Below are 72,089 nucleotides of genomic sequence, written 5' to 3' on the forward strand. Positions count from 1 at the left end.
ATCTTCCCAGCCAGAGGCAAAATGGGGAGAAAACCTCTTCTGGCATCCTTGGCTGCTGCCCACATGTGCAACTGGTCCTGACACGGAGAGACAATCAGAAAACTGGGAACCTGCTCTAAAAGACTTTCAGAAATGTGCTGAGCAACTACAAATTACACTGTCTTTAGCACACTGATGCCCTTCCTTGGGGACCTACCAGCAGGTCAGCCATAGGATAGGAAACAGTGTGAGGTTAACCAGCATTTCTTTATGAAGAGCTGCTTGAATTAAACTCAGCCTGGTCCCTAGAGATCAGTAATAGCTCTTCAAAATCCTCCTGAAAGAAACAGCTGAGCCAGATTCAAAATACACTATCAGATGTTATGCCTTAAAAGCAACAATAAACGAGTGTTTAATAGTGGTTTTGACACTGTTCACAACAAATGGCTTGTGAGTGCCTTTTTTACAAAACATCCTGGGGTGGGAATTGTGAAAGAAGAGGGTTTCTGTTTATTGTGGTTTTGAATCCATGTGACTTTGTGCTGTGTGTACACAGAAGCGTAATTTCCATTTTCTTCTCCATTCATGAGAGCTGAGGAAAGATTTGTTTCGTGCCTGGAGGTCCAGACCTCCAGTTTCCCAAGGAGAAAGCACATCTCAAACTGCTGCACTTCCTTCCATGAAGAAGTGAATTTCTTTGTTGCAGACGCTCTGCCAGCAGCTCTACTTCTAAGATGAAGTATCCATCTTCAGAAATAGGGTACTCTGAATGTCACTGTACACCAGCATGTCACATTACAGCATTCGCTTTTGCTTTATGATTTTACTCATGGTGATGGAAATACTTATTCCCACAACAGCACATGGATCGTAATTTTTTTTTTTTTGAGTGAGATGTTCTGCCTAACCTTTAAAAGATTTTGCCACTGATACTTATTTCTTAGTGCTTGTCTGTGGAGGAAGCATGTGGCAGACACTGCAGATCTGTCCGTGCACCTCAGTTCCCAAAAAATGTGTGCAAGCCATGAAAAAAAAACCAAAACCAAACCAAAAACCCCAAACCACTGGTTTATAACCTCTTTTGCTGGCCTTTACAGACTGACTTTTTACTGTGGTGTTACTAAGACTTTGGATGCACACTGGAACCAAACTAAGCTTGTTGCTGAATTGAGGCAGGGAGCAGAAAGCTGGAAAATTCAAATAGTACTGTTGTCTCTCAGTTTGGACCTACAACTGAGTACATCTCCCCTGAAACTAAAGATCAGAAGACACTGCGTTGTAGGTTATAAAAGCAACATTATGGTGAATGTTGGTATGCAGCTGTTGAAAGCACCTATTGATCATGTGTGCTGAGGGGTGTTCAGGTTGCCGATATGGAGCATGTCTCAGCTTTGTGGCACCTGTGGTTTAACCAGTGACAGCAACATCAATCGTCCTCTACATCTGCAGGAGCCCAGCACCCATCCTGGGACTGCTCCCATCCCTATATACAGCACACACAGCCCCTTACTCGGCCCACTGGAGACCGTCTGCAGCACACGATTTTAGAATTTGCTTTTATGGCACAGATTGTATCAAATTAAAATCGTACAGCTTAACAACTCTTTCCCAGTGTTTTACTCCCAACGTCGATTTTTCAGCATCTTTACTAGTTGGCACTAATACCACTTAGCAAATGACCATTAAAATAACAATCCCATTATCAAAGGAAAAACATCAAAGCACATGTAAGCGATTAAAACGGGAAATCTCGGGAACACATGCTCAGCTCAGCAAAGATAATCCTATTTAGGTTAATCTTGATTAAAAAGGATTCTTTCGTTACTTGGGTGTGAATCTGCTCATCGTGCAGAAACGACTAATTGAACAGTAGGGGCTTTCTGCACGCAGCAGGAGCCCTCGGACGCGCCCCCTTTCCCTGCCGTGACGCGCTAGGGCAGGGGGCGCGACAGCGACACTGCCACAGCGACACTGACGCGGCGCTCTGCAGCGCCACCCTCACGGCGACACCGACCCTCACGGCGGAACCGCCCCCGCGAGCGCCAGGCGCGCCGCGGCTGCGCGGGGAAGCAACACACAGCCCACGCCCCCCACCACCGCCAATGGCGCCGGCACAAAGTGACCTTGGCCGCGCCCCGCCCCTTCCGCCGCCCGGCCCCGCCGCGCCTGCGCACAGCCGGCCCAGCCCGTCGGCCCGAGCGCGGCACCGCAGCGGTGAGAACCGCGCCACTCGCGCCATCCGCGCCCATCGCCGCCCCCGCCCGCCGCACCCTCACCCTCTCCCTCTCTCCGCAGAGACGCCGGATCGTGACCCCCGGGACGCCGCCCGCTAAGATGTTCGCTTGCGCCAAGCTCGCCACCTCGCCCTCCCTGGTGAGTGGGGGTGCGCGGGGGGCGCCTGTGCCTCCTCACCGACCCCGTCCCTGTCGGCGGCGGAGTGGGCGGCGGTCGCGGGCCGATCGCGGGTTGCGCGGGCCTCCGAGCCCCGCGGCAGCGCCCTGGGACGGGCCGTACCGAGCGCTACCCGCCCGGGAGCGAAGGGGTGGGGGTGGGGGTCGGGCAGACTGCGGCAGGGCCGCGTTCTCCTTCCTGCCTCCTTGGCGCGGCCGGGGCCCTGTGCCAAGGTGAGGGGCCTTCGCACGCGAGCCGAGAAGGAGGGAGAGGTCAGCGCAGCCACCGGCTCCTGGGCCTACTGCGCTCCCTGCCTCGCTGTAGGTCAAACTTCAGCCTGTTGCTTGTCCTTTGCAAGGCCGAGATTTTTTGCCCTTGCAGAGATAAGGGATTGTCCTGCATGAAAATGCCCTCTCTGGCCTGCAGAAGGTCTCATTTTGTGTGGTCCAGGCCCAGGTTTCCCCTGCAGGAAGAGCTTTGTGCAAGAGCCGATATGACCTTAGACTGCTGGGAGCCCAAGGACACATGCAGGCCGCTTGTGAAAAAGGATTCATTCATTTGTGCCTCGCTAAATTCGAAAGTCTAGGTTACCTCTGTGCATGTAACAACTTTGAAATTCATTTTGATGGCTTTTATTTATTCATTTCAAAACGTGTTTCACTGCCTCCTGGTCGGTCGGGCATTTTTGTCGCTGTTTTGCTTTATTTTCTGTCAGCATAGTGCATGTATATGTTAACTGAATGATGTGGCTATTTACAATATATCTCCTGAAAACAGTGCTGTCAGATTGCACAGCAGTGCTTGCTTCTGTATCTTTATTGTATATCCAGCTGTTCAGAGATTGCTTTCCTTCGAGGAAGACAAATGGCTTAGTAGCTAAGAGTCTTACTATCTTACAGACTATTGTATGGAACAGTTGTGATCAAATGTTTCTTTTTTTATAGTTTTTTTCCTCCTCTTACAGATCCGTGCTGGATCAAGAGTCTTGTACAGACCAATTTCGGCGTCTGTGTTGTCTAGGCCAGAGGTCAAGAATGGAGAGGTACCTTATAAACAAAATTCTGTATCTTCCTAAATTACCTGGTGAGCCTAAATGTCCTCAACTTAGAGTTCACTTGTACTAACTCAAATACCTATAGTGTGAAACTTGCTTTAAGTCAAACACCTAATAATACTTGTTGCTGTCTTGATGTTTCCCCTGAGAAGTCTTTCACATTTAAAGTTGATACTTTCAGGTGGAACAGGTAACATTCTGAAGTTTAGACTTACTATCTCATCACTCTGAAGGAAAAGTAGACATTGGATCTAATACAGCTTTTAAAACTGCATAGTAATACTATCCCATGATCTTCTGTCTGAATATAATGCCTTTTCATGTTTTGTTTTCTTAGGGCAAGTCAACAGTTAACGGGGCCCAAAATACTGTCTCCCGAGTAGCACTTAGAGAATTCCAGACTAGTGCTATCAGCAGGGACATTGACACTGCTGCCAAATTCATTGGTGCTGGTGCAGCCACAGTAGGTGTGGCTGGTTCTGGTGCTGGTATTGGAACAGTCTTCGGTAGTCTAATCATTGGTTATGCCAGGTAATCAATCTCTCCCTTTAAAAACTCTTTAATTGCATGCAGATGTATCTCAGAACAGCTGAACTGTAGAAAATACAATGACACTGTAATAAATTCTGTTAATGATTAGTGTTACTGACACACATGGCTGAAGAGAACCATTTGAAACTGTACCATATTCACCATATTCATCAGGATGGCTCTGTTGTTAAAGGCAGAACTTTGTACACTCTTCCTGGAGGAGAGCCATGAAAGAAATTGCATCATTAGACTTGGTCAGTCTTTCAGTCACTGAAGTCCAGTGTTTGAGCATTCAGTTCCAGAACAGAATTAAAAATACAGCCTGTATCTTTTCCCATTTAAGAGGAAAAGTCCTAAAGAAAACATTCTGAGAACTGGCAATAAGGAATGAGAGTCCATATGCTTTAGTATTCATAGTCAGAATTGTTGTTTAGGAATGAATGTCTGATTTTCTTTCTTAACACATTCACCTTTGTGTCTCAGAATATGCAGTTATTTTAGCAAATAAGTTATCATTCCTTCTAGAAAGCTGAAGGGGGCAAAGGTGAGGATTTTGTAGTAGGGCTGAGCTTTCAGGTAATTTTACAACATTTCTGTGATAGAAGTAGTTCACATAGCATCATGGAATAGCAGAACTGATACAGGCATAAAAGATGTTCCATGTTCTTCACTTCTTTTTCAACACTTAACTTTTTCAAGTTAAGTGTTACTTCTTAATAAAGACTTGAGCATTATTGAAGACAAGTTCACTTTCCACTTAAAGAAACAAGTGTTTTCAGCACAAAATTAATATATCAAGTTTTGAATTTGATATGGATGTGTCAGTAAGAGGTTGTAGAATATTAATTCATAGTTCTATGTTGAAGATTTTCTCCTTTCACTTCTTGAAGGCATATTCATTGCATTTTTGCAACAAACTGCTGCTTTTATTTTTTTTTTCTCCTACACTTAAGTGGTTTCAGTTCCTGTATTTGCCTTGAGAGCTGCTTAAAACGTGATACACATGAAATTCCTTGGAGTATATTTCTCATGTCACAGATGTGAAATAAATTTCTAAAGACTAGTGCTGATAGTTTCTGCATGGGAGGATGTAGAGAAGTTAAATTCAGAAGATATATGAGTGTAGTCAGAAAAACTATGCTCATTTGTAAAACCCTTACACCATCTACATAACCTGAGACTGGTCTTAATTGCCAACTAATTTGTCTTCAGTGAAATCTTTGCAAAAAATTGGTTGGATTTATTGGATTTTTTTGAAGAATCTGTAGCAAGGAGCTATGAGGTTAAACTGCATGAAAAATATCTTAATTGTAAGGATAAAAAGCTCTTACACCTTCTCTTTCTTCTAGAAATCCTTCTCTGAAGCAGCAGCTGTTCTCATACGCTATCCTGGGATTCGCCCTGTCTGAAGCTATGGGTCTCTTCTGTCTGATGGTTGCTTTCTTGATCCTATTTGCCATGTGAATAGAGATCTGCCTGTAATATTGGCATTGGAATGTAACTGCATTTTATGGGACTCCCAAAATGTTGGTGTCATGGAAATTGATGCTATTTCCAAAGTCATTTCATTAAAGATAACAACTTTAACTGTCAACTGTTGCCTTCATTTATTGTCTCTCTCACTAAGATATCTGGAAGATGGCAAATTGTAATTTGGTCTCCATAGATTACTCCTGATAATGACATAGCACCCTTCCAGTCAAACATTTTATTTATTAAAATTAATGTGGCATATACTTGTAAGATCAATGGATGCAGAGATTAAAGGCTGTACTGTGAAAGGCTGTACTGTTGGCCTTGTTCCTTCACTTGTGTTTTTGGTTTTCCTAAGCTAGCTGACACACACATTCTGGCACCTCTTGATAGACGGAGCCAAACACAAATCCATGAAAGTGATAGGAAACTCTTTGTATCAGTTTTCAAGTACACAAGATATTTTGATTACCATGGTAGGTTTTCCACTTGGATCTAACGAGTGTCCCTGTTGAGCTAAGTGAACAACTGCTTTAGTATGGTCCAAGACCTTTAGTTGTGATCCATGGACATATTTTATATAGTTACTGGATTTTTGACATCACCTGATAAAAAGAAAGAGCTTCCAGCTTTCCAATTTTGTAGTCAGCCTTGCATTATCTCACACATTATTGTAAGAGTTGTAGGATTAAAGCATTTTGGTTAAAAAACAAAAACAGCTGCAGTATCTACCTCCACTCCTCTAGTAGCAGCCTAAATGCATTTATGGTGTCATCTATTCTTGGAGGAAAACACTGTGTGCTACTATACTTGGTGGAGGGGTTGATAGCATCTCAAACTTAATCCAGAATATTAAATAATCTGATCATATAACAAATACAAGCTGAACTTCGTGAGAAAGCAAACCAAGCTTGTTAAATGTTATGCCATCTTGTTAAATAATTACTGAATTAAATATAGGAAACTTTATTGGAGGAAATGGAGAAATGATTAATGACTCAGATAAGTGCAATGTGTGGGTAAGATTTTGTTTTAATCTGAATTAAAAAGTACTAAGTGGGTATTCAAAGAGATATGGTTTAATGAACTTTGATCCCACTTTGGTTTATGGTGGACTTTGCCATGTTAGCAGTTGGACTTAATGATTTTAAAGGTCTAAAAACCTTTCCTTAAAGGTATTTCCCAACCTAAATGATTTTAGAATTTGTGTAGCAGAATTCTAGAACCTAGCGTGAGAAATAGCTTTCCCCACATGTTCTTAGTAGAAAACAGTAATTAATGCAGAGAATGTTCTTTTATTATGTGAATTTTAAGAGTGTAGAATATGAAGCATCTTAAATTAGTAGCTTTAGAGCAGTATTAGTAGTGTCTTACATCAGGAAGTGGGGGGTTTGAGGAGTGAGAGGGGGTAGGAGATGAAGCATATTGCAGGTGTCTTTATGGTCATGCAGTGGTGATTTTAGGAACTTGCTATTACCCATTCTTGGAAGGTTTTCATTTGCAAAGCTGACAGTGCATTTGTCCTGGCTGAAAGGTATTCTAACTCTAAAGCTCATCTGTGTACTGCTGTCTTTTTTTTTTCTCTTTCAGTACAGCAGGGATCTCTACAGGCATCTGAGGTAGCAATCTGTATTTCCTAAAATCATGGACCATGCAGAGGACGAGCTTAATTCAAGCTTCATGTTTCCATATCACTGGGATTTGACCAAACAAGCATCTTCACATTTGGCTTGGTCAAGTCCGGCTCCAACTCTGCTAATTCCACTTAGGAATTTGTTTGCATATAAAATGTTTCTGCTGAGCTGTAATGGTGTTTGGTGTAGATAGAGGACCTGGCTGAACTATTGCTCTATAATTTCAGTAAGAAAGCCACCCAAGCCACCGTGGATTACTTGAATCAGGTTTGAATAATGATTTTTGGATTTACATCCCATCTTTTACCACATGCATCACCCTGTCAAACATGAACCCTTTCTCTTGTGATCAGCCATGCCTGAAAGGCAGTGGACATCTTGGGTGATCTTACCTATGGATGTGAAGGTTGTTCAGGCAGTGGACATCTTGGGTGATCTTACCTATGGATGTGAAGGTTGTTTTAGTAGTAGCATCTCCCAAAGCTTAGTGCCTTTTTAATTCATTCTTAGACTGATGAGCATAGGCCAGACTTGGGCAAAGTGCCTGTTAGGTTACACCAGTCATGAAAGAATCAGATCTGGGTTCTACAGATAAAGATAAATTACTTTCAAAACAAGGCAACAAACCTTCACAGAGGATTACTCTCTTTACAGACAGTAAGGGGCTTAGAGTTAATGAGTGACGGGCAGATACTGACAGGTGAACTATTACAGGGCACATGGAATCCCTTTCCAATAGAGCTTAGTTGGTCAGTTTCAGTGGTCTGACAGAGAGCACCCTCACTTTTCCTAAAATGCTCAAAAGTAACAATTATAAATGTGTGAAAGACTTACTGTTTTCTTACAAAAAAAAAAAACCAACCCAATCTCTTTGCATTAATAGGGCAGCAACAGACCAAGGTGTCCTGATCTTCCTGTAAGAGTTTACATCAAGAAATCTTCCTGTAGGTCAGAGAAACCAAACTTAATTTTTATGAGGTGTTACTGTAGGCTTTACTTCCCTGAAACCTTTTTCAGTTTCTTCTGACATGGACCGTGCTGAACTTAGCGATGGTCAGCTCGTGAAAATTTGTCTTGTAGGTTCTCCATGTTGAAAGACTGACTGGTCATGTTTCATTGTTGAAGATGAAGCCACCTAAAGTAGAGATCTTCACTGTCTCTGAATAACTGTTCTGCCTGCTGTTCCAGTAGATCAGACATAGCACCACCTCTGAAATAGCCATGTTATTCTGATGGAAAATGAAGGAAATGTTAAATTATGCTCTTAATTTATTGCTGCAGGTAAAAGTGATTCATCCCTTGCTGCAGGTAAAATTGAACATCCTGCTGCTGTTTTTTTCCCTTTTTCTGATTTTCCTTTCTTTGATTTTTGCATCAATTTCTCACTGAAGAAAGGTACCTGTAGTTCAGTTTTTCAGTCCAGGCTTAGGACTGCTGGTGCTACTGTCATAGTGAAGCTAAGCCATAAAAAAATACTTGTTTCTAATACAGGTCTTAGTTGTTCTCTGAAGAAAGACGTAAGATTTCTATTCCCCTCTTCTGCATGTACAAGTGAATCCTTGCAACACGCTATTTTAAAGAATAATTCCACTTTCAAGTAAACAGTGAACTTCTATGCAGTGCTTTCTATCCCACTATATCTTAAAGAACTTTGCATAACTGCTGTTCAGTGCCCACCAAAACCATGCAGAAGAAACGAAACGTACCATGCTGTCTTGTGCAAGTTCAGAGAAACTCAGTTCCAAAATTGAACTGATACTACTCTACTAGTTATTATGGCCTTGCACTCTCAGATCAGTCTCAGAACTATATCAAATGATAACACATGCACAGAATTAAAGCTTCATGTGTGATTCAGAGTACACACTAGCTAAACTGTTGCCATATAGGATTGTGCTACTTTTTTAACGAATCCAAAATTCTTTTAGTTCCTCCTGTGTAAAATACAGGCGTTTGCCATTATTTTACAGTGCTGCAGCATTTTTTATATATTGGCCAAGGTGAATGTTTTACCACAACCATGGCTTTAGGCACACACTTCGCTCCTGCCCTGAGGCGAGGAATCTCGCCTGTACACGGCTTTGGAGCGCTTCTTATTCCAAAAGCTAGACGTGACAAGCGCACGAAGCCCTGCAGTGGTTTAGTCTCTACGTGGTGCCTGCTGTCCTCAGCTGGTGGCCCTCCTGCAGATCCCGCCGCAGAGTTTTGCCACCTTATCCTCAGCTCCCCTTCGCCACGGCCGCACAAATCCTGCTCCACCACGCGGGCTCTGCCCGCCGTGCCGCGCGTGGCAGAGACGCTCCGGCCGCTCGTGCCGGGCTCCGGCCGGCCGTGCCCCGCTCCGGCCGCTCGTGCCCCGCTCCGGCCCCTCGTGCCGGGCTCCGCTCCGGCCGGCCGTGCCCCGCTCCGGCCCCTCGTGCCGGGCTCCGGCCGGCCGTGCCCCGCTCCGGCCCTTCGTGCCCCGCTCCGGCCGGCCGTGCCCCGCTCCGGCCCCTCGTGCCGAGCTCCGGCCGCTCGTGCCCCGCTCCGGCCCCTGGTGCCCCGCTCCGGCCCCTCGTGCCGGGCTCCGGCCGCTCGTGCCCCGCTCCGGCCGCTCGTGCCCCGCTCCGGCCCCTCGTGCCCCGCTCCGGCCGCTCGTGCCCCGCTCCGGCCCCTCGTGCCGAGCTCCGGCCCCTGGTGCCCCGCTCCGGCCGGCGCGGCGCGGGGTCGCTGTCGGGAGCGGGGAGCGGAGCCCCTCCCAGCCCCGCCCCCACGCCGCGTGACCGCCCCGCCCCGCGGAGGTGTCAGCGCGGCTCTCGCGAGAGGTGACGGAAGCCCGCGGGGGACCCGGCCTTTAATGTGCGGTCCGGCCGCGTTCCCGGTGAGTTTGTAAACACGGCCCGGCCCGGCCCGGCCCGGCGCTGCGGCTCCTCCTGCCTCCGCGCTGCGGCGGCGCCGGGCGGGGGGGCGCGGCGGGGCGGGAGCGGCACGGCGCGGCGGTGGGCGGGGGATGCCCGGGAGGCAGTAACATGGCGCCGCCGCTCCTCTCCGCGGCAGCCCCCTCCCCCAGCGCGGCCTGCGGCTCCCGCCGCCCCTAGAGCGGGGCGGGGCGGCCCGGCCGGCGCCGCGGACACCGGTAGCCGCCGGGAGGTAGGGCCTGGCGGGCGGCCCGGGACGCGGGGCGGCGAGGCGAGCGGGTGGGTGAAGGGGGCTGCAGCGCATCCGGGAGCGGGGTGCCCCTCGGGGGCATCGCCGGGAGCTGCCCCAGGCCCGCGGCGCGGAGGGCGGGAGGAGGGGGCGGCCAGGCCTCGCCTTTCCGCCTCGCCTCTGCTCCAAGGAGGCCTCCGGCTGCATCCGTCTTCGTCTCCGAGGGAGAACTTGGTCCGTACCGATGCTGGTACGGAGAAGGGTGCGGGTGTGGGGGATGCTGGGCGGGGGTAAGAGCAGCTTTTCTGCACCGGAGGGAGATGCTGGCTGCCCGGTATCTGGCCATGGAGCTGAAACTCCTGGACCAGTTGCCTCATTGACTTTGCCTGTTATTGAGCGTAATGCCTCTCGAGTTGTCAAATGAAAGGTCTGTGAAGCTTTCACGTGAAAAAGCATGTCACGGATCCTCAATTAGTGATAGCTGCACGATGGTTTAGGTACGAATGTTTTATGTCAAGCTGTAACCTCATGTTTGGAGTTAGGGGAAGTGTGTGCTGCCATGTTGCTTCTGCAGTCTTACTCATTCTACAGCGTTTTTGCATCCCTGTTCTTAGGAGGTCCATTAGAGTGGTTTTTATACCCTGTTCATGCACTCTGTGTCACTCACTTGCTTTTCGTTCTGTTGCTTTCTCCCAGAGGTGTTTTATCTTCCAGTAGTGATACTGTCACCTGCTTCCTTGCACCAAAATGAAAAATTTGAATAATCTGAACATTCTGAATCATCCCTTATTTTCCAAACAGTGACCACAAACATGGCTGAAATATATTTTATTTACCATCCTTTAAAACAGTGGTTTTGTTTTCTTTTTGACATGTTCTGCTCATGGCAGTGAATGTCATATCCACCCTTCTTGCTTAGCATAAAGCTGGATAAGAGGTAATAAAAACGGATGTTCTGAAGTTTGGGTCAATAGACTGCTAGGTCTGGTTTGATGATAAATTCAGCACAAACTCATAGGTTCAGACCAATCCTTGTGGTTCTGGTCTTCCACAGGTGTTGCATGTGGAATTTCTTCAGCCATCCACTGAAGCAGGTTGCTGTCTGTTGATGGATGTAATTTCAGAGGGACAAACTGTAGTCCAGTTTGCTATTCACTTGAATTAACTCTGAACTGTTTATGGTTACACAATCCAGAATCAAAATTGTCAAGTTGTCTTGTCAAAATACTAACCAGTAATTTTGTCAGGGACTGGTTGTTATATAATGCTTCAAAAGAATTGTCAACTAATAAGAAACCTTAATGTGTACATAGAGTGAAGCAGCTCTTTTAAAAATCCATTGGGATTTTATGTTTCAATACTGACATTGCATACTAATGCTTAATCAAGTAGTTGAGCTTTTGATCTTCCTTACAATGTAGTTGGTCTTTTTGCCCTGACTTGAATTTTAGGATGTTTGGTAGGTCTTTTTCCAGAAACTTCTAGACTGTGCAGTATCTAATATAAGGTACTTTCAGAGCTTAAATTTCATCATACATACTTTCATTAATAATCTTGGTTTTCATGCTGCTTTTCTTTTGTGACCACATTGAGCAGCATGAACTATGCTATTATTTTCGTTCTTGTTTTGTTAAATTTTGAATGTGCCTAGTGCTAAAAATTCCTTGTCTGTCATCAACTTTTTTTTCTTCTACTCTTAATTAACTTAAACTTACAAATGTACGTTTTTACCTCAGTGAAATTTTCCTAACTTAAAGTTATTTATAATATCAGCATTCTTAGTGGTTTCTTAACACAGTCTTTAGTTTCTGTACAAAAATTATGCATATTCTATTTTCAAAGGAGCAAATGTGATTCAATACTTTTAACTTTTATTTGAATATTTAATAGATTTCAGGTTACCATTGTTCTGCATAACTGAACTGTATTTGTTTCACATATAATATGCACTCTCAGAGGCTTTAGATATAGTTAGTGCCAGAAATATTAGTCAATATTTAATAATGATGCAAGAGATGTTTGGTTGTTTTGGGTTGTGTTTGTTTTTGGTTTTGGTGGTTTTTTTTCATATTTATGCTGTTCTTTGTTCAGTGTCAGCTTCAGTTCAGCCTGAGAACTTTCCTAATAGCTTCGCTTGAGATAAGAGCTTCTCTTAAGCAAGGTGTTCCAAGCAATATATTATGTTTACTTCCTAGGTAAATCAAATGGTCATAGTGCTTACAGGAAAGAAAAAGATTATTCTATTTTAATGAGCAAGATGAATCCTGTAGGGAGATATCTGATATACTTAAAGATTTTTTAAAAATTAAATTCTTAATTAATTAATTCAATTTTAGACTTCAGGGATACAATCTAAGAAAATGTGAAAAGCAAGTAACTTCTTGTTAAGCTTCTTTTTTAAAATTTGTTGAAACGAGTGTAGAAAAATGAGGTTGGATTTCTAATGTTAGGTTAATGATGTTCAAACCTAGACAGCTAGAAACCTAGAACTGGGGAAATTCCCTAATAAGCCCTAATATCTCTGTAAACAAATTGTGAGGAGATGGGTAGAATATTAACCCCTCTGTATTTCTTTTATGAGGTTCATTGATATTTTGCTAATGTACAAGAGCTGTATTCACACAGCCAGAATTTTTTAGCAGGTTAAAGAAACATCAGGGGTGTCTCTGAAAAATACATTAGCCAGAGAGTTGAATTAGAAGCCACCATGTTCAGCCAACGGGAAGTGTTAGGCCTGAGGACCTTTCTTTATGTCCTTAGTGCTCTCTGTTTACCAAAAATGTATCTTCTTGTGGAAGAAGCCACTCCTGCAGCTGAAGGAATTTAGTTGCTTTGTTTCTGTATATGTGACTGTCTGTCCAACTGGTTGTCTTGTTCTTATTGAACTTGTTAAGTCAATCATCTTTTCTCCTTGTCCAGATGCTCTGCCCTTTATAGAATTTAGACAAATGGTGGAAGGTATGGAATTAACTTTAGACATCAGATACTATTATTAACAGTGTCGGCAAAAGGGCCTAACATTTGACTTTTTAAAAGAGAAAAATTGAACCTTATGCTAGCAGTGTCATGTGAAGAAGAAGCTCCTGTTTTCCTGTTTCCCTGCCATTGCTAGTTATGAACTTTAAATATTCTGGACTATGGCTTATAGTTTTCTTGCAGAATCTACAAGGTAACTTTCTGCTAATCCCACTTTCATTATGAGGAGGAATGTTTTAATTTTTCAAGTTTTGTTTCCTCCATTTCCATTCCACTGTTCAGATTTAATTTTTAGGAATGCCAAAAATTTAGTGTTGCACGAATACAGTCATATCACTTCTGGAAATGCCCTGTAATGGTCAAGTATTAATTACACTGTTTTTGTTTCACCTTTGTTCTTTTGCTTTACAGGAAACAGAAAATATAGCTCCAGTCCCTCCAGGTAAGTAAAGCAGTGGGGTTTTCTTCTTTTTAAAATACAAATTACTTTTTTTCAGATTTATGTCACTTCTTAAGTGGTGTATTCTACCTACTAACATCTGACTTTTACTGAAATCACAACTTGCAAATCTACCTGTACAGAAAATTGTGGAAATAAAGATAGACTCAAATGTGGGAAGTGATTAAAATTTATGATGCGAGTGCTGTATTGATGCAAGTGTTGAAATTATAAAGACCATGAAAGCCATGTTCATTTTGAGTTTTGTTGTTATTTGTTTGGTTGCATGAAAAAGCCATCTCTTAATGAGGTGTTTAATTTTAGAAAACAAAAATAGCTACCTTTAATTTTAGAGTACAAAAATAGCCACCTTTCCCCCATCTAAAGACATCTGGGAAGGAGCTTAGCAAAACACTAAATTCAGCTTTCCAAGTAACCTTAAAGAGAATGTTATTCTTTACTGTGGCAAATACAAATCAGTTCACTTTGAATAAGTTTGTACTCGAAGTAAAACTCCTAAAAGTTGATAAAAGTTAAAAATTTTGATCTGGTTCTTTTATGCTTCAATTATAAAATGAAGCTTTAGAGTAAAGTCTAACATTACCTAAAGTAGTTATACACTGTGATGAGATCAACAGAAAAATTTAGTTAGAGTTAATAATTCTCTATACAGTAAGGCTTTGTATCTTGCAGTAAAAGGGGGCACAATCCCAGATCCAATGTAATGAATAAAAGGAAATGTTGACTAGACATGATTGGTCTGGAGGAAATGCAAACATCCGTAGGAAAATGCATCACTGGTCCTGTAACATAAGCACTTTGTAGTGTTTGGACTCAGAGGAGACCAAATGCTGATGGGCTTCTCTAAATCTCAATGGCCTGATACAGTTTTTGTCCAACTTTCATCTTTTTCAAACCAGAATGTACAGATGTTTCTTGTGTTGGAGCCACATGCAAGTGGTCAGTGTAGCTGCATGGCTTGGGTGTGCTTCTCATGTAAGCACTAGGAGATAAATCAGCTACTGTTGTAGCTGCAGACTGTCAGATTGTTTCCTGTGGACTGTCCAGTTTAGGACACACTTGTGAGAATATGCATCTCTTCATGCACGTTGGCCAGAAGAATGCTGTCCTTCAAAGGCTTTATGGTTTTTGTTTGTTTGTGGTGTTACATGTGTTCATAGCTGTTCTGTGTTCAGTTCTGGCGTTTTTCTTCTGTGCTGTTTGTGTCAGCCCTGATGTTGCAGGAGGGGAGACTCTATATTGCTACAGTGCTTAAAATAAGTAATCACAGGGTAAGACTGCACAGCCTGTGAGCAGCTCTGTGCATGGACATCTCTGAGGTAAAGTAGAGGCTTTAGCTGCAAGTCTGCTGAGTCTTTATTGGGTATGTGTGAAGAATTACTTTTCTCAGCAAATTTGTAGAAGTTTTTGCAAGGACTGTTGATATATACGCATTTTAAACAGCTGCTTAAATGTTCAGTAGAAAAATTTTGAGATGAGGTGTCGGTTGTATTTTCCATGCTTCTATATGTAAGCAGTTAAGAGAAAACAGAAGAATCTTTACTAGTTAAATAAGCCAACAAGACATGGCTTAAGTCAGTGTAGGCTTCTGTTCTTTTTAATATTGTCTTCTGAAAGGTATTTTGGAAGCAAGCCCTAGACTATGTAGTATTAGTTTCCACCAAGTGTACCCAAGGTGTTTAATTAAAATCTTATGGAAATATGCAGATAATTGTTGAAGCTATTTTCGTAGTACATTTAGATACATATTAATGTGACATTTTATAGAGACATTTTTATTTTTTAAGTAAGCACACTGCCTTAAATATTAGTAAATTACTTGCTACCTCATCTTTAATTCTTCATATTATATATATTTTAAAGATAGGTATATGCTTATTTATATAATTTACTGTAACATTTACATTCCAGACATCATAAAAAGGCTTGCTACATTTTAAATAGGCATGATGTGAGTGTATTTTACTTTTGTGTTGAAAGTACAGACCAAACACCAAAAAAGTGAGATTATTAGTCTGATTTTACTACTGAAATTGATGATACTGTCAAGATTATATCAGGTTTTTCCTGTGTTCAGCTCTGATGCTGTTACTGTGTGACTGTAATTCTACATACGGGTTTCTTTATGCTACTGAAAGGAATGTAGGGTTTGAAGCTTAGAGAAAAAAGTTGCAGTTCAGTGGACTGTAGTGAGAATCATTTCACTGAATGTTCATTTTATCTGAAGAGATGAGTTAAGGCTGGAGTTCCACATTCGTATTGGCTTCCTTCAGGAACCATCTTTTTTTTCTATGGGACAAGGTGTTAGTTGTTGCCTAGGTAACAGTCCAGGGTGACTATAATTCCCCTCTAGTGACAGGGTTATCACTTCATGTATTACATTTCTCGTTTGGCTGGGTGAGTAACATTTTAACAAGACAGCATCTAAGTTTCTACTTTGGTTTTCAGGGGAAAAGGTATTTTCTAAATTCCTCTTTCATTCTTTGATATTCTCACTTTGAGCAATCAGTCTACAACAGAGATAGACTCCTTTGAAACCAGAATGGCAATTACAAACATTTTTTTCTGAAAATTTGCCTTTTCTGTGTTAGTTTTGTTATCCCTGTCAGGCAGCATGAAATCCAGAAGGGAAAGAAGAGGCAAAGGTTGGGGTTTGTCTGTATTTTGTAGCAGCAACAGGTTTTTGACCATGCAGAGTCATCTAAAGGTGTCAGTGAACATTACCCAAGTTTGGATTGTCCATTTTGGTTGTTCGCTTCTGTTCCTCGCTATATCTTCTTTATGCTATACTTTAAGTTTGAGTTACCTTGAGTTGCTCAGAATTCTATCCAGGCAAATTTTGAATTTCTGCAAGGCTAAAATTCCACAGCCCCACTTGGCAACCTGTTCCAGTGTTCAACAAGCCCCCTGGGATTTTTCTTTTTTTTTAGTGCTGTGTTTTCCTTAACTCTTTACTTTCTTGGTGTGTCTTGTGAATTTATTATACTCTACCTAAAGTCTGGATCTGACTTCTCTGTTATCAATACATTAGGTAGTTTAAGACAGCAAGCACATCCTTAGCACGCCTTCTCCATTCTGAACAAATCTTGTTTTCTCTTGTTATATAATAGTCCAGACTCCGGACTGTTTTGATGGGGCCCCTAATGTTTTCTCTCTAGTTCATCAGCTGTCTTGAGGGGCTCAACTCTGGGTATGGCACTTCAGCTGTAGTCTTAGAGTGCCAGATAAAGGACAGTAATCCCTTCCCTTCATCTCATTGCTGTGCCTTTGCTAATCCATCCCAGTAGCCTCTTGTCTCTCAGTGCCACAAGTGACATGATGCTGAATCGTGTTGAGTTCGTTGTCCACCAGGAGTTAGAGATTCTGCCCCAAAGGTGCTTGACAGCCAGTTGCTCCTCAGCCTCCACTGTTGCATGGAGTTATTTTGTTCTAAGTGCAAGCCTTGCATTTGTCTTTGTAATAGGTAAATACAGGTCTTACCAATTTGGCTGCACTAACGAATGTGAGCCCTTTGTTTTCCCATCCTGTCAGATCCACTTTCTGTTTAGATTTAAAATGTTCAAGGTCATGCTTTAGAATGTGAGTGAACTTCTTTATTCTTTTAGGTGCAGAAATTTCAGTGCTTCAACATAATTTTTTTTCCTCAGATGCTATCCGGAATCTCTTTACAAGGGATTATCTCACAAAATTCCATGTGGCCTGCAGTCAAATAATGTTACAAAGATGAGGAAATGAATTTATCTCCAACTTTTTTCCAGTAAGTTTGCCAGAAGGACAGCACTTATTTTCTTTTTCACAAGGATTGATATTTTACTTGTATATCAGGCGTTCAAAATTCACAGGCTTCACAAACTAGGACATGGAACCAGATAAGAACTCTACATGCAAATACGAGCTTTGGTAATATTCCTTGAAAAGAGAAAACGAATGGACCTAAAAAATTTACATCTTCTCACCTATGAAAAACACTGACAGCATGGAGGGAGTAGGTTTTGTGGCTGCAACTGCATCTCTCAGAGACTGACAAGAAGACATAGTAACAGAGTGGGAAAAATGTCTTAAATCCACTTCAGTTAATCAAAATCTTCATGCTTTGGATAAAAAAATACCCCAAACCATAATTGTTTCTGCCACCAATTGTTTCTGATATGGATATTACTGGTTTACTCACAATATGTATCCGTATGTGCAAATTGGCATCTGTAGCCGTTAAATAAGTGTATAGTACCCTATGATCACAGGTTTAAAAAAATTAATTCCTCTTGACATCTAAACAGGACTAACTCTGTTAGTTTGAGCATGCATTTAAAGAAATTAGATTGTTGCATAGCTGAAGAAGAATAATGAGCTTGTGGAGTAGCTGTTAACTCTGTTGAAGTTCTACATATTGTAAGGATATACTCTGAAAGTGTCATGGATAAGGACCTTATTTCTTACTGTGAGGCCTTAGTCATGAGTATTCAGACTTGCCCATGATTTTGTTAATATTCCTTATTAGTGGAATTACCAAGTTCACAGTATGACCAGTTCAAAAAATACTTCATTCCTTCGGAAACTTGAGACAGGTTAAGAACTCTTTGCAAAGAACAGCAGAACAGTCTTCAACCCTGATTTGCTTTGGCATCCTTCCTTTGGGATGTAAATGTTTCCCTGAGCTGTCAGTGCCAAAGACTATAAAGTTTCTGGCAGCCATTCATTTCTTCTCGACTTCTGATCTCAGCTCAGTATCCTCATTCCTTGAAACATATATATTTAGAAGTGACAGTTTAGAATCTCCTGCATGCTGTGTTTTTCTTTCTTTGCTCTTGGGTGTACATTTCCAAGGACACTGGGATCTCCTCCTCTTTGAAGGAATATCCGAAGAAGTCTATACACAGTAGCTTTTTACTGTACAGGTACATGCAGAAGGATCAGATACTGTGTTCCCTACAGATCTCTGAGATAATAAGTCAAATTATTTCCTTGTGCTTACTTGATATGTCTGGTGTCTCATGCCCAGATGTGTACCAGAAGTGTACATTCTTAGGATGGTTAGACAATATGAGAATCCTTGCAACTCTACATGACCAGCACCCTGGAGAAGAGATGGATTTATTCTGCCTGTGATCTTTAATCATAAAAACATCTTTATTCATCTTTATTTGCTTCATCAGTCCAAATAACGTTTAGAACTAACACTGTTAGGTCTCCATACAAATACTCATTTAAAGACGAAATTCCTCCAGGGTAAAGCCATAGATGCCACAACTAATTAGAGGATGAATTGAAATAAACTATTTCTTTGAAAAACTGTTGTGTTTCTTGGGTGAATAGCGGACATTTTATCATTCATCTTTGCATATTTTTATCTTCTATATTTTTAGCATGCATAGTAATTAATATCTACTTTTAGTTACAGTTCATTGCCATGAAAAGGAGGATATGATAGATTGCCCTATGAAACAAATTTATATGTGAAATCTGGCAGGTATGTGTACTGGATGTGGGTGAGTATGCAAAACAGCACCAAATATCATTAATATCTTACTTCTTTCTTAAGTATTTTTAGCATTTAGTAGCTGAAACATTACTAAAGTACATGTTTTTGTAATTAAATTCGTAACAGTTTACACAAAGGGCTATGTGCCAACTTACCTCGAATGATGAGCTTTAAATAAAGATTTAAATATGAATGCTTCTTCCTCATTTGCTGACACCACAACCTTGACTGCTTTGTCAAGTCTGTGTTTTCTGCTGCTTTTGATCTCTTTAACTGTGAGAATTGGATCGTTATTACAATGTATTTGGTTTCTGTGACAAGTTGTTCTTACTGTGTTTTCAGATACTTTTTGCAGTTAGTCATGTTACATGTGAATGTGTGTATTTCTGATTGAAGTGTATGTTCAGAAACTGCTGTGGTGCATATTTCCACCTTCCTGACAGAGCTTGAAATCCATACTCTGTGTGAATCATGGATATTTAGAATGTTGCTATAGTCAGAAGGCATGTTGGATGTGGATGTTGATGTATTGATAATTTGTTGGAATGTTTGTAAAATTTGTTCCATTCTGATTTGAATACAGGTAGCACAACGACCTGTGGAATATGAGTGATGACAAACCCTTTTTATGTACTGCCCCTGGATGTGGCCAGGTAATGGTCTGAACTGAAGTTATTAGCATTGTCCAAATAAAAGTAAAACAGTGAAAATGTATTTTTAGGGATCGAAGGAAAGGAGCTTATGATAATTGCTGCAAAGTATTTTTGTTTTGCTGAAAAGCAAGAATTTGTAGCATATACTTGTTTATCCAAAATGCTATTCATAGAAGAAAAAATAAATTATTCTTTCTGTTCTAAAACCAGTTTCATTTATTAGCTCTGCTTTATTTCCTTTCATTAGAAAAATAATCGAGAAACAACCTAATTTGTAGCAGGTGACCCACAATTTCTAGAATATTTCAGTGTTGGCGGGATGCTCAATGTTAAGGTTGCTTGTCACCAATCATCATAGCTCTGGTGATTGCAAATATTTAATGGCATAAGTTTGTTTTATGTATGTTGTTGTGATTATAACAATATGCATGCCACAAAATATATTTCAATTCCTATAGTAGTTTTAATGTATTCTAGTAAATAGCATCAGTGTATATATATAGGTGAATGTGAGCAGAATGGTAAAAATATTACGGAGTATTTTATGAGATGGTTGCTAAAAGGATGCTGTCTTAACACCTTTATTAGTAACCTGAAAATAAGTGCATTTGCATTTCTGCAGTGTTCATCTGCAGAGATGAACATCCCTCCATCTTTTGTATAAGATTTTCTTCGTAAGCTGATTTTTTCATAATATAATGGCTTCTGCCTTTAAATAAAATTGATTTCTTAAACAAGGTGTTTTTCATTATATTTGTGTACTTTGTTTTATTTGGCTTTTGAATTCAAAATACTCTCATTTTTATTCTGAAAACAGTTTTTATGATGAATGACAGCATTAATGTTATATTAATGTAGTCTTCTGTATTTAAAGCAGAAGAGGACTAAGATTTCTTATTTCTAAGATGTCTAGTATGTTCAGAGACATCAGAAGTAACAGAAGAGGACTGTTTTCTCCTAAGCAACATTTGTCACTATTCTATTTGAATCTCATTGCAGTGTAGACTGTCAGAAGTTTTGGTAGCTAAATGTCACAGAATCTCACATGGGTCTGCAGCAGCCCATGATTCCAGGGAAGGTGAAGAGAGATGTTCATGTCCGAGCAAATGGGCAAGGCTTCTCCAGATGCCTGCTTTGTCCTGTAGAAGAGAGAGAGTCAGCCAGCCTCTGGGCATCCTCATCCCTCTGGAAGCACTCAGTGAGGACAGAAAGATGCACTTAAGTCTCTTAGCATGACAGAGTGCAGGAATTTCTGGCTTGTGCTGTGTGCAGAGATAGGGCACAGGCATTAGGCAGGGCTGGGCATTTGGAACTCTGGGCAAGAGAGTTCTAAGGAAAAAAAAGTCCATTCCTCATTTCACCCGGTCTTACAGTGATCCTGCATTTTTAATTTCCCTCACAATTCCGCATGGACATGTCCTTTCTCACGGAAACATTCTGAATTACTGTACTCTGAGGTCAAGTCAGTTTATGTGTTAGTTCTAGAGAGGTGATTCTTGGCATGGATCTGTTATAAGATATATGTGGAGTGACTTAAATTAGTGAGGCATAACCAGAAACATAATTTGATGCTTAGATGTTCACAAAGAAAATTAAATATTTCAATGTTTTGTGTAAAATGTGTTCTTTTTAGGAAAGCTGCATCTTGGGAAACATTTTCTTAGATTATGTCAATTGAAACACTAACTTCACCCACAATTACAGATGCATAGTAAATTAGTGAAAATAAACCAATAGTGAAAGTAAGAATATCTGTTTTACAGTGCTTAGTTTGTTTGCTTACTGCTTTTTTACAGCATATACCACAAATTTTGGGGGAAGTATGCATGAAACGAGCAAACTTGAGAAGTTTTTAAAATGTTAGTAGATTTAGTTCATTCACAGCATTTCAGTTGTCTGGCCTTGTTCTAATGTTTCCCATTCAGCCTGCCCCTTGTTTTATGTAGTAAATGGTCAGGGGCAGGAGCTGTAGTATATTTTATCTTTATGCTGTTAAATGCAGTGAAGTTTGTGATTACAGATCAATTCTCATTAATGTGGTAATACACACAATGCAGTAATCAAGTCGTGGTGATCAATTACTAGGCGTTGTCAAGATCCATTAATACAGCAAATGGCTGTTTGCTGATGATTGGAGGCTGCAGCACACCAAAATGTTATCTTGGACTTTTGATGAATGCAGGTACTTACACTGCAATTTCCCTGGTACATTTAGTTACTGTGAACATAATTCGAGTTTTATAATATTTCTGCTTGGTACTGTTGACCAAGGAACAAAATATATCTGCCTTAGAGGGTTGTCTTTTAACATAGTAATGAAAACTTCTCGTGCTGTAAAAATTGCTTTCTGTGGAATGGCATTTGTTGTTGTGTTCACACTCCCAATTACAACTGTTTCTTAAAACTTTCTGCTGCAGCGTTTTACCAATGAGGATCATTTGGCTGTCCATAAACATAAACATGAGATGACACTGAAATTTGGTCCAGCTCGTAATGATAGTGTCATTGTGGCTGGTAAGTATATCTTTTATTAAGTTTGTTCATTTTTCTGCTGGAATGGACATGTGCTTTATGCATTTTCTGTACATACTGCATGGATTTATGTTAAGAGAACGTGATACATTTTCTTCACTGTACTTGTCTGTGATGTGTGCTTAGGCAGTCTTTCCATACATAATTCCTGTCAGAATTTGAAGCCACTGTTACTCTCCATAAGTTACTTTTATTCCTATCTAATATATAATCCAAATATTTTTAAATTATCAATGCTTAAATAATTGATTAAATTATATAAGCATTCAGTAAAAGCATGCTAATAAAGGCTATGCCTAAGAGGATCTGTAACTAAATTGAACTGTATTTCAGTTTTAATTATTCATTGATAGTACTTGTCTCCTAAATTTTAAAATATATAGCATCTTTTACATATCATGGTGATATTAGGAGAATGAATCAGTGATTATTCTTCTGATGGGATAATAGAAGAAGGATCAAATCTTTTATTTTCATTTTGGCTTAAATTCAAAATCGTTTATTCCCACCTCTGAGTTCATGTTATAACTTTAGAACTTTTGTCTAGGATCAGAAGTAATCACCAATGAATGACCGATTGCATTATAAATTTGAGAGGTTTTGAGTGAAGAAAGCATGTGCTAGGTATGCTGAAGTTACAGTCAGTCTGGTTTTTTTAGTGGTGGAGCAGCCTAGATGAACTTCAAAAAGATTATCAGACATTTTCTGGATTTTTTTTTTTCCTTGTACATTGCTGATTTGTTACAACAAGCAGATAAAAATATTACTCTTAAACTAGCAGTTAAAAATTTTAAATTTCAAAATGTGCTCCTTGTCAATTACATCACAAGAAAAGGGACCTTTCAAATAATCAGGTGTTTAAAAATGAAAGCATGAGAGTGTCTCTGTGCAGCCACATTCCAGTGTAGGAATTGTTGTAGACACCAGGCTTAATAAGTCCATACAATCATACCCCTTCTCAATATTTTAAATGCAAGTAACTTAATGGCAAGTGTGGTTAATTTTGACCTGATAATAACAGTGAAATAAGACAAATTTATATACTAACAGGAATTTTATATAAAGATGCCAGAAGTCTTATGATTCCAGCTTGATACAGAGGCATCATAGGAGTCGATACCATCTTGTGCACACCTTTAGAAGTTCCATGCTCTTGGAAGTGATCACTGCTGTTGTCAAATTAGAAAAAGACACAAGCAAACTGGCTTTGAGCTGTGCACTTTTCTCTTTTGTTTGCTAATTAAAAGCCTTCATGTAGTCCTTACCTTTATTTGAAAATAGTCTGCTTGCTCATTGAAGTGTTCTGCTGTGCGCTGGAGAATAGCTCCCTGGGGTTCGTGGCCACCAAAGAAATGCTGTGGTTCACTGCCAGAGCTGTCAGGGCCCTGGTGGTTGGCAGGCTCTGGTGCTTGTCTCCAGCAGGTGGAGTTTGCCTGCTAGCTGCCTCCCTGCAGGGCAGAGCACAGCCCCAGGGTTCCCAGCCAACTCCTCGTCTGTTTCTGTTTGTTTGTATTCTGAAAGTTGTTTAGGACAAGTAGATTCCTAAGTGGTATTGTAAGAATAAAATTGTGGGGGGTTTTATGCACTTCTTTTCAGATCAGACACCAACACCAACTCGATTCTTGAAGAACTGTGAAGAAGTGGGCTTATTCAATGAATTAGCAAGTCCTTTTGAAAATGAGTTTAAAAAGGCTTCTGAAGATGACATTAAGAAAGTATGTTCAAAGCATTTTTTTCCTCAGACCTTTTACTTTTTTATATCAGAAATTCCATTGCAAAAGCGAACTTTGGATTTATGTATTTCTAAGCTGTACCAATTAACAGGTTAGCTGCTTATATGTGTTGTTTGTAGAGAATACAGATCTACAGTTTCTCTTCCGAAGGTTCATTTACCTGATTGATATGGCTTAGTTGGCATTGACAATAGGACACATTGTCCTAATCATGTAAGTATCTAGGCTGTATCTGTTGAAGTATAACCACTAGTTTTGACTGAATTTCATTAGGTCCTGGATAAGCAAAAAAGTCTGAAAAGTAAAGAGTTTTTAGCAGAAAGAAAAACCCACATGAGAAATAATAGTATGGCAACACTGATCATTTTGATTAGTTTTGAAATACTGATGTTAGTGTAAGAATCAGTCATCATGATAATGAGAATGAAGTTCTGACCAAATTTAAAGAAGTGTCAACAATTTGGTTATGATTATATCATTATGTGTTGAAAACACTTTTGCCTAGAAATTATTGATTACAGCATAAAGATCTACTTGTTTTTTAATGTACAGATTAAAATATAAGAAACTTGAACTCTATCTGCTTAGTAACTTCATGTTTTTGCGAGGAGCTTGCCATACATTGAAGTGTTACTGTTATTTATTTTAGTGCTTCCTAGTCATAACTGGTTGGAAACCTAAACATTTAAATACTTCTGCAAATAAAAAAAAATTGTTCAATGTCCACTTTGAAGAATTTTGTCTTTAGTTAATTATTTGTTTGACTTCTATAGGTAGTGATTAAAAATAGGGTTTTATACGCATTTATATAGGTTTTGCAGAATCAGTAGCTTCATTTTCTTTGTTTCAGTAAAAGTTGAGAGGTACTTGTAAATAGTATGGATTATTATCCATTCCTGACAGCCTCACCCTTGCTTTGTAACCACAACTGTATCAAATAATGGATTTATAAGTTTACATTTTTAGTTGCTATATGCTGTTTTTATAACATGCCATATGGTAAAATAGGTTTTTGATTTACTAAGACTGTATTTTCTGTATAGTTCACCACTCTATTGGAAAAGGTTGTATGTATTGCAAAGTAATTTTAAAATTTTGTCTATTTCTTTAATTTATACTAATTTTCCAACCTGCCCTCTGTGTTGCAAGAAAAAACACAGTCCTGCCATATCTCTGGATGATTTATATACATAAACAATCATGGCAAATTGTGGAAAATGTGCCATAATAGATTTTCTAGGGGTTTGATTTTTTTTTCTGTAATGTTTCATAGTCATTGTGATATGAGATTCCACTTCTTAGAGTCTTCCATATTGGTAATAGATTGCACTGAAAAAACAGAAATTTAATTGAAAAAAAAAAGTATTTGGAAGTACATCTTCGGAGGAAATTTCTTTCAAAAGTATCTGGATAGATATAGCAGACTAGACAGGAATATAGGCTTTCCAATCTATAGTATTGTTTTAAGTACTTTTGTAGCTCTGTTTCTTTAGGACATTCCAGATGTCCTGATTAATTTTACCCATGTAGTAATATAAAATTTGCTTTTTCAAAAATTATTAGCTGCAGTAAGCTTGAAATTTGTCTATACAAACTTTCTCAAATTGGAAATATGGTTAGGATTTTGTCTTTGTGGCATGAGATACAATAATATACAGGAGGATAATATCTTAATTTAGCTGTATTTTTTTAACGGTAACACAGTCCTTCCACAGCTATAATTTTCTTATGATCCGTGGAAATTGAAAGCTTTGGGTATGTTTTTAAATCTCAAGAAGAAAATATTTAGCCTGACATTGGTGTTGAAAGACATTTGTGTTACTGAAGATTGGTGTTCATGTTGGTGCTGGTAAAATAGCCTTGATTAGTAATGCATCTGCATCAAGATCTTTCAAACATCAGGACCTCTGTCTTGTAATGGGCTGATATTTCTCATCAGTTATTTATATTTTCTTGCTCAGTTTAATTTTTTAAACATTGACTAATTTTGTTTTACATTGTTGCTCATAGATGCCTCTAGATCTGTCTCCTCTTGCAACACCAATTATAAGAAATAAAATTGAAGAACCTTCAGTTGTAGAGACAACTCATCAAGATAGTCCTTTACCTCATCCAGAGTCTACTACCAATGATGAAAAGGTCAGAACCTTTATTTTTCTCTTTTTAGAATTTATTTTTTGACTTTTCTGATCATCCATGAATTCGTTATATAAGGTGATAGCCACACTACTTAGCTGGTTGAAAGGAAAGGGTGGGTACATAAGTAACTTGCTCAATTCTTCAGTTAGTTTTGTTCACTAGAATTATTTCTTTGCTTCCAGTAAAGCCAAAAAGGAGATCAAATTGAAAATTAGTGCTATCTTGGAAAGGACTAAAAGGGCTCATTTTTCTTGTTTGTGCTCATCATTCATAACAGAAAAAACCCAAGTTTAGTTTCTTTGATTTTATTTTTTCTTTTAAGTGGTATCAGCGGTTTGTGACTCCTCATGTGTACGTGTTTGTTAGGCCTATGTTTTACCAGAAATTGTTTGTAGAACAGCAGGGGATGTTGTACCAAAACGTATGGGGATGAATGAGTAGTGTTTCAAAACCAAGCACCAGATAATTTTGTTTCAAATGTTAGAGGCTTTAAGGTATAGCAGTGTGTTTAAAGGAGATGTCAGGCATTGTCTTCATTAGAGTTTACCTGAATACTCATAGAAGACTGAGGTATTGTCTGTCACTAGAGGAGGTTGCAGTCAAATCAGTTTTAGAACTAGAGCTTTAAAGAATAGATAAATGGTTTAATAGTAATGATCACTTCAATATGTGGCTTGCAGTGTTTTTATCTTGAGGAGTTCTCTTGAAGTACAGAAAATAAAGCAAAATCAGTGAATTAATTATTTCTAGTGTTACTTCAGTAAATACAAACATTAAGATCAGACCATAATAAAGCATTGAGATTGTTCTAGTCAATCGTTATGTGCATCTTCAGTGGGCAGTCTCTGTATGAGGGGCTTAGCTGCCTTACTCCCAGAAATCGGCAGGACTTTCTAGTGTCACAGGTAATTCAGGTTGGACTTCCTGCTGGATTTCCTGGTCCAGCTTTGTTCTCAAAGCCGGGGTTACTTCTGAGATCAGACTAAGTTACTCAGTGTTTTGCACGGTCTGGTACTGGAACCTGAGTGGGAGAGAGGCTGCACAGCCTCAGTGCCACCTGCTCCCATACCAGGCTGATCCTGTTGGCAGAATGTTTTTCTTTGGATAAACTCTGAACCTCTCTGCTTTTAACTCTTTCTCTTATACTGGAACTAATGTGAAAACAGCCTTAAGTGTGTGACGGAAGTTGAAAAAAGTTTCAATTCAGATTTGTTCTTACTAAACTTTTCTGAGGTTCATTAGTTAGCAAGGATGAGTAATCATGGGCAATCAAGGCAATCATGCAATCTCAAAAATAGTAAAAGCGTTTTATAGAAATATATGTAAAGAGTTGCTTGGATTAAGTGAATCATAGTCCAAATCTTAAGTCTTCTCTATTTCAGAGGTTAATTTTTTTTTTCTGCAAATAATTTTTCCAAGTAATCTAGCTTTGGTAGAAGATAATATTACTATCTTCATACAGTAGTGGTTCAGTATCTCATTAGCGTCATTACAAGTGAAAATTCTATCTCAGTGCTTGGCAGTATTTATAAACTTCTCGGTGATGATGTGATTCTGGTGTGTCACTGTGACAGTGCTGTTGGGATGTCTGATTGTAGAGACAGGCTGAGGGTGCTGCTGGGAGTGCACAGCTCAACGTCACCTGCAGAAGCTGAGAAATGTGAGCAGTGTTGCTCAGTTAGATTTTTGTGTTCTCCTTCTACAGACATATTGAAGGAAAGAAGGGATTTTTTCAGGGCCTACCTGTTGGTAAATTTTATGTGCCACTCTAATCATTTTGTTGGCTGTGTTTTAGTAGCTTTAAATGATTACAGCCTGTTCCAATTTACAGCAGTTCTAATTTTCCTTGTAGTTGTCAAAAGAACTCCTTGAAGACTCTTAAAAAAAGTATATTTAATTATTTTCCTAGTTTTGTGAGAGTTCCAAGAGTTCTGTTAGGCTTCAGTAAGAGTCGATACTTTGCTTTGAATAGACTGAGATATCATTAGAAGTGTATAAAGTCTAAGCCTTAAAGTAATAATAAGAGCTTCCAAACATTATAGTTGTTTATTAACAGTACTTTGAAAGGGCAACCCTCAACAGAGTTTTAAAAGTTGCTTAGTTGTTGCCAAGTAGCTAATTGCCTAATTTAATTACTTTAAAACCTGTTGTTTTCTTACAGTAATAATCAAATACAGTATTAGTTCTGGCTCTCTACATTTCTGTATAAATAATCTTAGGTAGTTTTGATGGCATTAGAAAATTATTGCATGAAATTTGCTTTTAGCTAGAAAACACTTGCAAATATGCACATCTGAGAACACTTAAAGTAACTATCCTGTTCTGTAATTTCCCGTTCAGTGGGTTTTATTTTCAAGAATAGGAATTGTAGGAGCTGGAGAAGTCCATTTAATAAGTGTAGTACCTTTGGGTGGGCTTAGACTTCTGTCCTGTAAGGAAAGGTAGGTAAAGGTAAGATCACGTCCACCTAATCTGATGATCGCAAATTCAACTCTATTTTGCTTGTTCTTTAGCAGAATATATTTACAATGTATTTTATTCCAGACAAAATTTATGCTTCATTAGTGCAATGCATTAGTGATCAATTAGAATCTTCCGTCATATTGTTGGGCCTATGGGTTCTTTTTTTACCTGCTTATAAAGTGTCGGTTTCCTTTAAAGCCATACTTCTTAAATCTGCAGCTTATGTTTTTGCCATATTGTTGCATTAAGAGGCACCTGCATGCATTTTTCAGTGTAGCAAAGGCAAGTCAGTGTAAAGAGGAAGTGGAAAATACTTTTTCAGTTGTATAAACACACTTTTGGGTAAACATCTTTTTTAATGGCTGAAGATTGTTTACAAGATCAGAAACAAAGCATAAATACCATCTTTAATAACACAAAAACAATTGTATGTGAGGCTTCCATTTTCACAATTTTACAGGTTTATTTCAGAATTTTGTACATTAATATTTGACTATTGCTGAAATCTGGTTTCCATAGAACACTGTGTCTAAAAGTTTCAGATTTCCTGATAGGTGTTCAAGCCAGCAAGAGGCTCAGTTTTACATTCAGTATTTATTAGAAAATGCATTAATTAAGCTCCTGTTATGAACAGCAAATAAATATTGACGGAATGCCATCACTTACTTGCTGACTTGTACGTAGTTACCTGGTTGCAGAGGTGGGAGGTGGTGCTGACATGCCAATGGCTTCTAGGCAGGGTTCACAAAGTGCTCAGGGTCAGGCTGGCTGGGACTGAGCAGCCTGCTCTAGTGAAAGATGTTCCTAGCCATGGCAGAAGAGAGGGACTGGAATGGTCTCTAAAGGTCACTTCCAGCTCCAAGCAATCTGTGATTCTGTGAGAGTCTTTCCAAGGGTCCATTCTTTATCAAGTGCACATATAATCTTGTAGTCTTTGTTCATGTGTAAGAACCACCGTGATTTCGCATGTTGCCTGAATTGTGCAGCTTGTTCATGCTAGCATACAGATTCAGCTGGTGTTCTGAATTCTAAATTTCCCACAGTCAAGCAGTTCAGTCTCTCTTTCCCCTGTGACTCTTAAATAAGATCTATAAAATGTTACACCAAATTCCTTATTTGCAAAAAAGTGTTTAATCCTGTCCTAACAATATGGTCGGGCTTTTTTTTTCCCTTTTTATTTTCACAATTCTGCCCTGGTTGTCTTCTTTTTACGGAATGCTCATCTGTAGTGCTAAGTGCAGTGTTCAAATATTATACCCCAGACTGATAATAAAACCATTTCACTTAACACAGCTCACTGTTATTCCCCAAAAACTCTCATTCACTGTAAATAATCTTTTAGGTCCCTTGGGGAAAAAGCGTGAATGAACTAGTGGACCTTGATGACAAATCTAGCCTCTGAGCTTTTGGAGGGAGAAAATTTCATCATCTAAAGTCTTCTCTTTTGTAAAGCCCACAGTTTCCCAGCAAGCTTGCACTCCTGCGAATTGCTCAGAGGATCTCACAAATTTGTGCATTAATATATATAAAAAGACAAGCAGTCTGCTAAGAGAGCTCAGACTTTACTTCTTAAAGCTTTGTGGATGTATTTTCAAAACTCAAGCTTCATTCAAAGGAAATAAAAACAGTGCAGTCGATATGACACAGATACAGAGATGTTCTCATTGAATTATGGTTTACCAGCAGAGTGACTAAAGTTTGCTGGTCTTAAGAGTGTGATTTTTTGTGTCATTGATTGCAGTAGCCATTATCAAAATAATAACTGGGAGAAAAGACTGTCTGAAGGTAGATGTGAAGTCTGGCAATATCAAGGGTTTCCTGAGAAGGAAGGCAGTGGTTACAGTAAGGCCTTTCTGGCTATTCAGAAACAGCACATACAGGTACAGCATTCAATTGATAATGTGCTTTACCTGATTGCTGACCTAAGAACTACGGGGATTTATGTCTGCTTTTTGTTTGCACCTAAGAAAGTTTAATTTCTGTGCTCAAATAATGTTTTCTTTGTCAGGATATGCATATATTTTGCAGAGCTCTGAATATAACATTCAAAATACTTTTATCATTTTAGTTAGAGAGCTGCAGATAAAGGTTCAAAAAAATTTGTTGTTGCCTTTACTGGACCATAAATGTCTTGTTTCTCTTGTTTAAATCCAGAACAATGGACTGAAACTGAAATGTACATAAGGACACCATAAAACATTTTCCTTATTCGGAGTGTGGGTAAACGTGATGGTGCTGGTACCATGGGTTTCTTGGGAAAAAAAAATTAAAATCTGATCAAAACTGAATTAGAAGTAATAAGAAGTAATAGTAGCCTTAGCATAAATTGAGCCAGGTTTTTCATAAAACTAAAATCACTGTTGTTGAAACAGTTTCACTTTGGTGGTTTAAATGATTCATCTAGAGGGGTTTTTTTGAATATTTATAATTGTATAACTGATTCTATTTGCATAATGTTACAGAAATTCTGATTTGTTCTATCAAACTTGCATTCATTTAAGAATTTGAATTAGTGGTCTGTAATTTTATTTTACAAACTGATGAAGCTGTATTTTTCTTCAGGAAGTGTCACTACAGCAGACTGCACAGCCTACATCAACAATAGTTCGTCCAGCATCGCTACAGGTTCCTAATGTACTGCTTACAAGTTCTGACTCAAGTGTTATTATTCAGCAGGCAATACCATCACCAACTTCTAGTACTGTTATCACCCAAGCTCCATCATCTAACAGACCAATAGTGTAAGTTACATAAATCTTAATAATACGGTTTTTTGCAGAATTTGAAAATCTGATTTACTTTCAGTTACTGTTTCTGCAGTTAATATATGAATTTGAGATGCTTTGGTGTAATGTGGTGCTTTACTACACATGAAACATTGGACTTTCACTACATGTGAGATATAATACCATGTTCTCCGCATCACTAAATTCATATTTTTGATCTCCAAATGAATATTACATTACACCTGTAATGAAACAAACCAATTTAAAATAATGTGTAAACTTGTTCTCTTCTCTGGATAAGTTTTCTTTTATATAGTTCATTCCTTTTTCAGTCCAGTTCCAGGTCCTTTTCCTCTGCTGTTACATCTTCCTAATGGACAAACCATGCCTGTTGCTATTCCTGCATCTATCACAAATTCTAATGTGCATGTCCCTGCTGCAGTTCCAGTAAGTAAGCATGATGCTATATTAATTTGAAAGTGGAGCAGATTTGCATAAGTGCAGCCTAGAACTTAGTTTTAAGCGCCTTGATAGCTGTTTTGGCTTCAGAGGGTAGTGCTGTCAAATGCTCTCTATTATGATAACATACTCAGGTTTTCTTCATTTTTATACTTTATCTGGTCAGCTTGTTAGACCTGTCACCATGGTGCCTAGTATCCCAGGAATCCCAGGGCCTTCCTCCCCACAGCCAGTGCAGTCTGAGGCTAAATTGGTAAGTGAAAAACTCCATTATTCCTCAAGAAGAGTAACTTGAGAAATTAAATGAATTCTATTGCTTTTTAAAACAGCTTTAGTTTTCTTTTATTAGTCTAAATTCTGCAAGTACAAATTCAATAGAAACAGAAAAATAACAGCTGCATTTATCTTACAGTTCTTTCCAATTCCAGCCTATGTTAGTTCTGTTCTTAATGGCCATTTTGATCTTATTTTTAGTCATTCTTTTAAATAAATTAAATTTCTAACTAAACTCCTTATTTCTTGTATCAGAGGATCAGAAATGGTAGCTGGGAGAAAGACAAGAATTAGTAGCATGTGAACATTTCCTTTAGAGGAGCAGAATGTTTCCTCCCAAAAGAAGGATATTTCTTAAACTAAGAAAAATGTGCTTTTTTTAAAATGTTTTCAGAATTTCAAATTAATACAGTCCATTTGGCAAGAGTTTTGTAATTACATATGTAGTACTTATGTAATTAAATTATTCTGTGTGGTGGTTGTCTCTTGTGTTGGGGGAAGATGAGGATTATTTGGAAAATGTCTAAAACAAGTGAAAAATTAGTTTGCTTTTTGTTTGGGGGGTTGTTCTTTTTGCTTAATATTAGTCACCATTTATGGTGGTAGCTGGAATTAATCAATTTATTGAAATATTTTGTGCAGCATTTAAGCAGTTGCTTCTCTTTTTTTCTGTCTCGTTTGTTCCAACTGTTCTAAAGCAAATAGAAATCCTACTATTAAGCAATAATTAACCTGTTTATATATTTACAAGATATCTCCATAAACAGTATCTATCCTGTGAAATGGTGTTCCTTTTCCTTCAGCTCTTACTTTATGCTAAAAGAGAATCAGGAACACCTCCTAGATAAAATATATTTTTCTGCATTGATATTGGTAAGTGAGAGGATGCCCTTAACATTCTTAGATATCTCATTTCTCTTAATCTAAACCTGTGGGCTTTCTTTCCTTACATTTCTCTTTTCTCAAGCCACAGTATGAAAAGCAGGGAGTCTGATTTGTCTGGAGTAAAGGGACTCCAGTAGAGTGAGCACACCTAGACTACATTCACCAAATACTGAAACTCCTGTGGAGAGGTGCACTGACTCTGCCTGATGCTGTCAGATCTTCCTTCATTTCCCTGCTCTGTTGAACACAATGTGAAGTAGTATAGAGGAGGACATAAGGGAAGAAGCTCTGTTTCTGTGCATCTTTGCCCCCCTAGGAATGGGAAAAAGGAATCTTTTAATTCCTCAGAAAATACTTAAATGTAACTAGCTCTTACAAAATTAATTTAGCTTCAATCCAGGAAGAAGAATGTAAAAAAAGTGAAAACTGTTTTCCCAGAAACTGAACATGTTTTAGAGTCAGGAGACTCATGCTCTGAATTCTGTTTGAAATCCAGGAGGAATTAGTTCCAAATAAGTTTTTAGATGGGCAAGAAATAAGGTTTTTAAGCTTATTACTGAGTGATTTGCTCTTAGAATGATTTAAAGGTGGAAAGGAAATACATGTATGTGGTGAAGACTTTGATCTCACATTGGAAGAAGCAATCACTCAAATGCAAAGGAAAACAAAGATCATTAGACTTAAAATTTAACGGTCTCATTAGCCTTCTCGTTACAATTTAGCTAATATATGCACTTCAGTGATTGCTTATCTTTTTTTTAAGTGAGACTGTAAAAAGGGTATTTGCAGTATTTCCTTCCCTTGTTGCTTAATATGAAACATGAGCAGAATTCAAGAATATCAGAATTATGTATATTTCTTACTCTCATTTACTTTTATATAGTGCCTATTCACAAAAATAAAAAACTTAATTTCTTATCCCTCTGAAAGTAAAAGCAATTTAATGAGAAACTTAATGTTTATGTAGAAAAAGCCTCCAAGAGTAAGACTAATTCACTGTGCCATGGGATGCATTGTTGGCAGAGATGTGATGGTTTATTAACTGCAAAGCACAATTCAATTTTTAAAGTTTAAATCTTTGTGATACCAAACCCTTTCTTTTCATGTCTCTCTTAAAAATAATTTTGCTTGCTGCATACTAAATTCTGTGAAGGTCTGCTACGCAGGGATTTTTTTCCACTTGTGTTCCTGGTTAAGCCAACAGAAGACAATATTGAGTTTTACATCTCCCTTTTCATTTTGTTAATAGTTCACATTTAGTGTTGAAATATAACCTATTACACTAAAATCTAATAAATGAATAGTGTATGTTTCGTATGTTAATGAATGCAATTAATGAATGCATGTATTAATGTACTGTAGTTTGTGGATTTATTGATGTGGTTAAGTTAGGTGAACACTGGGAACACGTCCTGTGTCCTTTTGCCTGTTATGACTACATTTCTTCATGTTGGGAGGCAGTTCTGAAGGGCAGAGGAGTCCAGGACATCCTTTGAAGAGTAAATCCTAAAGGTGCAGGAGCAGGCTGTCCCCACGTGCTGAAAGATGAGGCAGCAGTAAAGATTGGCCTGGCTGAACAGAGAGCCTTGGCTGGAGCACAGGAGAAAAAGGGAAGTGTGTGACCTGTGGAAGGAGGAGCAGGCAACTCAGAAGGACTGCATGGATGTTGTGAAATTATGCAGGGTCAAAGCCCAGCTAAAACTTAATCTGGTTACTGCTGTAAAAGACAACTAAATAAATTTCTGGAAGTACATCAACAAAAGGAGTCCAAGGAGAATCTCCATCCTGTATTGGATGTGAGGAAAACATAGTGACAAAGGATGAGCAGAAAGCAGAGTACTTAATGCCTTTTTTTGCTTCAGTCTTTTAATAGTAAGACTAGTTCCTCTCTGTGTACCCAGCCCCTTGAACTGGAAAACAGGCATGTGGAGGAGAGCAAAGCCTCTGTAATCCAACCTGCTACAGCACTAAAACACATAGAAGGTTGTGGGGCTGGATGGGATCCCAGGGGTACTGAGGGAGCTAGGGAGGAAGTTCAGCAAAGCCACTTCAGATCATTTATCAGCAGCCCTGGTAACTGGGGAGGTCCCAGGTGACCAGAGGTCAGTACATGTGATGCTCATCTTCAGGAAGGGCTGGAAGCAGGATCCAGGGAGCTGAAGACCTGTCAGCTTGACCTCTGTGCCGAGGAAAGTTGCGGAGCAGATGATTTTGAACCTCATATCACACACAGAACAACCAGGATGAGATTCAGCCAGTGTGGATCTGTGACAGGCAGACTGCTTGACTGACCTGCTTGGCTTCTGTGACAAAGTGACCTACTTAGTGGATGAGGAAAATGCTGTCGATGTTGTCTACATGGACTTTACTAAAGCCTTTGACACTTTGCCACAGCATTTTCCTGGGGAAACTCTCAGGCCTTAGACAGATATAGTCTGCTCAGTAAAAAAACTAGCTGGATGGCTGAGTCCAAAAAGTGGTGGTAAATGGAGTTAAGTCCAGTTGGTGGCCAGTTACAAGTGGTGTTCCCCAGGGCTCAGCCTTGGAGCCATTTTTGCTTAGTATCTTTATTAATGGTCAAGATGAGGGAATGGGATGCTCCCTCAGTCCGTTTGCAGATGGCACCAAGCTGGGCAAAAAATGTTGGTCTGCAGAAGGGTAGCAGAGCTCTGCAGAGGGGTCTGGACAGGCTGAATCAGTGGGCTGAGGCCATAGGTATGAGGTTCTACATGGTGAAGTACGTAGTCCAGACCCAGCACTTGGGTCACAACAACCCCAGGCAGAGCCACAGGCTGTGGGGCAGGGTGGCTGGAAAGCTGCTTGTTGGAAAAGGACCTAGATGTGCTGGTCAGCTGCTGGCTTAACATGAGCCAGCTCTGCCCAGATGGCCAAGGACACCAGTGGCATCCTGGCCTGTATCAGAATCAGCAGTGGTGTGACCAGCAGGACCAGGGCAAGGGTTGTTCCTTGTACTCAGCAATGGTGAAGACACTCCTCAAGTCCTGTGTTCAATTCTGGGCCCCAAACTGAAAAGACACTGAGGTGCTGGAGTGTGTCCAGAGAAGGACAGTGGAGCAGTGAAGGGTCTAGAGAGAAAGTCCTTTGAGTGGCTGAGGGAGCTGGGGCTATTTAGCCTGGAGACAAAGAAGCTCAAGGAGGACCTTCTTGCTCTCTACAGCTACCTGAAAGGAGGTTATAGCCAGGTGGGACTTGGCCTCTTCTAAATAGCAACTGATAGAATGAGAGAAAACAGCCTCAAGTTGCACCAGGGGAGGTTTAGATTGGTTATTTAGGAAAGATTCCTTCTTGGAAAAGATTGTCAAGTATTGGAACATTCTTACTGTGTTGGAACATTCTATTGTGTATTCTTAGTGTGTTTTGAACAAAAAGCCAGATGAAGGAGTGAAGCTGTGATGTTCCCTTCACAGCATTCACAGGAGTATAGATACTTGGATTTGTTCTGGCTGTTGCTTTATTTCTTACTTATTATTTGAGGAAAGTTTTTGTTGTTCTTTATAGATGGACCTTGCAGTCTCATGGATTTTTACATCTTGCATTATAAAATGTAAGAATAGAATACGTAGCAAATACAAAAAACATACAGGAGTAGATTGCTGTCTAACTTCCCTAACTTCCTTGGGTATTTAAGTAAGTGTGGTACTGTGTGGGATGCAGAGTTTGGAAAGTTAACATGGTTTATTTGTATCCCTGAAGGGTTTTATCATGTCTGGTTTTGGCAGTTGTTGTTTGAACCTCTCTTGTATTGAAAGACAGTACTTGCTCTTACGGTGTTCCGCATTTTTCTGCTGTCATACCACAGTACTATTTCAAGGTATTCTAAGTTGACACAGATTGGATAACTTCAGAAGTTGAGTAAAATTCCTGAAGAACTGGTCGTAGTAAATTCAATGTGAAATAGCACCAAGTTGTTGCATTGTTATCAGATCTAGAGCTGTCCTGTGCAGAAGGTACAGCTCTTTGTTTCAGATAAAATACGTGGCACAAACCAGGCGCTTTCTTTTGTGCTTTGTGCCTTTCTTTGCAGAGGCTATTTCTGCATATTTCAAGGAGCTAACACATTTTAGAGTTTTATAGTAAGAAAACAACTTAGTGCTCTGATTCCATTCCTCATTGCAATCATTAATTTCACTCATTCTTGCTTAAAAAAGGCCACTGTTGTATAGACTTTTTTTAAAAGTGAACATGAGAAGCAGTTAGGTAAATCAGGTCAGATATTTTAGCACTTTTGTTTCCTAATGCTCTGAAATTTAAATATGAATTTAGATAACTTCATTTGTATATTTTTATTAACGTGAGAACAATACATTTTTATTTTGATGAATACCTATTGTTTCCTTATGAGTTGCCAAATTGTACAAAGAAGAAATGTATTTCTTCTTTATAAGTTTGTGAATGAACTTTAGTAAAACAAATTGATATTTTCATTTCTAAAATCTAAAAATAACTGGCAGGAGATGTCTTTGGTGATGGACATAGGATGCCTTCCTGTAGTATAGTGAAAATTTTTCTTGAGCTATCCTAGAAGTCATAAAAACCTTTAAGGGTAAAGGAACTAAGGTACTTGCTGAGAATTTTTTCCCACGATAGACATCTTTTGGAGACTTCTTATCTTTGCAAATGGTCTCTCTTACAGCATTTGAAAGGATTTTTATTAGGGTGTCCAAGTTTAATGCATAATAATCAGAACTGTGTATTTATTTCTATGTTTGATAAAGTTTTCAATCTGAAGTGTCAAACTCCTTTAGCATGGCAGTTTTGGTTTTTGATGCAAAACGAGTTACTGAGATGCCACCTCTAGAACTCTGTTCTTTGCTGAAATGGCCTTTTCTCTGGTTATGTTCACGTTGCCTGACATTAACTGATTGTGTGAATTCCGTAGAGAACAGTTGTATGTGGGAATGGGTTCACTGAGTAAAAGAGCAGCTAGAAAAATGTATACCAACAGCAAGGACTAATAACTGGGAGGGAAAAATAGTCATTAAAAAAGGAATATATAAGAACAATGACACAAAAATTTAAAAATTATCTGTGCAGTGAGCCAAATCCTTATGATTGGTGGCATTATTGCAAGAGGCTTTTGACTGAAATAGTTGACATTAAGTGAAAGACTGCACAATCTTAGGGTCTGTTTCAGCATGGAAACATACATAGTGCTTTATGTGTTTCAGTGCTGTGGAAGAATTCCATGAAATCAGATTGCATTTTAATTTTATTGCGCCAATATTGAGTTTATTGTAGTGAACAGAACTGGTCCATTCACAGCTATAGTTACTATAGTTTCAAACATTCTTGGATCCTTTTTCTCCACTGCTTGTAGAACTGAAGTAAAAAATGACTAGAGATTTTATTCAGACACAAGCTTGTCTTTTACTGCTATTATTTTGAAAATATTCTTACATCTTATACCAAGAATGACATTCAGAAGGAGTAAAAACAAGTTTCTAGTTTCTGAGGCACACTTAATATAAATTGTCGGTTTTTCTGACACGATTCCCTGGTTGTCAGTATGCTAAAGAAACTAGCTTTCACATACTTAAGTAAAATCGCGTGTATATCAATTCTGTAGTATTTTAGAGAGTCTTAAAAGTAGATGCAATAACTACCTTTAAAAAAACCCTAGAAAACTCAAAACCCCCAACAACTTCCTCACTAAGATAAGGATGCATGATTCTAAATAACTAGAATTGCTTCTGGTGTTCTTACGAGAAGATGTGTAATTGTATACTTTCTGTGTATGAAACATGAGCCTTGAGCTGCAGCTGTAAGACATCTTTTTTGAGTGTGCAGCTTGTGGGTGCAAACTTAGCATTCAGACTCTGTCAGCATGGATTGCAAAAGTTTCTGAAGAATTTCAGAATTGCTTTGATATGGAACGTTTCCCTTGGTCTCCTCCTTCCTGTGCAAAACTTTTTGTCACAATCTGAAAAATACCTTGCACTCAGTAGGCAGCCAGTAGACTTTTTGCAGGAGGTTTCTCCTGAGAAGTGACAGAGGGCAGCCTGGCAAATGTTCAGAAACCGACATTACCTTGCTGGAGCCCGGCGTGGGACCTTGTGTTCAGCAGAATTCTTCTGACCTGTCTCTCTGCATGCCGAGCTAATCAGCAAACACCTAATGAGCCTACTCTAAAGAAACAGACCCTCTCACAACCTACTTCATTTTCATATGTTCTCTGGGGGTGGAGAGACAAGACTTCATAAGGACTGATGATGCTGCAAAGACCACAATAATGATAATTAACTTGCTGAATTTAGAAGATTATGCTGTTAATTAGTTGCAAAATAAAGATAAGTAATAGAGGAGCAGATGGTAGGATAACACCCAGGAGAAGGAGGGTTATTACTCTGATGAGCTTTTGTGGCAGATATGAAATATGGATCTAAGTTTTTCACAAATTGTTTCTGGAGTATATTATCTTGTTTCTGTGAGCTCTCGATGGAATGATCTAGTCCTACCAAATTTTGACAGATGTGGTAAGGATTTGTTTACAAGGATATACATGAATGATAAAACCTTGGTAATCAAGATTTTAAAAGCTAATAACCTATCTGAAAATACCAGTTTTAGTTCACCTATAACCAAAGAGTATCAAAAAACCTGGGTTGTCATCAAGTTTCCCCACATAAAAATGCTTATATACATTTATTCTAGTATATGTTTCTGTATTCTTGATTGTTTAAAATGAGATTCTCATTGAATTTGGGGTAACTCGCTCCCTACTCACAAGAAGCACAACATCTGTGTAGCATTTTACTCCAGCATTACCTTTTGAAATAAGAAGCCCATTAAACACATGAGCTGGAAATCTTGTGAAAATCTGTAAATATTCCTCACATTTTCACAATATGTCTACATTTGTGGATAATTTAATCCTAACTACTATAATTTTAACTTTTAAACTTTGTAATATGAAATCTAATCAAATTATTTCCTATTTCTGTTTTCATAGTACATTGCATTTAACAATGTAATTCTCAAAAGGAGTTTTTTTACTTAGGAATTTACAGGATATAATGTTTAAATGTTAGCTTTACTGTAAGTAAAGTTAAGTCCAACTTTGCATGTCCCAGTGCAAACTCATCAGTTACCATCGTGGGCAAAAGAGACTCATCTTGAGGAAATCAGTTTCATTTATTACCAGTCACATCTGACTAGGATAATACACCCAAAACTTAAAAACACCTTCCCCTCCTTTCTTCCTGGGCTTAACTCTTCTCTACTTCCTGCCCCTCAGCAGGAAAGGGGAATGGCGGTTGTGGTCAGTTCATTAGATATCGCTGCTGCTCCTTCCTCTGCTTGGGGAGGACTCTTCTCACTCTTCACAGACTGACAGCATAGAAGGGTCCACAGCGGTCATCTGGTCTAATCCTGTTCCTGCAGGCCCATCCTAGGGCACATGACACAGGACTGCATCCAGGGAGTTCGTGCCTGTCCCCAGTGAGGGAAGCCTCACATCCTCTCTGGGCAATCTGTTCCAGTGCTTGCTCACCTGCACAGTCAAGTCCTCCCTTACGTTCAGGTGGAGCTTCCTGTGCATCAGTTCTGCCATTGCCTTTGTCCTACTGCTTGGCACCACTGAGCAGAGCCTGGCTCCAGTCTCTTGACACCCCCACCTTCAGCTACTCCAGGACACTGCTGAGGTCCCCTCTCAGTCATCTCATCTCAAGGCTGAACAGGCCTGGCTCCCTCTCACCCTGCTCGGAGGTCTGTCCTAGGGCCAGCTGTCACTGGCTCTGTTGGACAAGGAGGGAGCTTCTGGCAGCTGCTCACAGGAGCCACCCCTGTCACCTCACCCCCACCCCACACAAAACCTTGTTGTGCAAACCCAATATACATAACTGTTGAGATGGTAGCTTTTAAAATTGTCCTAGTATGACAGTTTGAAATAAAAACTATTTTTTTAGTACTTTAAAAACTAACTGATTTGTACTTCCACTACTGTCTTGATTAGGATTGGTGAAAAATTGTCCTGCCTAACAGCAAGTGATGATAAAAGAAATATTTCTAAAGTAATTCAAGTCATAAATGAAAATACACTGCAAAAAAACTTACGTTAATAATGTATAGAAAGGTTATTGTCATATTTGTGTTAAATACTTGCTAGTTTCTTTAATTTTTTTTTTTTTTAAAAACTGGGTTGAATGTGATTTGTTTTCTTGGTAGTCCTTGTAGTGGTTGTGTAGACCATTTTACAATTTAAACACCAGAATTAGTTAAAGAGAAAGAGAGGAATCATCAGTTTTGCAGTTGTTGCAGGTATATCATAGAGTTTGGTGATAGTAATTTTAGTTGGACAGTTAGTAACTACTTAGGCTTACTGGAGACAGGGACTGATTTTTTTTTTTATTACCTTGTTCTGCTGAGGAGAATTAGGAAGGTGCAAGTCAGTTCTTGAGTTTAATTAAAGTGCTAGCTACTGCTAAAGGGCTTTCAGAGTGCTGTACATATACTAAAAATTAGGGACATATCTTAAAAATTTTTGTCATCCTGCCCTGATGCTTGCAGCTATCCTAAATTTTTGTTCTTAAAAGTTGAGAAACTGCTGGGGAAACTGCAGTAAATTTGGTTTACGTAATTTTCTGAAGTGTCTTCTTCATTCTGGGAAACCTAGGAAGTTGATACAATAAATGAGGTGAGGAACCAGTCATTTAGCTGTTGGGATTAACTCTCAATTTTTGTGTGCACTTGAATGGTTCCTCTCCAGCGTAATGTGCTGTTAATTCAATCTAGAGCAATCACAACAGAACAGACTTACCACAGGAGTGGTAAGGAATCTTTAAGTCACTTAAAGATTCCTTAATAGCAAGCCTGTAGAGGAGTGTTGTAGTTTCTTGGTTCTCTTTGTAGTCCTCAATTAGGATACCTACTGGTGATGGTTATGTGCTACCAAATCCATGTAGTTGATGGTAACTTGCCATATTTCAGACCTAAAAAATTTTTTTGCAGTTCTGACAGAGGTGATCTGCAATCTGTTGTTTTAATTGTAGCATAGGATCCAGGGAAGCCTGTCACCATAGAAGGTAGGAGAGAGCTATTCCTGTATTCCAGTGAATTAATTGTTTGGAGACATTGGATACTACAGTTTATAGAGAATATCTCTATAAATAGGTGCAAAGTTTTCAGCTTATTCTCAGCTGGCCAAATGCTGCTTCTCTCTAGTATTCTTAAGACATTCTGTTAATGTTAGTATGTGGGTGACACTGTTCATATTTCAAAATATGTTACAAGTTATCAGAATTTCCACAAACTTACATATTTAAGTCATTAATCTTTTCTTAAACTTGTATCAGATGCTTAAAAAATCTGGTGCTCAGTAGAAAAACATTTTTTAACACCGTTGGTCTACTAAGGTAAATCCTTCAGTAAAACCAAAAAATTCTTGATAAATTATACAGTATTCATGGAATTTTAAGGAAGTGTCTAAAATTACAAGCAGTTGTATCTGCTGAAATTGGACACTTTGTCACTTAATCTTAAGAAATAGTTTTAATTAAAATGTATCATATTACAATTTTAATAGGTTTTGCCAGAAGTTGAATGAAATAATTTGCAACAGGCAGTTGATAAAATGCTTTAAAATTGTTCATCAGGTTGTCAGTAACTCTTAGGTGTATTATATACAGCTGAACTTGCACATTACTGTTCTTTGTAGTGGCTGGGTGTGATAAAGGAAGAACATCAAACCTTTTAACAGTTTTTTACTACAAAGTAGCATGCTGTAGTAGTAATCTTGCATATTTCTACATAAATAATCTTTACATATAACCTGAAGCTTCTTAGTATTTCATACATCATTAAGATGTTTCAGCAAAGATCTTGGCTTTTATCTAATTATCCATAGGAAGGATTGCAGAGGTGAGTATTTGTAAAGACCATGAGTTAGTGGAGGCATAACAAGCTATTTAAAAGTGAATAGAGACAGGAGAACACCAGAATTTTTAAAATGGAAAGAGGCTTATGTTCTGGTTGTTACCAGTTTTTCTTCATAGGTCATTGTTGCTCTTCTGTTACTACCAGTTTCAGCAACTGTTTGTGGCCTTCTACTCATCTGTTTGTGGGCACAGTTCAGTACAGATGAGGCTGTTTACTTCTCCATAACGTTTACATTTATTCTTCCCTTTCTGGGATTTTATCTAAACCTCATTGCTGTTGTCATGTTTGCAAAATTTGCCCCCTGTTTTCAGGTATATGCTTAGGTCACTGTTGAAAGCCTGTAAAAAGAACCAACTGTTAAAGAGTTGGAGTTCCTGTTTCTGAAGTGGAAGTAACTGCTTATATAAATGATGAATCCATTCAAATTAGCATGATAGAATATTTCTTTTCTTTTTCTTCTTTATTTTCTGCTTTCAGAGATTGAAAGCAGCCTTGACCCAGCAGCACCCTCAGGTAACAAATGGAGATACTGCCAAGGGACATGCAAGTGGGTTGGTTAGGAGTCAGTCAGAGGAGCCACGGCCACAGTCACTACAACAGCCTGCAACTTCAACAACTGAAACACCGGTATGACAAGAGTGGACATGTGCCTCCTACCTCCTCCTTTTGTTTTGCAAATATGTATATTTTTTCTATGCTCTTGCTTTGTAAAGTAGAGATTAACAGACTCCTCTTTCAGTCAGTAGCTCTGTAGCAGTAAAATGTTTACTGGTCTTACATGTTCTTAGCTTCTAAAATCTATTATCCAAGATGATGATTTCAAACCAGGTAGTATCTATCTGCTCAAATGTAGAACTAAATCCTGATTTCTGGTGAAGTTTTTACAGTTGGTCAGTATATATATTTGAAAAATTATGTGCTTTTATTTTGTGTTTCTGTTTCATCTGTTTTATGTTTATTACATTTTATATCATAAATGCGCTTAGAATTTTTTTTTTTTTTTGCATGAGCTATCATGCTTATGTTAATCTGCTTGAAGGATCTTTTCTGGGCTGCCACAGGAAGAGTTTCAGCTGTGTTATCAAGGGTACTTCATCATCTCAGGCCCTGGAAGGGGGGCTCTGGTTTTAGGTGTGATTTGTTGTCCTTTGGGGATGATGGATCAGAACAGGGGAGTAAAAGGCAAAACCTGTAAGTCAGACTGGAAGTGGACATGCTGCTGGAGGAGAGATACACTTCCTGGTGAATCCTGGTGGATTGCAGCTGTTCTCCTTCTAAAAAACTCTTGGAATGTGTTTTCAAAATCTCAAACAGTTTTTAAAAATCTCAAACAGTTATTTTCAGAATTTGTAGCATAATATAAGTTTTATAAAAGCTACACACCTGGCCCAGAAACAACAGGACTTATATCTGCAATGAAAGCCTCAGATTCTTACACTGGCCAGTGAAATCAAATAATCTATCAAAGCAAATTTTTCTGGAACAGAAGAGGGGAAAAATGTGACCCATCATAAAAAGATCTTTTAAGATTGCTGTTCCCCCATACTGCCTTGAGTGGTTTTTTTTAAAGAATATTTTCTTAATATCACATAGCAGAATTTTCAAGATGAAAATTGCTATTTGATTGTTCTAGAATTGTTTTACAATTAGTATTAATCAAAAATAGCAAGTGTTTCATTCTTAAAACAGTGATTTGAGTTTACAGGGTTTTATTCTTTTATTCTTGGCTTTTTAAAATTAATGCCAAATTGATATGCCAGTTTATACATGTTTGAGGTTTTTAATTTAAAAATAAAACTTCTTGCTGTGCTAGAGAGAAGGTGGAAGTGCATCTGTGAATATCATGTGGACAGTTACATTCTGTCTACCTGATCTTTTTAAAATATTTTAAGATCGATTCTATTGTTATTATACTTCATTAAATATTTGTCTAGGGTCTGTATACAACTGTGAAATGAGTATAATGTATCATTTAAATATTGCAGTATTTTGATACTGTCATGTAATATGGGTAGATTAAGGGAAATTGTTATTCAGTAATGGGGAGCACATCAACAAGTAGGAAATTGCTGTCTGGAGATCCTGGGATCAGGGAGCCTCAGCACTGCCAGCGTTTAGACAGCTTCTGTCTAGTGGGCATAAGCAATTGTGTCATTTTTCAGTTGTGACTAGGTGTGTGGGAAGAGTCAGAAATAGAAAATTCATTTCCTACTAAATGTAGCTTGAAAGCTATTTTGGTTGTAATACATTAATGTGAGATGATCAGGAGTGTAAGTAATGTAATCTACATCGCTGTAGAGTTAAATAAATGGGCACAGCTTTCAAAAAAAAAAAAAAAAAGTAACCTGAATGTATTTAGAAATGCCCTGAATGCTTTTCTCAAGACATGATGACTATTTATACCAGTGCTGTAGGTTAAATCATGACTGTTTTCAGGCGTCACCAGCTCAGCCTACGCCACAGACACCAAACACAGGCGGTCGGCGAAGAAGAGCTGCCAATGAAGACCCTGATGAGAAAAGGAGAAAGTTCCTGGAGAGAAACCGGGCTGCTGCCTCCAGGTGCCGACAGAAACGGAAAGTCTGGGTGCAGTCACTGGAGAAAAAAGCTGAGGACCTGAGCTCACTGAATGGCCAGTTACAGGTATGTTTTTTATTTCAAGGAGGAATGAATAAGTTTTTTTATTCTTACATAGTGATCCTTGACCAGTGGAGGTTAAAACTTCACACGTAATCTGAAATATAAATGGTTTTATAACTGGTGGCTCAGCTCAGGCTTAAAATTCAGAACTAGTTGCATATAGCACTAAAGTTAGAGGATAAGAGCATACTCATATTTCAAGATGTGTAAATTTAAGGATCATACCCTCCTATCCTTTGTTCCATTTGAAATACCTCTCAGACTGTGATACTAAACCAAGATGACAAGATGTGTTGGAATAAACACTTACGAGCAAAGTAATAATACTCTTACCTTGAAGGCATCATGCTCCTTAATTTGTATCATGGCCTGGGTTATTTGAGTAAGTTTTGGGCTTATTTCCTTTGCTTCTTTTTAACTTCACTTTTTGTCCTTTAAAGTGAATATAATGCTCGTGAAAGGTGCCACGTTGACATCAGTAGCTACTGAGGGCCTCTTTTGTCCACAGGATGGGTATGGCAGTGGCAGTGCAAATTTTTACCACCACTGCCTAAATTCTGTAGAGATGAAGTGTGCTGTAAGAGGGTAGAGGCAATGTGTGTTGCTGGTCACTTTTTCACTTCATCTGATACCAGAAAGTTGTCATGTGAATGTGCTTTTCCCCCATAGAACAATCTAAGACCATTTGTTTAAACTACTATTAAAGGTTAAAGCATACTTTCCTGATGTTTGCCAGCAACACATAAAAAATTGGCACAAATTATTGTTTTCAAAATAAAAAGTCTAGAAGCTTCATTTTGGAAGTTGCTGAAAGGAAAAACTATGAAAATCTTAAATGAAGCATTCATTTAGAAACTGCAGTGAGACGTATTTTGATATGTTTAAGTGTCACTTGTTTTTCTTTATCAGAGGTGTTCACTGAGTCAAAGTCACAGATGATCTTCTTATGAAAACTCACCTCTCGTCCTGTTTGGTATAGAAAACATCACAATTTGATCAACAGGAAAATAGGGCGTGTTGAGGTTACTTTTTATAATGTAATCAAAATAACAGCGTATCAGTCATCTTCATGTTCATGTCTTTAAAAATACTCAGCATCCCAGACCCTGAAATGTAAGATTCCTCCCTAAGGAACACACTGTGAAATGGTTGCCTGTGTTCCAAGAATCATGACACTGTGCACAAGCATTAGTTAAATTTTTTGCAAATATGTATTCTTCTCATACCTGTTCACAGTCTTAGACATACTCGTTTAATGCACAGTCCTCAATTAAATCCATTAATTACATTATTATATGTACCACTGTAGCTTAAATAATCAAAGAAATGAGTGAAGGAGAATGAAAAAAATCAGCCAGTTTTTTTAGTGAAAGTAATGTTTGGTATCATGTGAATTGCCTTTCACACATATATACTAAGTTTTATAACATAAAAATCATGTAAGTACCATAAACAAAAGGTTTCCAAGTGTTAATTCAGTAATAATGAATTCAAGAAAGATTTTCTTACAGTCTAGCAAAAGCAGAACTGTTAACTGTAAAGAACTTAAAATAACTTGAAAAGAAAATTGGATATCAGAGAAATAATTACACTGTACTTTGTGAAAACATTAATCAGTCCTCTCTTTCCACAGCAATAACTTGACAAGCTAACACAGCTGATCAGCAGTGGGCAGTAATGACCCATGATTACTTACTTTAATAGAAAATTTAATAAATTTGCAGTTTTCCTTAATGCAGATTTAAAGACTGTGTTTGGGTTAGTAGTTCATATTTTGTTTAATGTCTAAGTGGCCTGCTCAGCTGACGTTACCAAGATGTAACATTTCCAAAAGCAGGTTCATACCTGCAGAAATGCCTGCATTGCATTGCTTCATGTAACAATTCTGACTCCTTTCAGTGCTGTTTCTGGCTTTCTTGTAATGTCTGTGTCAGAGATTCTGATGTCAGTGTGAAGGTTTTTAAGACTGGAAGCTCACTAACAGTACGTATGGATTTTTGAGGAGATTTACTTTGTTGATGTATTTATTTTGTTCTGTAGGTTAACTTTTATTAAGTTCTTCTTTTAAATGCTTGAAGGTAACTTCATTATTAAGCCATATTTTTCAAATGTTTACTTAAGGGAAAATATATTTCTATTACATCACTAGCAACATACATAGGTTAAATAGCCTGTCCTTATTATAGGCTCTGCTGTGTAAGTTTTTTCATGCTTTCAACATTTTGAAGTTTATTTACTGTTTTGATTTTTGAGGACTGCATTTTCTAATAATTGTTGGCTTCTTTATTGAACAATTTTATTCACCACCTTTGTGTGACCTCTATGCCTTGCACAGTCCTGCAGGGTATAAGAAGGTATTGACAGTGTCTGCAGTGGCCACTGAGCCCCATTGCAGGATCAGAGGCCAAAGTGCGTTATACGTTCTGTATTTGGTCCCTGTTACTTTAATAGTCTTAGAGGGTGCAGCTTTAGAAGAATGGCCCATCTTCCTCATGAGGTCACAGTGGGTTTTCAGTGAGCAGCAATCGAGTGGTGGTTTGTACTGATGCTGCAGAAGCTGTTTAGGATGGCTAAATTATGAAAGTATGCCTGTAAGTAAAGATCTTTTCCCATAGAGGAAGTTGCCCAAAACAAAACTGGAAGAATGCTGTTTAACTCAGCCACAGACAATCCCCTGTCCTCAGAAATCACATTTACCTGCCTCTGATGATACTTTGAGTACTAACATATCACAAATGTTGTCTCACACCATGCTGAGTAAGGGCTAATGTGTTCCTGTGGTCCCACTATTACATCTGCATTTTGGGTGCAGCAGGGAATAAGAACATGTCATATACTGTGTCTTCCCTTCATAAGAATGGAGAAGGGAAAGCATCTTTTAAAAGACAGAGTGCAGGTATGAATCAATATGCTTTCCTCCAGAAACCTGCTTTCTCATGCTAGCACATTTTGAAATATGGGAACTTAACAAATTCTTCTCAACAGCATGTGAGTTGTATTACATACTTCTTTAAAGAGTTGTTGATGCCTGCACTTGGTTCTATCTCACTAATGAGGAGAATCTTTGCAGTGTGAAAATTCGAAATAATCTTTCTTCATGCCACCTGTTTGAAGTGTTTATTTCATGTGTTTCTTGGTAGCCTGTTTTCAGCATGTTAACCACATATTAAATGACCACCATACATTCACATGTTTTGAATGAAGCGAAAAGACATGCTGTTGACAATGTTAGCAATGACAGCTAACATTGGTCTATAAACTGTCTTTAAAAATTTTTTCATAAACGTACAATTTTACTTCCACAGATGAACAGCAACTTCATACTTACATGTGCTGTTTGTATATAAAATTCTTCCTTCAAATGTAGGAGACAAGATAGGAAAAGATTGCCAGAGTTCCTTTGAACCAACAGAACTATATTTCATAGTCTTGGACACTGTTGCTTCTGTAGGTTACCAAGTGTCTCAAAACTACATCTGTGTGGTTTTTTTCTACCCAACCTGTGTCAATTCTGTGCAGCTGCCTGAGTGGTATCAAGATTTGTGGCTCCTCAATAAATAACATGGTTAACTAAGGGCAGACAGAGCTGGAGGCAGGAGTCCTGTGCTTTCTTAACAGCCTAAGGTTTCAGGACCCGTAATGCCACCTGGTAGAGAATTTGTGGGGCTTTTGGTTGGGTTTCTTTCATTGCAGACCTTTTTATTTGTAGTCACATTTTTCTTTTGTTATAAATGTTAAGTCAGATTTTTGCCATCTTTCAGCTTTTGCTTTTAATAAATGTTTCTAAAGGATATTCTACACATAAAAGGACTGAATAGAAAAGGAAACTAAGAGGATTTTGCAGGTATAAAGGCTTGAAATCTGTTGTCTTCTAAATGGAGAGAGAGAACATAAAAGAGGAGCTCTCCCTTGAACGGTCTGATATTTTAGTTACTTTGTGTAATTAAACCTAGTAAGTGTTATTCTGGAAGACCTGTTTTCTTTTTGAATTCTTTAACTTGTAATTCATCTCACCTCTGGCTGCATTGCCTTATTCCTTGTTTGCAAGTAAATAGGTTGACTTTCTTATAGTTTATTTTGCAGATAATTTCAGATGCAGTCCAATTTTCCTCTGTTATTTTTTCTTTAACTTGCTCCTAAATGCATAAACATAAGCATTTAGTAAATAATTGTCATGTGTGTGGTACATTGCAATAATGGAAGTAACTTCAAGTGTTAAGAGAAGATTTATATTCAAAATAAAATAACCCATGAAAAACACATATTGTGTCTAGATATGGGGATCACAAAGTGTTACAGATAATTTGATTCGTAAATATTTTTCTACTTGACAAAGTAAAAATGGGTCTATCAAAATGCCATACCATTCTTAATTTGGATTGTCACATATAATGCTGTTACATAGCACTCCTCATCTCTAGACACCAAGCTGCTTTCCAGGAAAGATAAGTATTGCTGTCCTCCAGTTTACAAATGGGGAAGGTGAAGCACAAAGCAGTGAAATGACCTTGCTCAAGGTCACGCAATATTGGAGAGGCACAGTGTGGAAATGAACCCGGGCACTGGATTGTGCAGGTGTTCTCTCTTGGATTGCACTCTGCCTGAGAGACATAAGGTGACATCTCCGGATTTTGTCATTATTATCAATGATTCCTTCAGAGAACATGTTTATGTATGGTTGCCAAAATAAAAATCAGTCTGGAGATCAACCAATATTTGCTGAATTATTTTCCTGTACATGAGATTTTCTTTTTTGAAGTCCAAGTGTAATTAGAGTCACTAAAAATTTATTCTGCATTTGCTTTATGGATTTTTTAATTTTTTTCCCTTTTTTAATGTTGGCTGTGACATCTGTTAAAATGTGTGTAGCTAAATGTAGGCTTACTCTGATTAGAATTCATCACAAAACCTTCCAGAAGAGTCTCACAGTAGCTGGATCATGTGAATGAGACTATATGTAGACTCTGCATCTGCAAACTGAAAAACATATGTTGTATTAAAAAAAAACCCAAGCATTTCTCAGTTAATGTAACAAAACTAGCCAAGTTTCAGCTAATATTTGCATTTTCTAAGATTAAACAAAGCTGTACGTATTTACAATATATACTGAATGGAAACTTCCAGTATTTCATCTACCCCTAAATGAACAACCGAAAATCCTGTAAAACTTAATGCTTACCTTCAAAACGTGTGTAGTTTGAGCCTGCTAAAGTACATAACTTTCTTCTCCTTTAGAATGAAGTCACCCTGCTGAGAAATGAAGTGGCACAGCTGAAACAGCTTCTTCTGGCTCATAAAGATTGCCCTGTAACTGCCATGCAGAAGAAATCTGGCTATCATAGTGAGTAATGTTCCATTACCTATAGCCTGAGGCTGCATCAATGAAATACTGCCAAAATGAACTGAATGAGCATTAAAATTGAGAAGTGCAGTTCTAATATTACATATATTGCATTAAAGATCTTTTTTTTATAATCTTGAAGTTATTGAGAGACAGGAATTAATACATGATATTTAAAAATATCTATTTAAGTCAAAATTGAATTTTTGCATAATATTGAAAGGTTTATGTTGGTTTAATGAATGCATGTGATAATTAGCATTTAAGGACTCTCGGTTACTACACCTGCTTTGGAAAATATAATTAAAGTATTAAGAGCACGCAATAAATCATTTTTTATACTTTATCGTAGCCTAATGCAGTGAAAGGTCCTTGTGGGTGTTTTTCCTTCATTGTAATGAGATTTCAGTAGAGGTACTATAACAGCTGTCCTCATTTACCATAACATCCCGGATCAGTCGAGCCATTAAAATAATCAGATGCAGGTTCATGGCTCCTACTGTACAGTGTCTTCTAGATTTTGATATTCACAGTAAGTGACTGCTTTTCTGTAGGTAGGGTGTTTTTAAAAACAGTTCTAGTATTGAGGGGAATACTGACACTGTTAATACCAATATTTTCTAATCTCTGTTTTTGTTTTGGGTTGTTCTATTGACTTTTCATCCTTCCAGCATTTTAAAGGTTAATTTTGCTTTCCTGACTTGTAGCTTCCTTTTTGGCTGTGATACACAGTGCCAGAACCAGCTGCTGCTGCTGTAGAATAAATGGCCAATTTTGTCCATTGTACACAAATTTGTTACAAATAACTGAGCTGGGAATGCATTAGGCAACATTCATAATATATAACCCACAGCTTTCGTTTTTATGATTTAGTGATATTTCAAGATATTTGTAAATGTGAAGATTGTTTCTGCCATATGTAGCCACTTCATTTTAATTTGCCAGTGTCAGTAATTCAGGAGAATAAAGGAACATTTTGTACTGCATGCAAACAGATCCTCAGGTGCTTGCGATAAAACTTAATAGCCACCATCTTTACTTGTAGTCATTGTAAGCAATTTCATCAGAACGGGCAATATTTTTTAATTTAAAAGATTCAGGAGATTTAGCAATTCTGTATTGCCACATATATTTAGAATACTGATTTTGTCAGTTTTGAGCTTATAAATCTTGGTCCTTTGATCTCCAGTCATTTTGACAAGACAGAAAATAGCATCTTGGAGTAAATTGGAACAGTATAGAAATACGTTTGGGATTTATATTAACAATGATTGCTGCAGGGATGAGGCCATTATGGCTCCCATCTGACAGAACAACATAATTTCATACAGAAGCTACTAGGGGATAGCATTATGCATGCAAGGTTTTTAAAAAAAGAAAAAAACACACAAAAAACAAACCATAGGTTTCTTGAATTTTGATGTTTTGAGGACTCATGTTCCTGAATTGGGATGTAAAATATTTCATCGTAAGTCATAAACTGTCAAAGCGATTCCATACCAAGAATTTCTTTGTTGAAGGACTAGTGAATGGCCTGTCTGCTGGTGTTTGTTTTCAGCCCTCAGTAAAGAACTATAATGCTTCTGATTTAGTAAAAAATACGAAATGAATCAGACCTGAAATACTAACAGTGGCAAAAGCCTACATTTTAGAAAAACATAGTATTACACAAGGAAATTGGAAGCATGGCTTAGTTTCTTTAAAAGTCTGTTGAAAGTAAAAGCTTAATGTGAATGATGGTTTTAATGCCCTCTCTCTGTAAGGATTTTGTCACATTATCTCTGCAAGAATATTGTTAGGAAAGCATATTTCATATGTGACATACCCACAGCACAGTTTATGAGAGAAAAAATTGATTTCAGTCAATATGTTCATGAAAATGATGCTCTTACAAAGTATATTTAAATAAACATATTACGTTCATCAAATAATCAAAGTTGAATTGCTTCAAAAATGAAGAGAGTGGTTTAAAAGTCTTTGAGGAAGAAGTTCAAGACCCCAGCTTAAAGAGCTTCTGCACTGCTGGATGTTGTGCACTGCATAGACCACATTTTAACAGCCAAATCCACAATTTGATGGCCTTTCATGTATTATGCTCTTAAATAGGAACAAATAATCTATCACTTGGCCTTTAGTTTTACATATCCTTTAAAGGTCTTTTGTATTTCCCAGACACTTTTTTTTCTCAGGCCAAGTGAAAAGCACGACAGTGCCTTTCTTCTAAAATTGTTTTTGGGATCACATTTTCCCTGTGTTCAAGTCTTGTGCCTGCTTCAAAAGTGGGTGTCATCAGGACAGAGAAACCAGAAAAATGGATATTTTACTTTTGAGTCAGCCTCAAAAAACCTCAGCCAGCTTAAAGTTTTTTATTTTCCAGAGAAGGATGCTATTGGTTCTGACTGCATCTTCAGCTGTTGTGGGGAAAGGGAAATCCAGATGCTGTTCATTTATTTGTCATGTTATCTTCTATACTAGATAATTTCTAAAAGTCTTCTATGATACTCCCTGTATTTTGTCAGGATTATTCTGGGCTTGTAGTAGGACAGAGGTGAAAACCCGTGAGAAGAAAATGTATTGTGGTATTCATAGGGTTTTTTTTTTTAAGAGGGAAAGAGGTTTTTAGGTATTTTTTTCATATTTTTGACAAGGACATCATAGTGTTCAAGAACATTTGTTCAAAACAGAATATAAAATAATAAATAGAGGCTGAAGTGTAGGGGCATTAGATGGGGAGGTGTGGTTGTGTTCTTTCTGTAGCTTGTTTTCAAAAGGAAGATAGAAGGTGACTAAACAGTTTCAGACGTTTGATGATTTGAACCTCTAAACCACTGTGTTCCTGCAGCCTGTTCTGGACAGGCAGTGGTACTCCAGCAGTTCTGAAGATGAGGAACAGCTGTTCCAGCAGAGAGACTGTATTTGATACATGTCATCCCACTTGCTCCTATTTCATTCTGTCTGAGGAAAAAATATGCTACTCTCATAATTAGTTATGGAGTATTTTTCAGGAAGTAACACTAGAGTTCCTGTTTTGAACGAAGTTTGCATGTGTTCCTTCTTGCTTGTTTTTACATGCGATCTTGTAGGTCTTGATAGAGGTATGGTACAGATGAATTTGTTTCATCATTCATTTTGATGAATCCTGTTGAATACTTCTAACTGAATTGACTTGTTCGTATTCTTTTGGTTCTTGAAAGGGCAAGCTCTCCTAAGGGTCACAAATGCCTCTTGGAAATACATTAATTTTCTTGCACTTGCTGTGTACAGTTAATTATGAAACCTTTGGATATGCCGTACTTGTCAGCAGATCTAGTTCAGTGTCATCAGTATCTCTCTCCTTAAATGTTTGAAAGATCTGTTTTTTAAAAAGTGCAGGATCTGTAAAACAGTTGGCCTTGTAGATAAGAGCATTTTAACTTCCAAGTTATTATGGCCATGCTCTTTTAGTAGAGTTGTAGGAGAGATTGCCACCTTGCTCCTGTGGGCAGTATTTTTTAGAAAAAAATACAGCATTTTCCTTGCTTACCTGTCCTTTTTGATCTTACCATTCTTTTCTAGAAGCAGTCAGTAATAGAACAGTTGTTCTCAAGCTTTGAAGAGGAGTTTGTTCGTATATATGTAGGGCTGCTCAAAGATCTTTATACCGGGGTCTTGACTTGCTAAGTTAGTAAATTTTCTTACCCAGAGCTAGCATGTCATATAAACCTCGCTAAAACATAAACTATATTGCATTTCTGGTTTTTGACACTTAATGTTCCTTTTAGTTACTGCTGTTAGCCTCATTTCTGTGGAAATGAGGACGTGATACCACAGCATTGCTTGTCTCCCCATGTTGGTGTCATCCTTCCCCATCGTTTCTCTGAGACACTTCTGAACTTGTAGGCCAATCTCAAGCAAATCCAAAGGGAATTGCAAAGACTGGAGAAGATCAAGTTCCATTCTTTGTCCCAAGCAATAGTTTATGCCTGCTTCTGGCTGTGTTTGTATCACGATAGTCAGTAGTAATTTAAAAGGGACTTCTGATATTCGTCCTGGGTACTGGTTTTGGTCAGTTTATAAAACTGGTGTGAAAAGTACTTGAAAACATGAAGTAGCACAAAGTGATACAAAAACGTTATAATGAAATTCAGCATTAGTATTTCTAATTTTGAGTGCAAAACGGTAGGATAATTTTCAGTTCTTGGTTTTTTAGTTTTGAACTAGTTTGGCAGTGTTGGCATTGGCTAACTTCTGCAGCTATGGAAAGAAGGATGATTTTAGCATGACTTCTGTGCAAGAGAGACATTTTAAGTCATTATCATTTTGGAAATTCTAGTTTTGCACAGCGATAGTTTTTTTTAACCGGCTTACCCTCTGTCATGGGACAAAATGATTCAGTTCTGTGGATAATTCACCTTGGTTTTGTGGAGGACACCTGAAATACTCCAAAAATATTTTTAAACCAATTTTTAAGAATTATAAAACCTGTTGAGAGGCATCTGTAAAGTTACAGAATGGGGGCTGAAAACTTGTGTTAAGTATTGTCCAGTAAATATAGTGGTGTAAGTAATATTTTTTCAGATGTCTTTTTCATGATCACAAATATTTATTACTGAATGTAAAATTATTCTTGTTTGATTACTAAGCAGAGACAATAAATACCATTTTTTAGTCTGTGAATAATGCTTACTGATGTGAACATGCATCATTAGAATTAGGCACAGAACCCACTGGCTGATTTACTAGGCAGGAAATTTTAATCATGGCTTCGAAGAAGTGAAAATGTTCTGGTTTCCTGAATAATCCATATCGCAGTCCGGTTTTCCTGCTTACAAAGCAGCAGCATTTTCTTACCAAAAAAATGGAAGTAAGCGTTCTTTGCGATTTTTGCTGCATTACAGCATGAATTTTAGTTCTTAGGGGGTGGTTGCTGTTACCGGGATGAGGCGGTGTGCGTTCCGGGGACAGAATAAATGCCCTGTTCTTGTTCAGCGGCAGATAAAGACGACAGCTCAGAAGACATCTCTGTGCCCAGCAGCCCGCACGCAGAGGCCATCCAGCACAGCTCCGTCAGCACTTCCAACGGCGTCAGCTCCACCTCCAAGGCCGAAGCCGTGGCCACCTCGGTGCTCACGCAGATGGCGGACCAGAGCACGGAGCCTGTGCTGTCCCAGATCGTCCTGGCGCCTCCCTCCCAGGCACAGCCGTCGGGAAGTTGATTAAAAACTTGCGTTGCATCAGTTCCTTAGATACGCATCCGTGACTTTAAAGGGAAACCAACAACAGACCGGTCTCCATCTAGGAGAAATTGTAGCTTAAAATTATTAATTTTTAAAAATCCAACTTAAATTTGGCTTTAACAATTGGCAGGTGGAGATAAGACAGAACACCAGTTCTAGTCTCTTTGCAAAAGACTTTTTTTTTTTTAAGTATTAGTTTTACTAGTTATTTTTTGTGCTTAATGTGTAAAGTGCGTGTACAGTACAATGTGGTTTATTTCATTTTTAATTTGGTATTATTTTAACAAACATTGGGGTGAATTACTGAAGGTCATCCCCAAGACTGTGATAGGAATATTATGTGACATTTTTATACCAAAGTTCTGCATAGTCCCTATTGACTTTGTAAAGTTAGCAAGGTCATAAAGCACTAGGCAAGAGAAAGACAGTAACAGTAAATTTTGCTTTTAGTCTTTTTGCCTTTTTGTTGTTTTGCACATTATGAGAGGAAGAACATTGGAAGAAAAACATTTGGGTTTTTTATGTATAGCATTTTGGTTGGCTTTTAACTGTTGGGGTTTTTAATTTAATAGGGCCAGTACAGTATATGAGATACAGTACTTATGCACATACCAATCCTAGATGAGGATCATTACTAAATAGATTTGATTTTTTTTTTTTTTTAATTGATGTCAGGTGGGTTTTTTCCCACTCCAACACTTGATTCTGGTGGGAGGAGAGCTTTAATTCTCCAGTCAGAATAGATATCTATAACCACCCCTTGTTGCTAGGCTGAAACCAGTAAGCATATTGTAAAATACAGGGTTATCAAATATGGAATACTTGTTATTCCAAAGTAAGTTGATATTTTGTGGATTTTTGAGTCGCAGACTAAGGAGTTTGCTCATGGTTTTGGATGCCAGAAAAGCCTAAAATCCTTCTTCAGACAACTCGACTTTTTTTTGTCATTGTCTCGTATTTGCAAGCTAACTTGTACTTAATTCTTGTGTAAGCACTGTCATCTTTTAGTAGCAAAAATTTTGATACCTTTCTTGTGGAAACAAAAAAAATCAGTATCTACCGTATCTTGGAAACAATGTAATTATAATGTGGTGTGTGTGGTGTGTGTGTGAGAATGGTTCAGTAGTTAATGCCAGCAGTCTTTTGCTTGAATGTTTAAAGATGCCTTCAATGTGATGCTGGCTGATAGGTGATTGCAGTTTTAAAATGTTATTTACTGTGTGAACTTGGATAACTAACATTCCATGATGTAGTTTGTTTCTGATGAGATGATTGTAGGTACACTTTTTCTCATTATCCAATCATCTGTAGGATATTGAGTTTTTTAAATGTGCCATTATCTATTTTGATTCTGTACTCATGTTCAAAATACAGTACAATATTTTACAATAGATTAAGTTGTTTTAAAAAAAGTAGATGTGTGCTTTCAGGTCGGAAAACTTTGTATAATAGCAAAAACAGATGCATAGTAGCAACTGGCAGTAAAGCAGGATTCCATTATGTATATAACAAAGATTTAATGCATTTATAATGGGTTGTGTATTCATTTGCTCTTCCTTTTCCACACTATACCATGTGTTTTCAAGTGTCAGTGCCATCAAATTTCTATTTGGTTCAGTTTTAAATCTAAAAATGTAATTGATCCACAGGAAAATATAATTTCTGCAATATATATACAACCATACTGTAATGAAAACTGGACAAAGAAGTATGTAAGTCATATATGTATCATTGCAGGGCTTTAAGCATGAAAATATTAGGGATTCTAAATATTTTGTATTTTAAAACTAAGAAAGTTGTGTTGATAACCTCATGTGTTTAAAAGTCTTACTTTCCCAAATTCAAGATAAAAAGCTGTAACAGTTATTGAACGTTTCCAGGATGGTTAAATACAATGGACGTCTTGCGAGAAAGAAATGAATTGCAAAGGCACAAAATGGGAATTCTGCAAGAAAGCTCTACAGTCACTTTTCATTGTAGTTTTGGTGGACTAGATGCGGCCTCATTGATTATACTATAATTTGCTCTCCTAAACACAAAGGCTTTTAAATCATATAAGTGGAGTTTTTTTATAACAAAACTGTTGCGCTTGTAAAATAAGTCTACATAAGTGTATAGGAGATGTGTAAACAGTTAATGAATTTAACAGTGGGGCTGGAACAAGAACCATTAAAATCTGTGTTCAGCAAATAGAGAAAAGGTATTAGCCGTACTATCATGGATTCCATTTTGAGATGTTGTCACACTACTTCTGTACTTAGCATTTTGGGTCTTTACATTTGACATGTTTCACAAACTGTACTGTTTTCCTTTATGTGCAGTTTGCATGAGTAAATCATCAAAGAGAATAAAATCTATCTTTCAGTTATGTTCCTATTTTAATGAAATTATAATTGTTCTAAAAGGCAGCACTGTCTTCAGACTTATTTCTTCATCTTTGCAATTATCAGCATTTTTCTGGAAGTCATTACTGTAATGTCAAAGTAATGTTACAAATACAAGAACACGTATGTTTCTTGAGAAAATAAAGCAAATAGCATTGCTCTGCAGCTAAGCTCCAGCAGCTTCTCAGGAACAAGCATCATATCATTAATTCCAGGAGCCCAAGGTAATCCACAGATAAATGAGTTCATAAACATAGCTTGGTGATCCCAGATGTTGCTCTGCCAATCCTGGTTGCCCTGAGTTCCACAGCAAAAGCGCTGTGTATGATCAGAATTTCCACCTAACTTCCAGTTATTTTAATCTTATTTCAATATACATGAAGCCAGAAATAACAGCTGTAATCAAATAAAGGGCTCACAGTTGTGTTGTCAAAGGTTGAGAAAAAATCATGCCCTTATGTCTGATGTTTAGAATGGTAAAAATGGTTTGGGTTTATTTATGGATGTTGGAAACATGCATGGAATGGCACATTCTGCTATCATTTGAAAAGCTTGTGCCAGAACCCAAATACAAAGGTTTTGGAGGAAACAAAAGGGTGAAGTTGCTGTGTGTCTGCATTTGTTCTGTGTATGGACCAAATGAAGTGAAGCTGCACACAAACTTTTAATCTGAGAAAAATGCGTGAGGCCTCCCTTGCTTCATTACTTTTTTTCTGACCATGAATTGTGTTTGTGATTCTAAGGGAACAAAAGGCTATATAATGGGTTCTCAGGCCACTTCTTAATGTGTGTGCTGCAAAAAGACTTGCGTTTCTATCTTAACTATTCCAGCTAAGTAAGGGGGGGTGTTCTGTTTACAATGGTAAGAGAGGGTGGGCAAAGAAAGGTATTACACCAAGAGAAGGAGTGACAGAAGTGTGGGATGAGCAGTGATTTTAGCTACCTGAGTTACAGGAGTAATTTGCTTAGAGACAGACGCAAACATTTTAATTGGTCATCATAAATGATAATGAGGAAAAAGCATAGTGAAATTAAGTGCATCCTAATAAAGTAAGGTATGTTAAATTGCACTGAAGGAAGCTTGAGCAATGCTTCTTGACATGATTAATATACTCATGACAATGTGTCTAATGAAGGCAGTTTGCATTTATATGCTGCCTGTTGCTTCCCTCAGTAGAGACATAATTGGAACTGTGCTCATTTACACTGCAGAACAGTCAGTGCAGGATTGGCTTGCAGTAGTCTTTACATTTGTTTTAACCATTGTATCAAAAGTAACACAGGTATGACTTATTTAACCTGCGTTGTGTAACACTGTGTAGGGTTGGTTTGGACAATTTTATAATGAAATTTTCAAAGTTTCATATTCTTTAATGGTAATTTTAGGATTTAATGTGACTTTTTTTCTTCATTCCTTTATGGAATGTAGAATCATGACCTACCTTTTTCTTTACTTTCTTCCTCTTCAAAATACTATTCTTCGTGTGATGAGCCCCAGAAAGTGCTTATGTATTCAGTGTGGAATTCTTTCTTTTTTTCATATTGCTTCCTCCTTGGTTGTGTTAACCCTCTATAGCAAACTTCCATTTCTTGAAGTTAGAAGCCAGAAAAGGAATTTCTGCACGCTCTGTACCTTGCCATCAGCTAAAATAGGTATGAGAAGCTTATGTTATCTTGATATTTACATCTTCCTAAACTAAGATACATTATAAAATACATATTGAGGTATGGAAGCACTTCTGAGTCTCTAATTCAGAAGGTTTCTTTAAAAAAGAAGATTTCATTACAGATTATGTGCACAACTAGTGAGTGCAAGTTGTATGCTGATGGCTTCATAACTCTGCAAAGTGCAACTCTCTCCAAAAAAGTTTTTAACTTCCTAGGTGTGGGGCGAGTTATCATCTAATCACAAGCTGTCAGTAGAACAAGAAGATGCATAAATTTGGTCCCGTTTCTGTAATTACTGTAATTTAACCCTTGCTGAAAGTCTTTATCCCTCTTCTGTTATCATTTTCTATAATGATCTGTATTGTTACAAGCACTTTATCCTAATCATTTTTGAGGGAAGAGGAGGCACAGGAGAGGAGGCTCTTAGGTTTTTAGACAAACTACCTGTAACAATTGAATTGGTGTGAATCGTTAATCAGAAAAGTGTTGTAAAATCATTATGCAAGGACAATTATTATTTTTAGTCCATAGGTAAAGAGGTAGCTTAAGCTGCATAGGCTGACTAGAAATGATAGCAAGCATAGAATTTGCAGAACAGCTTGAAGCAAAGAAAAGGAGTCATGCTTTTAGGAGCTCTTCTTTGGTTTTAATACCAGTAACAGAAACACAGCAGGGCAGAGTGGGCAGTATTCGTAGCCACCTTGGGCAGCAGGGCCTGGTGATACTCAGTTTGCAATTAAGAAGCTTAAAGAAGAGTACTCTGGCCTAGGGAGGACTGTCAGTGCTGGGCTGAGATGGGCTTCGGGAATGAGGGCACGGCCAGGGTGAATTTCAGAGAAACAGGATTGCAGATAGCCATGTTTTCCTTGCCTCACTCTCGCCTGTGGCTATCTCAGTACATCAAAGTACAAACATGAGCTATTGCAACTCCATTTCACACCAGCTGTGCCCAGGTGCATGGAATGTGCTGAAAGCTGGTCTGATGGCTGTGTTTAGCTACCTGAAAGACAAAAGTTAATGTCTGGTTTTTTCCTACTGCCTAAAGGGTTCCTGCTCTCGGTTTGCTGCAAGCTAGTACCAGCACAGTCCCTGAATAGTATTTCCCTCCCTTTAGCTGAATCACTTGTTCTAGACCATTACAGGAGGCAAAAATACTGCCTTTGAGAAACAGCTGGGCTGCTGCATTTTATTAACTGAATGATTTCAAAAAGCCTACTCATTTGCTTATGTTTAAAAAGAAAATGGGAAAACGTATCTGTCCTACATCTGGGATTCTAATCAGGAGAAAACAGAGATGAGCAAGGAGAGAACGAGCTCTGCCTTAGCTAGCAGCAAACAAAACAAACTGCCCTGAATAAACTGAGAAAATGAAACTGAGGGGGAAAACGTCTGCACAAAGAAGGTGCTGCATTTCACTGCTCAATTATAGCAACCCTTTCCTCTGACACAGAGATGCATTCTGTGAAGATCTGTTTCTTCCAAATATTTACCATGATGTTGGAAATGTTTTGATCTCACTTGAGGTAAGTAGTATAAACATCCTGTTATTCATAATGCCATGTTGAGAAAGATATTCTTAAAGGTGATATAATGTATAGTACAGCCATTCTGGCTGCCTTTAAAATGCCAGGAGACTTTATAGTCAGGCTGGTTATGATTTGAAAACAAGCAAAAGGATAATATTTCAGTTTTCTTTCTTTCAGTCTTTCTTTCAGCAGAATTGCTGTAGAAGGCTAATGATTTTTGCTGAAAATATATATAATCCTTGTAAATACCAAGGAGGTGCTGTATATTTCACTGGATGACATTTTGAATGCTTGCTCATTTTGTTGACTATTTAATGAATCTTAAGCCATTAAGTTTACAATTTATTGCTTGAATATGTGTGTGAATATGTAAAATATTTCTTTATCCTGTACCTGACTATTTACCCAAACTTTCCAGAGTCCTGATTCTAACAGGACTTTTTTCTTCTCTAAATTATGCAGCACTCTCTTGAATGCTGTGTGGGAAGGTTGGTGGCCATAGAGCCTTGAGCTCTGGTGCCAGTCACCATACAACCACAATGCTGTTTCCGAGGTGACAGCAGGGTTGTATTTGTCATGTATGGCCCAGCATTGGCTGTGGAAACACATGATACTGACTTGGATGCTTCCCTTATATTGTAAGTACCAGTTTGTCCTATAAATTCTGTTCTATTCCTTGTCAAAAAAGTGTGGCAGATTTCTTTTGTTTCAAGAAAGATCTTTACCCACTCTTGTAATTTCATGTCTAGTTTAGGTTTTGTTGTTGTTTTCACATATTGGATAATGGCACACACCCCTCCTTCATGGAACTACACTTTATGTCGCCCCTTTGTCACAGTTAGATTGTTACAAACTTTCACAGATTGAAAACTTTTAGTTTGACATGTCTACTAATTTATTGTAGTCCAGTTCACGTTGCTGGAGAATAGTACTAAGCTAAACTTAAACTAAAAAAAGTTCAGGTATATAATTACTAAAACTATATAATGCTGTTTAAAGTGTTGCAGTGCACAATTTCTTAAAATACTTGACTAAAAGCAGCTTTTCTACATTACCAACTTCAAAGAAGCTAGTGCTGATTTTATGAAGAGGTGACGATTAATTTTATCTTAGTGAAGTAAGGTTCCTTCTATAATGAGTCTTTTCCAAGCTAGTATGAGAACAGGGTCTGATTTAGCCACTGCTACTGACCACCAATGCTTCTGTCAGCAAGCATAATTTAGTCAAAGAAAATTTGAGCAGTGCACAGACTTGCTGTGCATCATCATGTACAGTCTCCTTACTCCTGCTGCAGAATAAGGGAAACACTCCTGCATGGTTTAATCTGACACACAGGTTAACAGATGCCAAACAATGTCCTGTTAGATAATGCCACCTGCATGTCACCCCAGCAGAGTGCCATTGCAGCTCTGGGTATGATACATTGTACCCTGCAGAGATTAAAACCGTAAATCATCACAGCTTGTACAAGCTGAAACAAAAATGAAACACAGAAAAACATAATAATAAGTGAATATTATTAAATTGTTATTTCATAATAAGAAAATTGTAACAGCTCTCTTCCTGAATGGAAACTTCTTTTTATACTGCAATCTGTTTTAAGGGTTTATCCAAAAATAACACAGGAAATACTGTATATAGTTACTGGAGCGAGGCATTTCTGGCAGATTTCCATGGCACACTCAAAGTCTGTGACCTGGCCTACATTTGTCTTTCATTTAAAGTGTGGAAGAGATTTTTGGTAAGTGCTGACAACAGCTCAAACCTACTGAGCAGAGGGTGGAAGAGTCACAAGCCATAGTTAAATAAACTGGATTTATCAATCTGCAAATTAAATGTCTTCTGTCAGGGACAGTACGAAACAATGGATAATAAATTATTAACTGAATGAGGTAAGTAATTCTATTTTTACTGTTTCCTGCTGTGTGTAACAAATAATCCCAAACCTGTGAGTGTCTTAATTTCTCAGGAACAAAATGCCATCTAGTGGTAACTATTGGTTATTTTGAGTAAATACTTTTTCTTATATTTACGTCAAGTTTTCATATTTTTTCCTGGTATTCTACACTTCACAGTTTTGAGAGAAGAAGATAAAGAGTTCGATGGAAGGTACAGTCTCTGCAAGCTGGACCAGCAGTGGCAGGGATGCCACACTGCCCAGCTCCTTGGGTGCTCTTCTGCCTCTGCAGCCAGCCTAAGGCAGGTCAGGGAAGTCTCCCTTGCCAAGGGTTGGAAAAAATTTCATACCTAGTTGGTAGGCCACACCTTCCTGTTACCTGATACTAAAAAATACAATTTGGCCATCGCTGTATGAAAAGAGCTGAAAGCCATCTCTGCTTCACTGACTGCTCATCTGTCTCTCCTGGTAGGAAACTTTTCCTCTGAACTGTCATTCTCCAAGGAGCCCAGGGGAAACCATACCTTCTGCTCTTTTAATGAACTACCAGGGAATGGTATCAGTTTCCCTATTACATAGTTTGCCTCTTTCACTCCTCAGAGTAGAGTATAAACGCTAATAAAATTTAAAACTAAAATTTGGCTCCTAGAATAGACTCCTGAAAAAGTAATTGTCATAAACTGGCTTTTAGAGATGAACAAGAATAAATAATAAAACCTTACGGTTCTATTTAAATATAGAAATGTAAATGGAGCATAGGAGCCTGCATGTGATCTGAGCCCACTGATGGAGATAGCCTGGCTTTACACATGGAGCTGACTGAAGAGACCACTGCAGCATTTCATCTTTCTGTGGGTTTGCACTTCATTGTGATAGGGGTTGTGCTGTTTATAGATCTGCTTTCTCTGTGCATTGTTTGAATTCCTGCATCTGCTTGTCCATGTTGCCCTATTTCATTGCACGATGGTGGCAGCAGCAGTTGCCAGGGCTGTAATCAGGCTGAGGGTCTCTGAGATGTGTTCTGCAGGCTGGTGCAGAAATCTAATCTGTCCCATTGACATCACAGTAAAAGTCTCTGAAGATGGCATGACATCAGTTTGGTGGGCTGAGAAGGAGTTTGTGGATAGATAAAGAAATCCTTAATCTTGACTCTTGTTTGGTATGGTATCTGAAGTAAACTGCAGCAGACTAAAGCATGTGATTAACAAGGGCACTCACAGTGCAGGTCATTAAAAGGGTGGTCTGGGAGTTTGGCTGCTCGGTGGTCACTGCTGTTGCTGTGATGCAGCATTCATGCACTCATCTGTCCCTCTGGAGTGCTGCTGGTTATTTTCCTAGACACTGGCATTGGCCAACAGCCAGTGCAGCTGCAGAGAAAGAGGAGGGAGCAGAAACAGGACTAGAGCTGTGCTGGTTTAGTGGGAGTAAATTGTGATGGAAGCATGTTTAGGTAGACAGAACAAGAAGAGTTTGAGGAGCATTGGCAAGTGCAGTCTGAGAAGTGCCAAGAAATCTGTCTTTGTTGTGCTTGCTAAAAATAGATGAGGAAAGCCCTAGATCCGGGACAATTTCTTAAAGCTAGAATAGTGGCTTTCTCTGAGAAACAACTGCAGTCTTGCAGCTGTTGCAGCTGCATTTGCCCTTCACTCTCAAGTTTTCAGAGCAGCAGGATGTTTTAGGAGGTTATGATTCTCCACAATCGGAAGGCATTCTGCTGGGCACATAGTAAAGAAATCTTAGGAGCAAGTAGCCCTGTGATTAAGCCTTGCAACAAAGGGTAAAGGATAGAGAAAACAACTGATCAGTAACAGTCCATCTGAACTTTGCATCTGTTTTTGAAGCTGTTTAGCTCTATACAAAAACAAGTGAAATATAATATAGTGCTTACACAATGTTTTTCATTCCTTCAAAGAACTGGGCAGAATGCAGTCAATGTTACTTCCAGTGTTTTAGTAGGGGGTGTTTTTTTGTCTTTATATGGCTAATGGTTATATGCTGTAAGGAGGAAATTATTTTAATGTTGCATAACATTATAATCTGGATTATTGCTTTTGATTTGAGCATTCAGACAATAAACTGACTGGATTTTTTGGCCCTTATTATCCTAGACCATTTTAAGACGTTTGTCATGAAAATGTATCCATGTGGGAGCAGAAAGCAGAGCAGTTTTCCCATGGGGAGCCCAAGAAGCTGTTTTCTGACAACAAGCAGCAAAGTGGCAGCTGAAACGTTGCTTCAATGCTCCTGCAGTATTGCACAGGATTTGCCAAAGAGCTTTGCTTGGTTGTGGCCTTTCAAAATGTAGGTTTTGACTTATTTGTCTTTAAGAAAAAAAGGAAAAAACAAACCAAACCCTCTTTGGAAAGTGCTTCCCTTATCAGTGACTTGTTGGTGCAGATAAACTGTGAAATCTGAAGTTATTGTGTTTGCACTGAAAGCATTGGTATCATATCTGTGTGTTGAAAACCACTAGAAACTGAGTATTGGAAGGACTAAGCCAGGAAGTCATTTCCTGTATATCTGCTTGATTGAGGATTGCATGACTTTACAATTGAACACATGAGGTTGAACTCTAGATCTGAGCTTGGTGTGGTGATGTGCAAGTCAGGTTGCAAGATCAGTTCTCTGTGATTTTGTTTAAAATAAAACTTCCATTTGCACAAATGAAGATGAAAATCCAAGTCTTAGTAATTAGTCTAATATAGTTTTGATTTGCTAAGGGGCTTTCTACGTGTCCTGGTACACAATAAGTAAAACATGCACCACCATGGGATGTAATTATTTTATTATTAAAGAAAGAGGAAATGCTGCTTTCTTTCTCTCTTCCTTCTTTCCTTGTCCCCCAGAAAAAAAAAAACAAAACAGTGACATCAGGTACAGAAAAGAGAAATTTCTCCCTGTGTGGGCCACATAGTAAAGTGTATTTTGGCAAGGGTTAAAAGGGTTCAGAAGGAATCAAATAATTCTCTCCTTTCATAAGGAATCTCAATGTTATGGAATTACACTTCACTAAAACTATTACAATACTGGCAGATAAATTAATGAATAGTGAAAAATCTCAAATTGTAATTAAATCTCACTATTACTTCCAGGACTGGTTTCTCTCCAGGAATACTTGATTTGAACAGCTTGTTTAACAGGAAGAGCTATTGATCCCTTCAAATAACACTCTAAAATCATTAAGAGGAAAAACTTTAATCTCCTTCAGCTCTTTGAAGTTGCTTTGGTTAATGTCATCTCTCTGCAATGCTGAAGAGCTAATGATGTTCTTGAAAGATATTTCCAAGATTATTCTCTCTTGCCTTTTGTGCCCTGCTGCCATTACCTGGCTGCTCACAGAGCTAGCTGTGCAGTAAAGCAGGAAGGTCCCAGTAGTGCATGTGCTTGCCTGCTCAGTTTGGAAGGTTTTATATTCTCCTTCAGAAGTCTTCCTGGTGGAAGTAAACACATGCATCAGTGACTTTTTTTTAACTTCTGATTAGTTATCCTGTGCTTCTGCTACCTCAACATTTTGAGGCTTGGACTTAGAAGTATCTTCAAGTCCAAAAATTTCATTATATGAAGGCCCTTGATAACATGATTGCATGTGTCTATACAGCGGAAAATTCTCACTGTTTCTATACTACGTTTCTTATTTATTTTTCTAAACTATTGCATAAAATTCAACTTCAAATCTAGTACAGTTTGCCTTACCAGTGCCCACACACCCTTGTTCATGTAAAGTGCATTAAAATACCTTAAAATACCTTAAAATAGCCTTAAAATACCTTTAAATGTTTCATGTGATCTGAAACATGGACATTATCTCAAAGAATCCTAAATATTCTAGAAGATGCAAATCTGTCTGAGAAACAAGTTGCTTGGAATAGCTAATACCCTCATTAAAAGCATTCTTTTTGACTGGCTTCAGTAACACATACATCAGCTTCTCTAGGAATGTACAAATTACTTTGAGGGACTGATAGTAGAAAATCAAATAATTGCACCAAGAGTGTGTTGGTTCTATACAGCACTTCAGAATTGCTGAATTGTTATGAATATATATTCATATATGTACGAATAATTATGAATATAATTGTTATCTTTAAAAATTCCCCAAATCCATCCAGGGGATCTAAAGTGGGTCCAGTAGTTCTAGAAGCCTCAACTTATTGCATGCAGAGCCACTGCCAGTTCTGTGGTACAGTTTATGGCTTCAAGTAGGAGACCATCACCCAAGGTTAACGACATTTTGAAAGATGGAACTAGAAGTATGGTGCAGAGTTTCATATTTTTGATGGCTAGCTTGTTCTTAGTTCTTAGTGTTTATGGATGAAATTATAGTCGTAACAGTTTATTCCTAAGACTTTTGCCAGTTTTGCCAGTGGCTTGCCTTCTGTTTTTTAATTTGCAATTACCATGGGTTTTTTCCAAATATATACAAGCACTACTTCAACTAATGCTTAATATGAATTTCTAAGCATGGTATAAAAACAAAATATTATGAAAGTTAAATAGATGGTATAAGCTACATTTTATAGCCAGTATAAACACACTTGGGTGTTTTATAGCCATCAGTATTATCTCCTTTGACACTTGAGGCTTGTCCCTAGGAGACAGAAAGCAGAAACTTCCTGGAATTTCTTTAATTAGCCAGTTCATTTCACTTAATAAAAAAAGAAATCAAAACCATATTGTGTTTCTTACACAGGATTCTTAGAAAATGTAACTTAGAGTACTTACATACTTATAGAGTATGTAGCTCTTTCATCTGAGCAAAAGCACAAGCAATTTTGAGATTTCCTAGTATTTTAATAATTTTGTTACTGGCTGATTTCACATTAGAAGTCTGTGCTTATGGGATATGCCAGTAAGTCTGCACATGAGCAATAAGAAAGCTCATAAAAAGTCTGGTGGTAAAGTGCATTCAGAGCAGCTGCAAATGAAAAAAAAAAAAAAAAAAAAAACCCTTTTGCAATTATAAATAGTTTTGATACTGTTAGCTCTAAACATGACCTGGAACCTGCTTCAAGAGAAATTCTGTGCATGTCAGCATCAATGTTCAAGATCACATGATTTTGCCAAGATACACAGGTAGCATGAACTATATCCTATACACAGTACCTGTTTAATGATGTAATTCTCATCACATTTATGCGCATCTTAGAAGTCAGATTAAGCAGAGTCATGATGCAAAATTCCTTAAGAATTCTCTTGCAGAGGACTTTGTTCAGGAAACATAGGCAAAGGGGAGCTTTTTTCCTTTGATTCAGTTCCATTCAAAAAATGGCATAATGTCTCAACATCGGTCTAAACACAGCACATTCTTAAGGTTTCAAGTACACAGCATTAGTTTAGTTTTAAAATTAAGACTCTGCATGTTAGATCTTACAGCATTCACTTCTACTGTAACCAGAAAAAGATCCAACTCTAAAGGTTATCATTGTCACCTTTTTCTATCAAACATTTTTTCATGACCCAGAGAGCCGAAAGCAGGTGTGTTAAGCCTATTTTTCATTTCACTGATGTACACCACCCACTGTGTACCAAACTGCTCTAAGTTGTTGTGGGACATGGTGCAAGTCCTGTGGACCAGAATAGGATGCCAAATGTGACTTTCTAATATGGTAGTTAGGATTTTGTGATTTAAAATAATCATTGCATTCTTTAGCAATGATCAGAAAATTCAAGGTGCAAGTTCCTCCTAGTAACTGTTATTTTGCTAGTCTGTACACTGCATATAAAAGAAAAAATTACCTCAAAAATCTACAGACTGGCATAGATCCTAGTAAAACACTGGTTATGTCTGATTTGCTAAGGTTGTTCATAGCTGCTGCAGTTGATGCATGTTTCTCTCTCTCTATGCCGGTACAGTGTTTGGTAATATTTGGCTTAAATGATTTTGCCATTAATAATGAACAACAGCAGCATCCAAAAGACAGGTTCAAATGGCAGTTCTGCCATCAAAGGGAGAAAGATTATCCAAACTGCTGGCAATGTGCAGTGAATGTTCTGGATTTGATAATAGACTTGATGTTATATTCAAATAGCTGTCATCTATATAAATATTAATTATAACTAGCAAGCTGGCTGGTCAGCCTTCAAACTTTTTATTGATGACTTTTAAATTAGCTAAAATAATTGAATATATCTTACTGAAGAAGAGATAGAAATCTGCCTTGCTGTTTTCCAGGGAGTAAATGTTCCATTGAAAATACTATGAACTCCAAATCGGCTTGGTAATGCAGCCCTTGGCCACTTCCCTGCCTGCCCCACAAACTTCCAGCAATTACACATTAAAAGCTAAATTAAATTCTGCACGTGACAAGGCTTCTACAAATGCTGTTTTCCTGCTGTCGAGGGGATCTGTAGCAGGAAGACACTAAGATGCTACCCCTATTCATCAGGTAACATCTCACCATGTCTTCACTTTTACTGCTTCCCATTAGTACAGGACAGCTTTAATTTATGGTGGGTTGGGTGTTTTTTTTTCCTTCACACAACATATTTACTAGCTAGGAACCTGTTTTTACAGTTATGTATAAATCTTTAAAAATGTCAGTGATTAATTTTAAAACCTCATTTATCACTATATGATTAGTGAATTAGTTAAGGTTTGAAGAATAAATGTCAAGTAATTAGAAGCAATTTTGTACCAGACTCTCAGACAAAGTGACGGATCACAGAAAAGCCACTGGAAAATGGGCCCCTGGTCCCATGGTGCTCAGCACCCAGAGCAAGACAGCAAAAGGAGAGGAGCCAAAATATAAAAAACCTAAAGAGTAGAAAACAAGCCGAAACTCCAGTGGTGATATTTTACATGAATAATGAAGCTGTAGTAAATGACTGCCATTTTCTAAACAACTTTGAGGTTTGAAAGATGAGGCAAGAAACTTCTGAAGGATGATGAGAAGGCCAGAAAACAGCAGGTTACACATATATTTCTCTCCTGGAGCCTTTATGCTTCAAGTACATTTTGTAAATACACTCGCAAATATCCCTACCAGGTAGCAAATACAATAGCACCTTTGCTGCAGTGTTAAGCTAACAAGCCAGTTTTGCGAGCGAGGTCTTTTCAAGGGCTAAAGATCCAGGGGAACAAAACACCAAGCTCATCCTTGCTGCCATTCAAACTAAGGTCGTGCACCCCGGGCTTCTCTTTTGTTCTCTCCCCTGCGAATTGGCAAACCTGTGAGCTGCTGGTCTCTCGGAAGGAACAGCCCCTGCGGCCGAGCAGGGCCGGGTGGGAGCTGTGTGCCGGCATCCGCATCCCTCCCTTGCTCCCTGTGCACGGTGATGGGGGCTGGTGCTCGGGGAGCTCCAGCTCCCTTCTAATGAAATTCCCGGAGTTGTAGTTAAGTCATTGTTATCGCTTGTGCATAAGATGTGCTGGCTTGATCAGGCGTTACGTAATTTTAAGATAAAGTTGTTGTTAAAGAGAAATCTCCATGAGTGTTTCAGGTCTATTCAAAAGCAGGATGTGGTGGCAGGGACCTTCGCCTCGAATTTCGGGCTGATGTTTTTTTCTGCTTTGCACCTTTGATTTGTTCCCGCTGTGCTGAGGCTGTCAGCCCTTATAAAGCCAGAGCTGCCCTGAGGAAGATGGTACAGATGTGTACGGGCACTCCGTGCTGGCCCCGTCACTTACCAACACCCGGGAGTACTCTGGGCATGAGCCTGGTGCTGTAGTCCTTCCAAAAGCTGCTGCTGTTCCCTGAAGACTGCTGGAGCCGGCGCCAAAACATCCTCCTAAGCCAAGCAAAGAATTCTAATCAGAAATAACCACTGAGCTCTGTTTTGAAAACTGTAATCAGCAAGTGTTCCAGGCACAGTAACTAACTGTGAAATGCCCAACGTGCTTCCCTAGGTTTTAGCAATAACTGCACTAATAGCAAAGGCACTATTAGACAATTGAAATGACGAATCAAATCGCTCAGGCTGATCTTAACTGTAGTATTGATACTGCCTATTACAAAAAAATAGTTTTACACTCTGAACAGGAAAGCGTTGTTAATGTAAACATGCAGTTGAATAGTTTACAAAAAAAAATATACTTGGGAGTAGTGGAAGAGTAAAAGCTGGCCATTTAATTGAAGGAAGTTGGAATGAAAGCTTGGGATTTAATTCCAGGAAATGTAAGGGGGAAAAAAATTCTGAAGATCCAACTTATTTCCAAAAGCCCAAGGAAAACACTCAGCACACAAAGGTCAAATCATGTAAGCGGAATTGCAAACAGTTTTTGCATTGCTTTTTTCCAACCCAGTTTTCATCAATTTTTAACCTTCTTTTAACCCTGCAATTAAAATATTATTTCTTGGTAGTCCATCTGCTCAGTAAACGTTTGCACTTTATATATGCAAAATGAAAATGTTTTGTAAAATCAGGTCCATCACGATAGAATTTATTTGGGAAGGAATAAAAAGAAGGAAACAATCACTCCTGCATTTATCTTTTAAACTTTGCACACTAAGTGAGGTATATAAACATAAAAACCTATGTTTTGAAATATATGACAGACATTACAAATGCTATGGGTTTGTCTTAAAGAATATTTAGGCATATTGAAAACTCCCCATGG

General features: G+C 38.2%; 2 protein-coding genes across 11 annotated transcripts in view; both read left to right on the forward strand.

The window, feature by feature from the left end:
• The window catches only part of ATP5MC3 (ATP synthase membrane subunit c locus 3), a 356,405-nt gene extending 350,856 nt beyond the window's left edge, over positions 1-5,549 (forward strand). The window contains exons 2-6 of one of the 2 annotated variants that reach the window (XM_066322763.1): positions 2,165-2,193; positions 2,275-2,352; positions 3,335-3,412; positions 3,762-3,955; positions 5,305-5,549. In XM_066322763.1, the coding sequence (XP_066178860.1) occupies positions 2,314-2,352; positions 3,335-3,412; positions 3,762-3,955; positions 5,305-5,419 (426 nt within the window). In that variant the 5' untranslated portion in view covers positions 2,165-2,193; positions 2,275-2,313 and the 3' untranslated portion in view covers positions 5,420-5,549. The other variant, XM_066322764.1, reaches the window with a different exon arrangement.
• A 4,315-nt stretch (positions 5,550-9,864) lies between these two features.
• On the forward strand, positions 9,865-58,465 carry ATF2 (activating transcription factor 2). Of its 9 annotated transcripts, none has more exons than XM_066322770.1 (15): positions 9,877-9,922; positions 13,576-13,606; positions 17,272-17,381; positions 19,017-19,091; positions 19,687-19,756; positions 22,174-22,270; positions 23,885-24,003; positions 26,032-26,160; positions 31,186-31,364; positions 31,682-31,796; positions 31,975-32,061; positions 43,338-43,487; positions 45,297-45,503; positions 50,736-50,841; positions 55,810-58,465. In XM_066322770.1, the coding sequence occupies exons 5-15, from the start codon at positions 19,709-19,711 to the stop codon at positions 56,034-56,036; spliced, it is 1,464 nt and encodes a 487-aa protein (XP_066178867.1). In that variant the 5' UTR covers positions 9,877-9,922; positions 13,576-13,606; positions 17,272-17,381; positions 19,017-19,091; positions 19,687-19,708; the 3' UTR covers positions 56,037-58,465. The 9 variants fall into 9 exon arrangements, with proteins under 9 accessions (XP_066178862.1, XP_066178871.1, XP_066178867.1 ...); XM_066322769.1 differs by lacking the exon at positions 9,877-9,922 and adding an exon at positions 9,949-10,191; XM_066322772.1 differs by lacking the exon at positions 9,877-9,922 and adding an exon at positions 9,949-10,191 and having other exon boundaries at positions 19,023-19,091.
• The last annotated feature ends 13,624 nt before the right edge of the window (positions 58,466-72,089 follow it).

The sequence above is a fragment of the Sylvia atricapilla genome, chromosome 7 (genome assembly GCF_009819655.1).
Source record: "Sylvia atricapilla isolate bSylAtr1 chromosome 7, bSylAtr1.pri, whole genome shotgun sequence".
NCBI lineage: Eukaryota > Metazoa > Chordata > Aves > Passeriformes > Sylviidae > Sylvia > Sylvia atricapilla.

Excerpts from the sequence above, each read along its gene's own strand:
- ATF2 (XM_066322765.1), top strand. The coding sequence starts at position 19,709 with ATGAGTGATGACAAACCCTTTTTATGTACTGCCCCTGGATGTGGCCAG. Across the intron at positions 22,271-23,884 it reads TGATAGTGTCATTGTGGCTG|ATCAGACACCAACACCAACT; the intron begins GTAAGTATATCT and ends ACTTCTTTTCAG. Across the intron at positions 24,004-26,031 it reads CTGAAGATGACATTAAGAAA|ATGCCTCTAGATCTGTCTCC; the intron begins GTATGTTCAAAG and ends TGTTGCTCATAG.